The sequence below is a fragment of the Mirounga leonina genome, unplaced genomic scaffold, assembly GCF_011800145.1.
Source record: "Mirounga leonina isolate KUSES-001 unplaced genomic scaffold, KU_Mleo_1.0 Mir_125, whole genome shotgun sequence".
In the NCBI taxonomy this organism is placed as follows: domain Eukaryota; kingdom Metazoa; phylum Chordata; class Mammalia; order Carnivora; family Phocidae; genus Mirounga; species Mirounga leonina.
In genome coordinates this window covers 27,884,397-27,955,484 of record NW_023270305.1, presented here as the reverse complement: position 1 = coordinate 27,955,484, position 71,088 = coordinate 27,884,397, and the positions used below count along the sequence as shown (strand labels likewise).

Sequence of the window (71,088 nt, the reverse complement as noted above, 5' to 3'; positions counted from 1 at the left end):
CAAGGTGCAAAAGTTTCTTCTCACTCCTCGTGAAGCTGATCGGAAAATCTCTGGGCAGTGTGCTTTGTGCTTGTTCCAGTTAGGGATGAGGGTAATAAACTGTTTTTTAGAATTTCCTTGGGCCACTCCCAAGGAGAGCGAGAGGACCAGACTACTGAGGGAAAGGAAGTAAGAGGACAAGTGGTGAGTGCCATGTTTTAGGTGTGGATGTCTGGATTGAAAGGAGAGGGGGCAGTTAGGAAGGAGGGCGCTCCCTTAGGAATCAATCCTGAAAGCCCAGTTTCCATTTTAAAATGCTGCTTTGTCCGTTTGCTCAGAGAATTTAATGATATTCCACAGCTGGGCACCAAACAGGTGCCTCAAAAACCTCCCAGCTATGGAAGTCTACAGGCAGAGGCTGGACGACCTCTTGCTAGTGGCCACATAGAACGAAGATTCAAGCCTCAGGCAGAGGTTTAGCAAGCTGACATTTACTCCCCTTCCAACTTGGGGACGCCTTGACTAAATGGTGTCTCAGTGGTATTTTCAGGAGATCCTTTATGATCCCAGGGTAACTGTACCAGAAAAAGGCCACCTTTAGTGAATCCACTTTAAACAAAATTGAAGTAAATATTTCATAGTAAATTAGGAGCAAAAAGTTTGATTGAGGCTTTATCCTGAAAAAGTACACATTAAAAATCATGAAGAAATGATAGGAAGTTTGTCGTGTGTTTAACAAAATTTGCAATCAAGTGCTGATTGAGGGAACGGGCATTTTATTCCCCACAAAACTGCCTGTTTGCATGCTGCTGAGCCAGAAACACGATGCCAATGGAGGAGCATTTTTGGCCCCCATCAAAAAAGAGAAACCGAAGGCTTGCTTCAATTTCCCAAAGGTTCCTCAGTGTTTTGGAATTTTAATCATTCTCTTTAAAGGAATCTTGATTTGTTCTTTCTCTTTTCTCCTTTTCATGCGCAAACTGGTCTAACAATAAAATGGATAAAATCCGTATTCCTCCAAGGCTTTGCAGGTGACTCTCTGACAAGATTTTCTCATTCCTCCCACCCTGAGTCCTTTTTTTTCCTTTTTTTTTTTTTAACTTGCAGTTTCATCTGGCATTTGACTTGCATCCTGCTCTCCTTGGATGTTAATGGATGGCCAGCCTCCAGAAATGCTCTCTCCTGGTCTTGCTTTTCCCTTCGCCCAGACCCTCCTCCCCGCCCCGGAACCTCCTCTAGTTTCCTTGCTCGTGTGTCTCATTGCTCAGCTCTTCTGCACCCTGCTGTTTAGAAGGTGTTTGCGGGGCAAGGGCTGACTGTTGGGCAGGCCTTCCTGCTAAGGGCACTGACCCTCTGGGAACCCCAGCATTTAAGAAGTCTGCAGGGCAATAGCCAAATGGTCCTTGGATCGCACGGAACAGGCATCGACTGAGCACCTGCTCTGCGGGGACCGTGGATGGTGTGGGATGCTGTCTGCCCCCCAAAGCTTTCTGTAGCCGGCATGTCTCACCTCTTTGCCTCTGGGTCTTGAACAGAATGGGTCCTTCTCTGGGGTATATCTTGGTTCTAGCCCAAGGGCAGATGGGACATTCCCTAGATACTGCTTGCTTGGTGTCCCTGACGGGCCAAAGGTAGGGTACCACCAACACCCAAACATGACTGCCCAGAGGACCCATTGGGCACCTGTGTGACCATTCGCCTTCCATTTCTGGAGCTCTTGCCTTGGGCCCAGCACTGTGTAAGCAGCCTCCATGGATGCGTGTAGCCCCCTGTCATCCCCACAGTGGCCACAGGAGATAGTGAATCCTGTCGTTTTACAGGGGAGGAGACAGGCTCACTCAGCTGACGGGAACTGGAGCTGGGTCTCTGGCCGGCTCCTCCTGCTTCCTGCCCTAGGCTGCCCAGACCCATCCTCCCACCAGTCTGTCCCCCGCCCCCGGCCTCTCAGGAAGCGACAGTGAGACAAGCCCTCGGAGTGCCCCTGATACCAGCGGGCAGGGGTCATCTGCGGGGGTGAGGCCAGCATTTGGGACAGCCCAGCCTCCTGGCAGGGTCTGCAGGGGACCACATGGCGTCGTACTGAAAGGGGTGGCGGCTCCGGGCTGCAAAGTCGTGACAACAGTGCCCGCCCAGGCAGGTACCAAGTTCCGCTCTGCAGCATCCAGGGAGCCAAAGGCCCACCCGGTCCAGTGGATCTTTCGCAAGAAGGCGAAAAACTGGATGCTTTTAAGGTCATGGAACAAAGAGCAGAATCCCTCCATGGATCTAAGAGAGGATTAAGAAGCTGATGTCTGTGATGTGACCACAAGCCAAAGCTTGCAGAACAGAACAAATCACGGTCACCACAAATACGTGGCGAGGGCCGGCATCACGGGAGGGCAAACGGCGACAGACAGCTACGGAGCAAATCCAACCAGGACACTGTGGGGACTCTTACCTGTGACTGCAGGGGCTCTGGGGGCATTCTCCTGGTGGCCTTCCCCGTGCAGGGCAGGGTGGCCTGATGGGGGCCTCATCCGCAGATGGTCCTCCTCCGCGAACCAATCCCTGACCCCCCCATTCTGCTCCCAGGGGGCCCCCACTGGATCTGCCCTTCTCCTAGAAAGGACAGTTGATGGGAGTTGAGCTGCATCAGCAGTTAGAAGCCAACTCTACAAAGCCCTTCGTATCAGAACCCTGGCAGCAACCCGCATGGGGGATCTCAGGCCTCCCCTCGCTGACCTTACAGAGACAGCAAAGGGTTCGCGCTGCCAGCCGAGGGCCCGAGCGAGCAGGCCTTCGGGGCCCACACAAGGGCCTGTTGTCCCGGGAATCACTCGGGGCCGGTTCGGGGGTCACAATGGGGCCTTTCAAGGGACAAAGAGCCTCTGGCCCAGCGGAGTGTCCCTGCACACATGGGCATCTGCCCAGGGCATTTAAAATAACAGGATTTGGAAAAACAGATTTAAAGTGATGTTGCCCACTCTTTGCATGATTCAAGGCCTTTGTTCTGTCTCCGTCACACTTGGCCATGGCAGCCGTGGTGCGGTGCTGGGGGCAGATGCCAGGGCTCCCTCTCAGGTACCACAGGGACAGTCACTGTGCCAGGCTCAGGGATTTGATACACACAGTGTGTTCAGCGTCCAGGGCTTCTCTCAGCCAATGCACAGGCAACGAAAGCTCACTAGGACAGACACCCAGGGACAGGAAGGGGGGGGAAGACTCGCCAATGACACCATGTGCCCAGTACTACGTGACGTGCTGACCTCTTCACATAATCCTCAGGACAATCCTATGTGACGGATGTCATTTAGATGGGGAATATGAGGCACAGAGAGGTGAAGCGACTTAACCAAGTTCACACAGCAAGTCAATGTGATTCCAGTTCCAGGGTGTCTAGCTTCAAAGCCCCAAAGATACCTGTCATGTGCCACATCTCACCATGATAGGGTCTCTGTCCCTCTGGGAGCAAGGAGCACAGACAGGCCAAGCACGTTCTTCACACCCACAACACTGACAGATGAGATAAGAAGGTTCCAACCTGCACACAAGGAGTGTGGGCAAAACCCAGCCAGAAGCCCAGCCCGCCTGGGAGGTAGGTGTGAGATGAGGGGGATTTTGTTGGGCAAAGAGGGCAGGGAGGGCCTTCCTGGGCAGAGCCAGGGTGGGGATCCAACCCAGGGAGGGTGGGGAAGAAGAGGTCTCAGGAGGTTATGAGGACCTGGGGTGCCCCTGAAGGTGAGGCCGCAGCCTGGCTTTTACCCAAGGAGCACTGGGGGGCAGAATCCCCGTTGGACAGTGGCAGATGTCTAAGAAGAGATGGCGGTGGGTCTGGACGGCAGCAGTGGAGGTATGGGGGGGGCAGGCATGCAGGCTGGGCTGGGGAGGTGGGATAGGCCTGACCAGACTGTGGTGGACTGAGAGCCGGTAGAAGGGAGTGGCCGAGGGCATGCATCCCTGAGCTCGCCCAGGTGTGTGGCCTCTCTCTCAACCTCAGCTCCCTTGCCTGAGGAAGTGCCAGCAGCGATCACCATTATGGGAATGAAGGGAAAGGTCTAGAATGATCCTGAAGTTTCTAACCTGGGCACATGATGGTTACTGGCTTTGTCTTTATTCGTTAACAATGTTCCTGACATCAGAAACTTGGATATTTTGCTTTTCCCCACAGAACTGAACGTTTAATTGGCCATGACATAGTTTAAAATAACCCTATTTAAAATAGCCTGAGTGGCTCAGTCGGCTAAGTGTACAAATCTTGATTTCAGCTCAGGTCATGATTTCAGGGTTGTGAGATCGATCCCACACAGGGCTCCAGGCTGGGGGTGGAGCCTGCTTGGGATTCTCTCTCTCCCTCTGCCCTACCCCATGCTCCCACACTCTCTCTCTCTCTCTAGCTCTTAAAAAAAAAAAAAAAATAGCCCCATTTAGCAAACCAAACTTCAGTCCCTTGAAAGGGGCCATTTCCTCCAGAGCCCTTCTGACCGCTACATGAAGTGCACCATGAAGGCCCGAGAGAGTCAGGGTCATCCAACCAGACCCTGGCTCCCCTCCGTTTCCTGGGCATGAGTAGCCAGGCCTGAGCAGCCTGAAGCCCCCATTCCCCTGGGGTCAGGCGGGACAGCGGTGCTGGGAGGGATCACAGAAGTTGCCGATGAACAGGAGATCCAAAAGTCCAAGAGACCCGGCCAGCACCCAGCAAGTTAGTGCCAGAGTTGGTATTCAGCCTTGGGCCCCCGGGTACCCTCCTCTGCCAGCCACCCCCTTGTCTTCCTGCCCCTGCTGCCCTCCTCTTTCCCCCAGTTTTATTAAGATGTAATTGTCATGCAACATTGTACAAGTTTAAGGTGTACAACATAATGACTTAATATGTGTATATATTGTGAAATGCTTACCACAATGAGTTTAATTAATATCCATTATCTCATCCCTATTACAAAAAAATTGTTACAAATTTTTTTTCCTTGGGCTGAGATCTTTTAAGACTTACTCTTAAGCCACTTTTAAATATACAGAACAGTGTCGTTAGCTGTAGTCATCATGTTTTTTTTTTTTTAAGATTTTATTTATTTATTTGACAGAGAGAGACACAGCGAGAGAGGGAACACAAGCAGGGGGAGTGGGAGAGGGAGAAGCAGGCTCCCCGCAGAGCAGGGAGCCCAATGCGTGACTCGATCCCAGGACCCCGGGATCATGACCTGAGCCGAAGGCAGACGCTTAACGACTGAGCCACCCAGCACCCCTGTAGTCATCATGTTATACATCACATCCCCGAATTTACTCACCTGTAACTGCAAGTTTGTGCCTTTTGACCTCATCACTCAATTCTCCTGCCCCCTACCCCCCACTTCATGCAACCACTAATCTCACCTGTTTCCACGCGCTTGTTGTGGTTTTTTTTTTAGATTCCACACACAAGTGAGATCACACAGTATTCGTCTTTCTCTGACTTATTTCACTTAGCATAAGGAAGTCACTATCCCAAACAGATATGGACACCCTCCTGTTTACAGCGGTATTATTTACAGCAGCCAAGACGTGGAAACAACCTGGACGAATGGGTTAAAGGAATAAAGGAATATTATTCAGCCATAAAAAAAGAAGGAAATCCTGCCATTTGTGACAACATGGATGGACCTCGAGGGCATTACACCCTGCTTAAGACACCCCACTGCTTTCTGCCTCATGCACTGTGGTGAACAGAGCAGAGCTGAATTAGCAAACTGTGCTGGTGGGTGGGGAGAAGAGCCATCCCTGGATAAATACCCAGGCTTGGTGGTCCACTGGGAGACCCCGTGGCCTTCAGCTTCGGGGGTTAGAACTGATGACCATCTTGAGCATTACACAGGACACGCATCCAGCAATGGCTTGAGTGAGGGGCGCGGCTGTCCCCAAACGTCATGCACAAAGCACCCAGCACACTCTGACATGACACACCATGAATGTCAGTGACGGTGATGATGGTGGTAATGGTGTCATCCACCAGCCTGAACCTTGCCTGGCTGACATGCCACATTCTCCAGGGCACTGTCCCCCTACCCAGCCGGTTCCTGCTCCTGGGTATCTTGTCTCTCCACACCCCAGCCTCTGCTCCTTAAGCCTGCAAGCACCCCGCATCCCCACCGCTTCCCGGGCAGATGGCCTGGCGGGTTTCTCTGCAGAAACCTGTGCACACCTGCCCCCCCGACAGGATAGAATGAGGCCAGAAGGACCGACGGCCTCTATGCAGCTCCCAGGATGGAAAGTGGCAGAGGAAGGAGGATGTGAACTGGCCCCCGGGCCTCTGCATTCCTCCCATCCAGGCCAGGAAATGAGGGCCGGCAGGGGAGGTGCAGGTGGACAGACAGCATATTTCCATGGACCTCTCACATCTAAAAGCAGGGCTGGGGCCCCCAGTCTTGGCCTAGGCCCTGCTTGGTGTAAACAATACCCGGAGTGCACGCTGAGACCGCATGCCCAGGGAGCAGGTCGCCACAGCCTGCCGCCCTGCCCTTCACCCCACTCACCCGCGGCAGGCAGTGCCCGGCCCCTGCTGCTAGCGGGCAAACGATGTTGGCCTCTCAGGGGGGCCCCACTGGCTGTCCTCCGTGCTCTGGCACAGCCCCCCGCTGTAATGGAAGGGGCAGGGGTTTCTCACCTCCCTCGGCAGGAAGGTGGCGGGGAGAGGAGTGATGGAGGGACAGAGAAAGCTGCCCTGTGGTCATCGGGGGCCGCCTGTCCCTCATCCTGCTCAGCTCTGTTCCCTCCTGTGTTACATATGTGGGTCCCCAATGGCTGGAGGGCATTCTCAGTAGGACTGAAGCTAAGAGTTCCCCACAAGTTCTTTGCTATCCCCTCACGACAATCTTGCTAGGTAGATGCTATGATCATTTCCCCTGTGCAGATGAGGAAGCAGGCTCTCTGACACTGAATAATGACCACCTGAGTAATGCCCAGGCTGAGCCCAGCCTTGAACCGGGGCAGGCCCACCTGGAGATGGAAGCAGAGATGGAGCCAGCCCTGCAGAAGTGTCACATGGACTGATGCATCCCTGACATCCCCGTGCCTCCGTCCAGCGCTCGCCCACTGCCCCCCGCCCCCAGCCCCTTGGCCTGGCTGGACACAGGTTCTCAGCTGCCCCGTTCATCTTTGGAGCTCAAAGGGGTTCCTGTTCCAGAAGATGCTTGCATTTAAGCAAGAGACCCTTGCAAATCTGAGAGGAAGACTTGAATGGTGCTGTTTCAGACACACAATCCACTCTTGCACAGCCCCAAACCTCTCCACCAATGAGCATGTTCTTCCTGCTGGAGTGGGACAACGACCCACCCCCAGTCCTGAGGAGCAGTAAGCAGGCCCCAGCATGCCTAAGCAAGCTCCGTCCTCTTTAGGCCCAGATAAGTGATTTCCCCAACAGCTGTGAGAAAGAGCTGATGAAGCCCAGAAGCCGGCAGGGTCCGCGAGCCATCAGGTGGCCGGGAGAGGACAAAGATAAGTAAAAGGACCCCTTCTTGGATGTGACCACGTGGCAGATGTGGGTTTGGTGTTCTGATTTCTATGCGGCCTTTGTTCCCTCCAGGTCCCTACTTCAGCACTAGGGCCAAAGTCACCTGTCAGATCACTCTCCTGCCACCTGCCCAGAGGGTGGGCATCAGGGACCCTTCCCTCCTCCCTAGGCAAGGAGAAATGTTCTGTATCTTCTGTCCTCCCCCCACCCCCAGGGTGCTGAGAACACTCTGTGGCTCTCCAAACTGGTGTGTCTGGCCACCACGCTCCCTGCCTCCAACCTCCGCAGGAACTCCACCAGCAACGGCCCATCCATAGCCCAAAACAATGTGAAACTCACATCTTTCCTCAAGCTCCAATTGGTCACGTGTTTCTAGCACCACAAGAGACCTCATCTCCTACTTCCAAAAATTTAAAAGGAAGAAAAAGAAGAAGCCCATCAGAGGAACTTCCCCATTGCCTTGTCCTTCCTGGGCTCCTTCTTCCTGCCCCATCCCTCCTAGTCTACAAACCTACCCCCATCCTCCTGGCCACATACTGCCCCTTCACCTGCCCAAGGCCAGTCTCTCCGGCACTCCCAGACCCCACGCCTCCTCCCAGCACTCCCCCTCCTAACCTTCCGTGGCTGCTCTCCTCCCTGATGAGGTTTCCACCAGGGCACACGCTCACATGTCTGCCTCTTCCCAGACGGCACCAACACCAACAGGAGGCAAAACCAGATCAACAAAAAGCAAAACTAAAATACAAGAAAGTAAAAACAACCCAAGTGAAACCAAACCAAACAAAACCTGTCCATCAACCTCCTCTTCACTTCACAGCCAGACTGGTGAAGGAGGTGCCCCCTTGTGCATTTGGAGAGTACAGGTGAAATTATTTCACCAACTTTATTGAGGGATAATTAGGCTATAATAAAATGTACCCATTTTCACATATATTTTGATAAGTTTGACCAACACGCACACCCATGTAACAATTACCTTGATCAAATTATAGAATATTTTCATCACATAGAAAAGTTCCCTTGTGTCCCTTTCAGTCAACATCCTATGGCTCCCACCCCTCGGCCCCAGGCAACCACTCATCTGCTCTCTGTCTCTATGGATGGATTTGCCATTTCTATAGTTTCATATAAATAGAATCTTACAGAATATACTCGTTTATACCTAGCTTCTTTTGCTCATCATGATGTCTATGAAATTCATCCATGTTATCCAGTTTTAAGACATTCATTATTTTTTATGGTTGTTTTTTCTAGTATTCCATTGTATGAATGTGTCATAATTTGTTTATCCATTCATCCGTCAATAGACATTCGGGTTGGTCCAGCTTGAGATATTATGAATAAAGCTTTGTCTTTGTGTGAACACGTTTTCTTTATTCTTGGTAAAAACCTAGTTGTTGGGGGCGCCTGGGTGGCTCAGTTGGTTGAGCAACTGCCTTCGGCTCAGGTCATGATCCTGGAGTCCCGGGATCGAGTCCCGCATTGGGCTCCCTGCTCGGCAGGGGGTCTGCTTCTCCCTCTGACCCTCCCCCCTCTCATGCTCTCTCTCTCATTCTCTCTCTCAAATGAATAAATAAAATCTTAAAAAAAAAAAAAAAACCCTAGTTGTTGGATAGCTGGGTCATGTGGTCAGTGCCTATTTAGGTTTATAGGAAAACCATTTTGCTTTTCAAAATGGCTGTACTATTTTGCATTCCCACAGAAATGCATGAGTCCCAGTTCCTCTTCCTACCAATATTTGATATTATCAGTCTTTTTAAATTTTAGTCCTTCTGGTGGGTAAGATTTTAATATGCATTTTCCTAGTAATTACTGACGTCAGACAACATTTCACGTGCTTATTGGCCCTTTGTATATCTGCTTTTGTGAAGTGTGTGTTGAAATCTTTTTCACATTTTCTACTGGGCTCTGTGTGTGTGTGTGTATCAGATATATATTTGATTCTCACTTGCAGTAGTTATGTCCTATAAAGTCACCACAAACACTGACCTAGCAAATACCCTCCTAGGCTAAATACAGGATTAGGTTCTTATGAGCCTCTGGTCACAACATTTTCATCATCTGACAGATATATAAACTTGTTTTATGTGTGTTTCTGTTTTTTTTTGTTTGTTTGTTTGTTTTTAATTTTTTTTTTTAATTTTATTTATTTTTGAGAGAGAGAGAATGACAGAGAGAGAATGAGAGGGGTGAGGGTCAGAGGGAGAAGCAGACTCCCTGCTGAGCAGGGAGCCTGATGTGGGACTTGATCCCGGGACTCCAGGATCATGACCTGAGCCGAAGGCAGTCGCTTAACCAACTGAGCCACCCAGGCGCCCCTGTGTGTTTCTGTTTAAAGACACCGTATTTTAGATGCAGGATCTAGTTACAATGTAGCTGTAAAGTGCTGCCTTGTCTTTGCCCCCTGCTCAAAATACAGCTGTTACCTTTCTAGCCCTGTCCGCCATGGTGCTTAGCAGCCAGGGATGCATGGTCTCAGACATGTTTACCAAGTAAAACACTGACTTGAGGGGCACCTGGGTGGCTCAGTCATTAAGCGTCTGCCTTCGGCTCAGGTCATGATCCCAGGGTCCTGGGATCAAGCCCCGCATAGGGCTCCCTGCTCCGCGGGGAGCCTGCTTCTCCCTCTCCCACTCCCCCTGCTTGTGTTCCCTCTCTCGCTGTGTCTCTCTCTGTCAAATAAATAAATAAAAACTTTAAAGACACCATATTTTACCTATTTTTTCGATTCTTTAACATTGAACTCATAGCCAACAGCATTTTATTTTATTCCTGAAAATTATCTAACACAGGGAGCCTGAGTGTCACAGTCAGTTAAGCAACCGACTCGGGTTTCAGCTCAGGTTGTGATCTCAGGATCAAACTCTAGGCTGGGCTGCACCCTGAGTGGAATCTGCTTGAGGCTCTCTTACCCTCTCCCCTTGCCTCTCCTCACCACCCCTCCCGCCACACTCTCTCACATGCGCTCTCGCTCTCTTTAAAATAAATAAATCTTAAAAGAAAAAGAAAGAAAGAAAGAAAGAAAGAAAGAAAGAAAGAAAGAAAGAAAGAAAAAGAAAAGAAAGAAGGAAGAGAGAAAGGGGGGCACCTGGGTGGCTCAGTCATTAAGCGTCTGCCTTCAGCTCGGGTCATGATCCCAGGGTCCTGGGATTGAGCCCCGCATTGGGCTCCCTGCTCGGCGGGCAGCCTGCTTCTCCCTCTGCCACTCCCCCTGCTTGTGTTCCCTCTCTCGCTATCTCTCTCTCTGTCAAATAAATAAATAAAATCTTTGAAAGAAAGAAGGGAGGGAGGGAGGGAGGGAGGAAAGAAAGAAAGAAAAGGAAGGAAGGAAGGAAGGAAGGAAGGAAGGAAGGAAGGAAGGAAGGAAGGAAGGAAGGAAGGAAGGAAGTTACCTAACATATGTATTTTCTCCATAAGGCACATCACAGCTTTTTTGTACCAGCCAGCACTATGGTTGGGCACCATTTTAAAAAGCAAAATCACTAACAAAAACCCACAAAACTGCAAGACACGTGGCATGACACAGACCACAGAAAGGACATTTGGTTACAGCATGAGGGCTGAAACACAAAGCAGAGCATCAGCTTGTCAACCCCAGCCAGAATGTGCACATCCAGAAACTCAAATTTTTTTGCCGCAAGTGACTGCAGAAGTGCCGCAGGTATTGAATTTGGGGTCACAAATAAGTGTTAGTGAGTAGATGAATTTGTGGTATGGAATCCACACTTAACGAGAGGCAACTATAAATATTCAGAGGAATACATGGCCCAAGTTGGATACAAGATCTTTGTCAGATGTATGTAGTGTGAATATTTGTTCCAGTCTCTCTTTTGAAAAGCAGATTTTAGTTTTATGAAGACTAGTTTATCACTGTTTCTTTTTATGATTTGTGCTTTTTGTGTTTCTCAGACACATCAGTCTTTGCCTAACCCAAGGTCTTGAAGATTTTTTCCTACATTAACTTCTAGAAATTTTATTGAACTAACTTTTATATTTAGGTTTATGATCCATTTTGAGTTAATGTTTGTGTTTAGCCTAAAGTAAGGTCAAGATGTATTTTTTCCCCATATGAATATCCAAGGGTTCCATCATTGCATGTTGAAAAGACTATCCTTTTGGGGCGCCTGGGTGGCTCAGTTGGTTGGGCAACTGCCTTCAGCTCAGGTCATGATCCTGGAGTCCCAGGATTGAGTGCCGCATCGGGCTCCCTGCTTGGCGGGGAGTCTGCTTCTCCCTCTGACCCTCCTCCCTCTCATGCTCTCTGTCTCTCATTCTCTCTCTCTCTCAAATAAATAAATAAAATCTTTAAAAAAAAAAAAAGAAAGAAAGAAAAGACTATCCTTTTCCTCATTGGATTACCTTGGAGGCTTTGTCAAAAATTAGTTGATCCTCTATGTGTAGGTCTATTTCTGGATTCTCTTTGGTGTGCCATTGATCCATGTGTCTATCCTTTTGCCAATACCACAGTTTTCGTCATTGTACCTCTATAATAAGTCTTGAAATCAGGTATTGTAAGCCCCCCTTTTCCTTCTTTTTCAAAATTGTTTGACTCTTCTTTATCCTTCATATTTTCATATAAATTCTTTGTCAATTTCAGCAAAAAACCCTGAAGGGTTTATGATTGGGATTTCATTGAATCTACAGCTCAACTTGGGAAGGACTGATACTTTAACAGTATTGAGTCTTCTAATCTTTTTTTTTTAAGAATTTATTTATTTGACAGAGAGAGACACAGTGAGAGAGGAAACACAAGCAGGGGGAGTGGGAGAGGGAGAAGCAGGCTTCCCATGGAGCAGGGAGCCCGATGCAGGGCTCGATCCCAGGACCCTGGGATCATGACCTGAGCTGAAGGCAGACGCTTAACGACTGAGCCACCCAAGCGCCCTGAGTCTTGTAATCTTTAAATGCAGTCTATCTTTCTGTTTATTTAATCTCTTTAATTTCTTTTGGCAATGTTTTGTTTTCTAGATACATATCTTGCACATATTATTATTCATTTTCTTCCTTTTTAATGCTATTGCAAATAAGTTTTAATTTTAAAATATGTGGTGCTATATATAAAAACATATTTGATTTTTATGTATTGATCTTGTATGATCCTGCTAAACACTTATTAGTTCTAGAAGTTTTTCATAGATTCCTTAGGATTTTATACCCATACAATCATATCATCTGCAAATAAAGACAGTTTTACTTTTTCCTTTTCAATCTGGATGCCTTTTATTTCTTTTTCTTGTCTTATTATACTAGCTATGACCTCTAGTACAATGTTGAATAGATGTGGTAAGACTGGACATCTTTGTTTTGTTTCCAATCTTAGAGAGAGAACATTCTGTGTTTCACCATTAAATATGATATTTGTGGCAGCTTTTCACAGATGGTCTTTATCAGGTTGAAGACATTTCTTTCTATTCCTAATTCTCTGAGAGATTTTATCATGAAAGTTGTTGAATTTTGCCAAATTCTGTCAAATGCTTTTTCTGTATCTGCTAAGATAATCATATGGATTTTCCTCATTCTGTTAATGTGGTGGATTACATCACTTGATTTTTGAATGTTAAACCAACTTTGCATTCCTAGGATGAACTCCGCTTGGTCATGGTGTATTTTTAATGTTTTTATATAACAATACATGTTACTGGATTCAACTTTGTAATGTTTTACCAAATATTTTTGTGTCTTTGTTCATAAGGGTTATTGGTCTTTAGTTTTCTTGCTTTGTAATGTATTTGTCTGGTTTTCACATTAGGCAATGCTGGCCATAGAATGAGTTGGGAAGTTGTCCCTCCTTTCCCATTTTCTGAGTTTGTGTAGGATTGGCATTGTTTTATTCTTTAAATATTTGGTTGAATTAATCTGCAGTTTGCTTTGAGTGACAGCTCATATTTAAGTTCTGAGTACAAGGGTGGGCTTTCCTGGAGTGTCGCTGCAGGGTGATCTGGATGGACTGTTTATTAAAGGAATCTCTAATACCACTATCTGTTAGTCTTTCCTCTTGCCTGGTTAGATTCCCCCAGAGCAGGCTCTTTCACTCTCCAGCCCAAAGGGGATAGACTGGTGCCCTGCCCTGTGGGAGCCCAAAGGGGGAACATTCTTATTTTAGACTCCTTCAGCCCAACCTCTAGAGTTCCATGGCATCAACAGTTCCCAAGCCTTTTGAGGATTCCGTGTTATAGATTGGGTTGGTTCTAGGCTTTCCCTACTGCCTCCTCAGGGTTCAGGGGGTTTTTTAGTCTGAAAAGCTAGTTACAGTCTTTCTGGTTTCCAGCTTCTAAACTTTTTTTTCTCTCATTAGTCCTGTCCTTGTAGGTTTATGCCTTTCAAAAACAACCTTTACTATCACTTGAGTATAGTTTCAAGAGAGCACTAAAGTAGATATGCATGTTTCATCTGCCATATTTACCCCCCAAAGAACTTGTTTTTCTTTTCTTTTTTTTTTTTAAGATTTATTTATTTATTTATTTGAGAGCAAGTGTGCATGAGGGGGGAGGGGCAGAGGGAGAGAGAGAGAGAGAGGCCCCATGCAGGGCTCCATCTCACAATCCTGAGATCACCACCTGAGCTGAAACCAAGAGTCGGGTGCTTAATCGACTGAGCCACCCAGGCGCTCATTTTTATTTTCAATCCACTGTAATCTGGCTTCTGATCCCACTGCTCCACAGAAAGCTGCTCCTTCCTACCTCACTAATTAACTCCTCCTTATGAAGTACAATGGGCCCCAATGAACATTGCTCTTCCCCAACTTCTCACCAGCATTTGATATCAGTTGGCCCCCCTGCCTGACACTGCTTCCTTCCTAGGCTTCAGTGACCTCACTGTCCTGATCTCCTACCTATTTCTCTGGCTTGGTGACCTTCAACACTCCAACTGGAGCCATCTTCTCTTCTCCCCCCGCCCCCTGTCCATAATCTTCCTTGGAGAAATCACTCAGATCCACGCCAATGATTCCCAAGTCCATTTATCCCTGCCTCTCACCCAAGTTCCAGATCCATGTACACAACTGCCTACCAAGTCTTTTCATCCATGAACATCACATGTCTCCATTTGATCAAGATGTTTACGTCCTTCAGTAGAGATTTGTTGTCTTCTTAAAAATCTTGCATCTTTTCTGTTGTGTGTGTTTCTGTGTTCTTTATAGTTGTGTTGCTATCATGGCTGGAACCTCTTTGATGTTACTTTGATGTTACATTCTCTAACTGGCCATTCCGGGACACTGGCCTCCTGATGATTTCCTATGGGGTCACCTGTATCTGGCCACCATGAGCCTCACTTGTATTCACTCTAAGAGTCTATCCATTGATCCTCTTGGATAATATAGGTGGACAATCATGCCCCCTGTAAGTGAAGACTGCTTTGCTCCTTCCTGTCCCTTCTCTTGTCTTGCTATGCTGGGTCAACTTCCAAGACAGAACTGAATGGTAGAGGAGCAGGCATGCATGTCCTGTCCCGTCTTTGAATGGAAGGAATGTTTCTAAGTTTTCACCGCTAAGTTCCAGGTTTACTCTGGTCAGGACCCCTTATCACATTAAAGGCGTTCCCTTCTACTCGCAGTTTGCCAAGAAATTTTATCAAGAGTCGGTATGACTTGGATCAATTTTCTTTGGCCTCTCTTAGAGACATCACAAGGCTTTTCCCTTTTAAGCTGTTATTCTACTAAATTACACTGGTGGACTATTGTTGAACTAACCTTGGAGCCATTGTTCTGGCAGCCTTCTTGCCACCTTAACCCCATCGTGTGATGATTTCTCCTTCTCAGGGGAGTGGACAGAGAGAATAAACCAGAGCCCATGTTCCTAAGCAAGTTTCACCAGTATCTGTTAGTCCCCTTACTAGAAGATAGCCTCAGGTAGCAACATCGTGTAGCTCTGCACACTTTCCTTGTCTGATCAGTCTTTGGCGATTGGGCTTGCTTATTGTTTAGTGAAGAATTGCACACTTCAGGTCCTGAAGGAGGATGGAGCCAAGCTAGGCTATGATCCAGACCTGTGATTTCTGCTTCAAGGGATAGAAGCAACCATTTAGAACACCCCCCCACACACATCCACCTGCTCATGCCTTCAGTGCCTGGTTATGAATGGCAGCCAAACCCCTCTGTGTCTGCCTGTCGGACAAGTGAGCCACCAGCTCCAGAGTCCAGGACATTCAGGCTCAGGAGAAATTGTACCCTTGGTAGAAAGATGGCTGGGGGTGAGCAACACTTTTGCTAGTCTCTATCTCTTGGTGTCTTGGAAGTTCATCTTTCTGAGATCAAAGGAATCAAAGTAAAGATTCGCCCAGAAAGGGGATTAATTGCCAATTTCAGCAGGGCCCAACACAGTAATGGCGTTAATGTTCTTTATATGCACCATAATTTATTGGGGATTTTGGTTTGGGGATGAATATGTGGGATTGATGCAGTTTTCTTTTCATGCACTGCATGGACTTGGGAAGCTTTAAAAAATATATATAGCACAGGGTCCAAGCCCTGGAGATTCCGATCCAGTTGCCCCAGGACGGAAACAGGAATCTGTATTTTTTAAATGATTTATTTATTTATTTGAGAAACAGGAAGAAAGAACGGGGGTGGGGGGAGGAGCAGAGGGAGAGGGAGAGAGAATCCCAAGGGGACTTCACGCTGAGCCTGGAGCCTGATTTGGGGCTTGATCTCACAACCCCAAGATCACAACCTGAGCCAAAACCAAGAGCCACACGATTAGTCAACTGCACCACCCAGTCTCCTCAGGAACCTGCATTTTTGAGAAGTTGTTTAGAGGCTTCTTAAGGACAGCCAGGTTTGGGAACCACTGACCAGGAAGATACCGGAAGGTCCTGGCCTCAGCTTCATCATCATTGAGATCTAGGGATTCCTTAGGGTCTTAGAGATCACATGGATCCCACAGACCTTGTAGCCTGATGTAGCCAAAGTGAAGCAGGAGTGTGTGTGTCTGCGTGCACACTACTGAGTCCAGCTCTCTCTGGGAAATGGGGGACCTCAGATTTCATAGACTTGTGGTCCCTGCCCTGATAATCCTGAGGATTGCATCTGAGTGTCCATCTGTGTACAAACACCTATATACTCTTTAGTGCTCTTTTTCAAACATGTGTGGATGTGTTTGTGATAGCTACAATACAACATCATTTAAAAATACTGCTGAACTCAGAGAAGCCTTTTATAGGTTTTATTTTTCCCTATCAACAGTTACTAGAAGCGCACCTACTATTATAAGTGTCTCAGGTAGGGGGCCAATCTGTGATTTTTACTTTTTGCGTTTTCAATTTTAAGTAGGGATCTTCATCCATAAAAAGGCTGGGAAGTCCTAGGGAGAGGCCCTCTGGAGCCAGCAGTGTCCTTTGAGTTAACAGCAGCTGGGAGGTTGCTGCCCTGTCCACTGGGCAGGCAGTCACCACCCCCCAGTCCCCCCACCCCGCCTACTCGGGTGACCAGCTGGCCCGGGTGCTCTCCAGGACTTGAGTCATCCCAGTCTGTGACAGTGAGGGCTCCGTTAGAAAGGAGACTCAGGACCCAGGGATGGAGTGGGTCATTTGACTATAGAACAGTAGTAGGGGGTGAGGAGGAGGGCACTATGGCTGCCATCCAAGTGGACGCCTTCCCCCTCCCCTCCCCCACTTCGGGCTGACTATTAGATCCTTAGAGGATTTCTCAGCCCTCCCAGCTTTGAGTGGAACAGTCTATGTGCTAACGGCCTCAAAAGCTTCTGTAAGGGCCACAAAGACACCATGTATAAGCTCTCATTACCTAACCAACCTCATGGCCCTTCCCAAGCGAAAAGCTATAAATCTGGTGACCTGGTGGAGTGTCTGACTCACAGGCTTAAATCATATGGTCAAAGAAACTCCCCCATGGCTCCCTACTGAGAGGACATAAGACTTTGTTCCTGTGAACCTCAAGGGCACAAAAGCCCTGGCAATGCCACCATCTTGAGAACACACAGGACATCTGAGGTGCGTGTGTGTGTGTGTGTGTGTGCCCGTGGTAAAAGATTGCCTTTTCCTGAACTATCTTGAAAACCCTGTCCTCACAGTATTTTCCCCAAACCCCGTTCACCCCAGCTGGGAAATTCTATTCAGTCCTGAGTAAACGCAGTTTCTGAGAAAAAAGCACTCCTGCCTTCTCAAGGAAACTTTAGGGGTCCTTTTGTTCTTCCTCTTGCCAACCAAGACAGGTATACCCGCTTTTTGAAAGTTTGCATTAGGCCGCTTCGAAAGCATTAGGCTTTTACGAAAAAAACCCTGCATCACTACCTGTTTTCGCCAACTGTAAGAAATCCGAATTGGATTTTGCTCTTATGAAAAAAAGGCAAAAGGCAAAAATAGCTGTGCAGTGTTTATTTTTCAGTGAGCTGTCACAGAGGTGTGCCCAGAGCGAGAGCAGCGCCACCCAGCTCCTTCCCTGGGAACTACACTCAGCCTCTCAGCCTCCGGCCGCCAGAGCTTTGAGTCTGTACTTTATCCAGATTTCTTTTGTGCACACATTAGCAAGATATCTCCTAAGGTTTCAGAAAAGCCTAAGAGAGGTTATTTTTTGGGTCTGGGAATGCTCAAAGTTTTTCCCATATAAATTAATGGTAATTATTTCTTCAAATTATGCCATTTTGGCTTATGAATGGTTTCACAGAAATGCTCTACTTTCTGATAGCGGAGAAACCTGTAACCTTATTTTGCTAAAACTTTCATGACAGAACGGTTAAGCGGCTGCCTGCGGCCCAGGTCATGATTCCAGGGTCCTGGGATCGAGTCCCACATCGGGATCCTTGCTCAGCGGGGAGCCTGCTTCTCCCTCTCTCTCCCTCTGCTTGTGCTCTCTCTGTCAAATAAATAAAATCTTTAAAAAAAAAAAAAAAAGAAGTGTTGCCCTCTGTTCTCAGTGCCTTTACCTCCCGCCTGCCCCCAGCAAGGCCCTTCCCTGTTCTACTGCTTTGAAGCAGGCGTCTTGCTCTGGCACAACATCATGACAAGGAACTCCTGGGGCGCCTGGGTAGCTCAGTCAGTTAGGTGTCTGCCTTTGGCTCAGGTCATGATCTCGGGGTCCTGCGATGGAGCCCCCCATTAGGCTCCCTGCTCAGTGGGGAATCTGTGTCTCCCTGTTCCTCTGCCCCTCCCCCACCTGGTGCACACTCACACTCTCAAATAAATAAATAAAATCTTTTAAAAATTAAAAAAAAAAGGGGGAATTCCTCCAGGTTTTGTTTCAACACAGGGAAAGAGGGGTTATCAGCTTTGGGGTGGGGGCTGCCAGTCTGAGGGCTTCCAGGGAGCAGAGGGCAAAGGCTACTGGAGGCCTGGTCACAGGTTACAGGCATGGGGTAAACAGGGATAAAGCCCCCTGGGCAGCAGGTAAGGAGAGCTGGCAGTTGGAGGGGAAGCCTTGCTCCCCAGGAGAAGACTGGAACCCAAAAGAGTATTGCCACCACAATCTCTGTGGAGCCTTTAGAAAGGGCAGGGCAGCATCCAGGCAGGAAGAGACTGCAAGTGGATTGCCACTCACCAAGGGGACATCAGGAAGGGGTACAACTGTGGAGTCTCCTGTGAAGACTGATGTGATCCCAGCATTAGCAAAAGGCCTGAGTGAGGTCAGACTCCCCTTTAAAAAGATCGAGGTATGGGGGCACCTGGGTGGCTCAGTTGGTTAAGCATCCGACTGGATCTCAGCTCAGGTCTTGATCTCAGGGTCATGAGTTCCAAGCCCCTCACCGGGCTCCATGCTGGGTGTCGAGCCTATATTAAAAAAAAAAAGAGTCATCAAGAGATCCCTGAGAGCCACAGAGACCATGACTCATGGGCTTCGGTTTGCCTTGGAAGAATGCCCTTGGCCATGCTGATGGCAATCCCCCCTACCCTTGATGCATCCCCTGGCATCTGCCCCAAGAGACTTCTCCCAGGTCTGGCCTTAGGAGACAGAGAAAACATATGCGGGGCCTCTGTCCTGGGCCCCCAAAGACATACTTTGAAGAGAGTTTAATATCAGTTTTGGTGAGCTGAATCCCCAATGGAACTAGGGTCCACACTTCTGCAGCAGCGGCTGCATTTGTCAGATGAAAGTCTTACCCCGATTTTTTACTTATATCTGCAGTGTCCTTAAAGAGAGAATCCCCTGGTTGATGTTTACTAGACATGAATTGAGCTGATCGCCAGGACATGATGAGACAAAAATAATACAGCCCTGCTGTGCAGTGTGGGCCCTCCATGGACAACTAGGAGGTCAGCGGCAGCTTCCTTCCCAAGGAGGCACCACTGCCAACGATGAACCTTAAGCTCAGGGCTTATAGCTATTTGCTCAGGAATGTACCATGAGTGAGTGTCCTATGGATATGTCCATCTCCTGAGCGGGGTGCCGGGGTGGCGGGGGGGTAGCTGTGACCTCACATCATGCCGCAGTATCCAGATCTGTCTCCAGTGAGCCTGAAGTCGTGGTCTCAGCCCCAGTTAATGATCACTTGGTCCATCCCTTGTTTTATAGATGTGGAAACTGAGGCCCGAGGAAGCTAAAGCAGCCCCAGCTTGCTGTCTTTTTATTATTAGAAATTGGTGCCCCCTACCTGTGGGTGCCTCCGGCTTCAGTCTCTCTTGAAATCCTGGTATCTAACCGGGTTCGGGCAAGGGGGTGGTGCTCCCAAAGGAAACAGCGAGCGCTTACTGACTCACTACCCCCTTCAGAAAGCGTGGTGTCCGGCGGGAGCGTCTAGATCCGCACAGAGCCTTCCCTAAGCCACCAGCGGCTCAGCCTTGCAGGGTCAGGGGGGACAGGACAGGGGCTTTCCTGGGGAAAAAGAACAAAGTCTCCTTCCTGCACGTAGAGTCCAGGAGCCCAGCCCAAGGGGAAGTAGCAGGCCCGCTGTCCAGTAAGGGCTGGGGACACTCTCGAGGCTGGAGCGGGTACCGACGGTGACCCAAACACAAGGGCGCTCTCGCCCTGGGCAACTCCCAGGCGGAAACGGCCAGATTTTCCCACGGCCCAGGGAGCTGAGAACTGACGTCCTCCGGGCGCCGCCCGCCTGCAGCGGCCTCTCAGCTGGGAGCTGGGGACTCCGCGCTGCTCCAGGGCTGCAGCGTCCCAACGTCGGGCCGGGAGGGAAAGCGAGGCCGGCCGGGAGCCGGGGCCCTGCCGCCGACCCACCCCGCGCGCCTGCGCGGCTGCACGCACCCCCCCCCCCGCCCGCCCCCGCTCCCGAAAACCCCCGCAGCCCCGCGTCTCAGCAGGGGTCGCCCCGCCGGGCCCCCAGAGTTTCCAGCTAAGGCTTGGAACTAACCCCACTCCCAGGCCTCTGAGGGCGCTCACCTGCAGTCCCTCAGTTTGGAGGCTCGCCTCCCACACCCACACAACTTCTGTGCATCCCTTAAGGCACAAATTCCTTTACTTCTCAGAGCTCCCGGAGATTTCTTTCCAAACTTCTACGAAATCCTGTGACCTCCTCGAGACCCTCTGTGCTGGGTTTCCCCCCTCCGCCCCCAAGATTCCTCGATAAAGGAACTTCTCCAGCTACTTAGGGGCTGGACACTGGAGCCTGTCTGCCTGGGGGCCAACCCTGGCTCTGCCTCTTACCGGCTGTCACCTTGAGCAGGTTTTATAATCTGGGAATCTCAGGGCTCAAGGGCTTTTTAGTTTAAACAAATAAGTGGATTACAACTCTTTTAGTATGTGTTAAGTCCTCAATAAATGTCAGCCATTACCATGCTCATTTTGGAATAAAAATTTAAGGGGCGCCTGCGTGGCTCAGTTGGTTAAGCCTCAGACTCTTGATTTCAGCTCAGGTCATGATCTCAGGGTCCTGAGATCTAGCCCCACATGGAGCTCCACGCTCAGGAGGGAGTGTGCTTCCTCCTTCTCCCTCTCCCTCTCAAATAAATAAATAAATAAATCCTTAAAAAATTTTAAGTCACAGGACATAAATGCATGCCAAACAATATTCTCTGTAAGAATGAGGCTCTCAACATCAAAGTAATGGACAAATGTCTGAGGGTCTGGGATCGCTGACTTCATGCTGAGAAAAAGGCAGGGGTGCACTTGCCTGGTACAGGTTACAGCACAAGGACAGTCATTGTTCCCAAGTATGCTCAGAGTGAGGCACCTTCTGCCCTGTGTCCGGGTCTCATTTGCCAGCAAGTGTTGCCTTTTTCTGAAAAGGAAGCAGCGGGGCTGGACTGGTGAGAGGAGCCAGTCCCACCTTACCCAGATCCAAGAGTCCCCAAAATAGAGGACACTGGAGCCCCTCCCAGGACTGCCACTTGTCTGTTGTAGCCCACCCGCCACAGCTCTCCTCCATGGACTTTGCTCACGTGCTCCCCTCCCTCTAATACGGGCCCCGGCTGCCCTGGCAGGCAGTGTCGATTTTATAAGCAACATTCATGTCATTCCTCATTTTTAGAAAGCTGAGACTGGGGGCTGGAGGTGCATAAAGTGATTAAGCAACGTGACTGATGTCACACAGCAAGTTGGTGGCCTCTGAGCTATGGTCCCCAGACCCCGCGTGCTTCTTGCAGCTGCCCCCCAACCCTGACTTACGCTTTGGGTTTGTAAACCTTAGTTTGAATGCAGTGATCTGCAGCTGAAAGAAATTTGAATATCCTCATGAGAGGAAGAGGAGCAAATGTGATTCTTTCAAGACAGTATTTGTAGCACAAATCTGAAAGCTTAACCTGAATCTTGTTGCTAGAAGGTGTTTATATCCACCCCCCGGGGGATCCCACCTCTAGCATTGCAAATTGGAATGATTTATCTAGGTAGTAAGCAAGCATTCCTAACTACAAAATATTTCTTTGAAAGAGCAGAGGTGCGTTTCTACTAGAATCATCAATTTCGACATTGTAGTAGGTCCTGCCTCATTGGATAAACAGAACAGGGACTATGTGGAGGAGCTCCCCCTGCCCCCTGGTGGTTGTAAGTATAACTCTTTAACAGTTTCAGTGAGGTTTAAATGACATAAACTGCACAGGTCTAAACGTACCAAAACTTCGGTAAGTTTTGACATATGCGCATGAAAGCACTATGAAATCATCACCACAACCAAAATAATAAACCTATCTATTACCCCCAAAATTTTCCTTATGCCCCTTTGTCACCCCTCCTTCCCACCCCTCCCCACCCTCTCCTAGTATTGTTGGTTTACACTTAAACAGTAGAAATTACCCAATCTGAACAACAGAATAAGCACACTACAAAAAAATAAGCAGAGCCTCAGATACATATGGGACTACAACAAAAGATCTAACGCTTATGTCATCAACGTCCCAGTAGGAAGTTGAAAAAAATAGCCAAAGAAATAAGAAAATAATAATACAACCCACAGAACGGGAGAAAACTTTTGCAAGTCATATATCTGATAGGGGGCTTGTATCTAAACTCTCTAAAGAACTATTCCACTCAATAAAAACACAAATAACCTGATTTTTTAAATGCACAAAGGATCTGAATAGACATTGCTCCAAAGAATATAAACAAATAGCCAACAAGCCATGAAAAGATGTTCAACATTCTTAGTCATCAGGGAAATGCAAATCAAAACCACAATGAGATACCACTTCATTCCTACTAGGATAACTATCACCAAAAGACAAAATGAATTTGGCAAAGATGTAGAGAAACTCTTATGCATCACCGGTGGGAATGTAAAGTGGTGCAGCCATGGTGGGAAACAGGTTAGCAGTTCCTCAAAGAGTTAAGCAGAGAATCACGGTATGACCCAGCAATTCCACTCCTAGATATATACCCCCAAAGAAAACACTAGTCCACACAAAAACTTGTACAAAAATGTTCATAGCAGGGGCACCTGGCTGGCCTCAGTCAGAAGAGCATGAGACTCTTGATCTCAGGGTTGTAGGTTCAAGCCCCATGTTGGGAGTAGACGTTACTTAAAAATAAAATCTTTAAAAAAATGTTCATAGCAGCATTATTCATAAGAGCTAAAAAGTAGAAACTCAAATATCTTTCAACTGATGAATGGATAAATAAAAATGTGGTATAGCTACACAATGAAGTATTTTTTGGCAATAAAACAAAATGAGGTATTGATATGGGTACATGAATGAATCTTGAAACATAATGCTCATTCAAAAATGCCAGTTACAAAAGACCATATATTGTGCGATTGCACCTACGTGAAATGTCCAGAATAGGCAATTCCATTGAGAGTAAATCAATGGTTACCACAGGCTGGAGAGATAGAGTCCTGGGAAAGTACTGCTTATGCATATGGAGTATCTTGTTCTTAAAAAGTTCTTAAATTGATTATGGTGATGGTTGCACAACTCTGTGAATAAACTAAAAACTACTAAACTGTTAAGAGAAAACTTAAAAAGAAGAAATTTTAGGAGAAAAACTTCCAAGTTTGGCAAAAGACAGATCAACCTACAGATTCAAGGAGAGCAAATCCCCTCCAAAAAATAATCTGAAAGAAATCTATACCAAGACATATCATAATCAGACTTCAGAAAACTAAAGCCAAAGAAAAGTTCTTGAAAGCAGAGAAAGGAAAAACAATACCTTGTCTGTAAGGGGAAACCATTCAAAGGAAAGCAAATTGTCATCAGAAACCAAGGAGGCCAGAAGAAGTGACATATTTGTAGAGTGGTGAGAGAAAGACTGTCAGCCTGAGCCTGACACCTGGCTCCGGGACCTACTCTGAAAGCATAAGAACTATAGTTGTATTAGTTGCATTATTAACTTAGCTCCACATTGTTTTGTTCCCTACCTAATTAACCTTTTCCACTCCTACTCCCTGTTTACCCACTGATGAGAATGGGATGGTAACATTGGTCTTGACATATCTGATCATGCCAGGTCCCAAATAGTGCCTCATTGTCCAGAAGAATGCTCACCTCCAGATTGTTTCAACCCCCCACCCCCCCACTGAAGGTTTTAAGAAACCCCTTACCCTTCTCTCATGCATGTAAGCTCAACAGGGCAAGGCAGATTTGGGCTGCCCTTCTGATAATAAAGCTTTCTTTGCTTCAAAACCAGCGTCTCAGACATTGGCTTACTGTGCACTGGGGACATGGACAAGTTTGAGTGTGGTAACAATCCTGCAATTCTCTATCTGGTGAAACTATTCTTTAGGAATGAAAAATAAAGAGATTCTCACTGAAGGAAAACTAAGAGAATTTGTTAGCTAGAGGAAGTTCTTGAAGCAGGAAGGAAATATGTGAGATAATAGATGTATTTACTTTCTTGTTTGCTTATTTATTATAGAAAACAAATATATATATGGTAGAAAATAGAAAATAAAATACATATTGCTCTCTGCACCCAGTTGCTGGCATAGAGATCCTAAAACCACTGTCATTTCTTAAGTGATAAGCGCACTGGCAGCATCTTTTGTTCTAATAGTTGGTTTTTGACCCTAGTTCCTGACACTTCCTCAATCCCTTGGAATTTCTTAGGTGATGGCACGATCTTTTGTTCTAATGAGGTGACTCTTGGTGGGCTCCTGGATGGGGTCTGGTCACCAGAAAGACCAAGCCATGATAGAAGCTTAGAATTTTCAGCTCCACCTCCGATTCTCCAGAGAGGGGAGAAGGGCTGGAAATGGAGTTAATGATCCATCATGCCTATGTGGTAAATGTGGTAAAGCCACCATAAAACTCCCAATAGTACAGGGCTCTGGGGGTTTCTGGGTTGGTGAACACATGGAGGTGCTGAGACTGGTGCATCCTTTCCCACGTACCTTGCCCGAGGCACCTCTTCCATCTGGATGTTCATCTGGATCTTTTATCATATCCTTTTATGATAAACTGGTAAACAGGAAGTAAACTGAGCTGCTTTAGCAAATTCATCAAACCCAGTGAGGGTGCTGTGGGAACTCAGAAGCACAGGGGACAATACACTTAATGACTGGCATCTAAAGTAGGGTGAGGGCGGTCTTGTGGGACTGAGCCCTCAACCGGTGGGATAGGACCCCACCTTCAGGTCAACAGTGTCAGAATTGTGTTAAGTTGCAGGACATGCCAACTGCCTGGGGGAGGAAAACCCCGACAAGTCTGGTGTCAGAAGTGTTGTGAGTTCAGCAGTAAAGGGGATATGCAGGAGAACTGGGTGTTTCCCTACTCAGAATGCTAACAGAAAGACTCTGGGAGGTCAGGAAAGAACAACTGAAAGAATAAAAATATGGGTAGGGCACATCTGGCTGGCTCAGTGAGTGGAGTGTGGGACTCTTGATCTCAGGGTCATGAGTTCGAGCCCCACATCGGGGGTGGACTTTACTGAATGAATGAATGAATGAATGAATAAATAAATAAATAAATAAAGGGACCTGGGTGGCTCAGTCAGTTAAGAGTCTGACTCTTGATCTCAGCTCAGGTCTTGATCTCAGGGTTGTGAGTTCAGGGCCTGCGTGGGGCTCCATGCTGGGCATGGAGACTACTTAGAAAAAAGAAAAAGAAAATGAAAAAATAAATAAATAAAATTCAAAAATATGGGTAAATACAATAGGCTTTTGTTTTCTTCTTGAGTTTTCCATATTATGTTTGATGACTGAAGCAAAGAAGTATATCTAACTTGGTCCTAAATGTAGGTAGAGGAAATTTTGAAACAGTTATAGAAACTGGGGAAGGTAAAGGATTTAAAGGGAGGTAAGGTTTCTACACTTTAAAAGGGTAAAATATCAACACCAGTAGACAGGTGATGAGTGATGTATGCATAATGTAATACCTAGAGCAGCCACTAAAACAGCATACAAAGAGGTTTAAAAGAGAATTTCTAGAGTCAAAAAGAACAGGCTTAGGGCGCCTGGGTGGCTCAGTCGTTAAGCGTCTGCCTTCAGCTCAGGACATGATCCCAGGGTCCTGGCATCTAGCCCCGCATCTGGCTCCTTGCTCAACAGGGAGCCTGCTTCTCCCTTTGCCTGCCACTCCTTCTGCTTGTGTTCCCTCTCTCGCTGGGTCCCTCTCTGTCAAATAAATAAATAAAATCTTAAAAAAAAAAAGAACAGGGTTTGCCCATTTTCCTCTACTTTCTGAGTGACTGTAGTCAAGTACTTAACTGCTCTGTAAAATGAAGTTAATAACATTCATTTTGGACAAATCAAAGTTAATATATATTAGCTATAAATATTATAGCAATTATTTTGCATATTATTTTTTATTGTATCAGGCTATAAGCCCTGTCTTCCTAATTCATTTACTTTTGCTAGTTTAAATGAATATTTAAAGTAGCCTTGAAGGGGTACCTGGGTGGCTCAGTAGGTTAAGCATCTGCCTTTGGCTCGGGTCATGATCCCAGGGTCCTGGGATTGAGCCCCGCATTGGGCTCCGTGTTCAGCAGGAAGTCTGCTTCTCCCTCTCCTTCTGCCTGCACTCTGCCTGCTTGTGCTCTATCAAATAAACAAAATCTTAAAAAATAAATAAATAAAATAAAGTCGCCTTGAATCTATGTATGTACTGTTCCTATCACAGTTCCTAGTATATACCACATGCTCAAAAAGTTAAAGCTATAGTTATTTATTATTTGTCAATAAAGAAGGTTGGCCTGTCCTTTAAAAAGAAAGTGACATTCCAACATGTGAGGGGTTGAGCCTCCTCTAGGTGCTGGACAGGACCAGCTGCTGCAGCTGTATGAGGCCAGAGGGAAGCTCAGGTAGCGGCTCTCTTTAAATTCGACCATACTGAGCGCTTCATTCCCTGTGCGGCCTTCACTTCGTCCCAGTCCAGTTTGACGTCTGGAACCTCATCTTCTGGCTCAGGATCCTTTCTCAGGACTCCCTGCGGGGAGGCCACCACGATGGGCAGAGGGCCACATTCCTCCCGGAATTCTACAACGTGGAGGCTCTTCTTATCAGCCAGCTGTTGATGGGTTTCCTGGGCAATACCAAATTGAGAACACCAGGTTAGGTCTATGAGAAACATCTGTAACTGAAAGAACAGGAACGTCCACATACCACTTGGGGGACTTCCATTTCAGAGGATTCTGGGTAATGTATCTTGCAGCTAAACCATGGTACCTGGAGTGAATGGTATCATCTCCCCACTAGAATGGAGGAAGGGCCCCTGCCTCTGGTCTCTTGCCTTCCAAACCCCCCCAATTATGTGCCATGCCATGCCCAAAACTGAACTTGAATCTTATCAAGCCCCTAGTTCTAGCTACTGTTTTACAGGACATGCAGGGAGAGAAGACATGAAGAACCCACGGGTATTTAGCAGCACACTGGGAAGCTACAGGACAAACAACCCAGTTTCCAAGGAAAAAAAAGAGGGAAACCTACAGATTAGAAGTGCCCTAAAAGACACGGCAAGAACTTATAATGTACTGACCTTTTCTGCACTCTAACTCAAACGAATTATGCAAAAAACTTTTGTAAAATTCAAACAAATGGATATGTTACTACAAACACTACCTAGGTAATTGATGATACTGCGGCACTGTTAACTTTTAGGTATAATAGTAGTGGGGGATAATTCTTAATCCTTATCTTTTAGAAATACATACTGAAATACTTATGAATGCTACAAGGTGATGTCTGAGACCTGGTTCAAAACAACTGGGCTGCAAGGGGGAGGTGCTGAGAGACAAAGGCTGGCCACAGGCTGCTAACTGCTGGCACTGGTGGGAGGGCCGTGCGGATGCATTACAGACAGCAGCCACAGAAGTCTGGAAAAAGGCAAATACACGGAGTAGATGGCTTAGTGATAGTACATTAAAATAGCTGGTATGTCCAACCTCATGCTTCCAGACTCTGGCCATCTTGTACTATTCTAATTCTGTGTAAGTTTGAAATTAGAAAAATGAGCTATTTCATAAAAACAAAATAAAATAATTTAAATTAGTGGGTCTTACAATCAATGGCATATTGCTTAAATTGGTGACATTCTTTTTCTTTTCTAGTGGCACATGAAATAATGTAACATTTTATTTATTTATGTATTATTTTTATTATTTTTGAGAGCACATGTGCGGGGGGGGGGGGATATCCCAAGCAGACTCCACCCTCAGCACAGAGCAATGTGGGGCTCAATCTCATGACCCTGAAATCTTGACCTGAGCCGAAATCAAGAGTCAGTCGCTTAACTGACTGAGCCACCCAGGCGCCCCAAATAATGCAACATTTTATAGTTGATGGCATTTTAGAAGAGACGATAATACATGGTAATCATATCAGAAAATTCAAAGTACTAACATAAAACAAAAATATTACAGGGGCACCTGGGTGGCTCAGTCTGTTAAGGGTCTGCCTTCGGCTCAGGTCATGATCCCAGGGTCCTGGGATCCAGCCCCGCATCGGGCTCCCTGCTCAGCGGGGAGCCTTTTTTCTCCCTGTCTCTGCCCCTCCCCCCACTCGTGCACACACTCTCTCTCTCTCAAATAAATAAATAACATCTGTAAAAAACAAACAAAAAATATTACATAAAAGAACAAGTCTACTTGATCATAAATATAACCTATCTAAAACCAATACCTTAGTTACATCAAACAAACCTCTAATGAGAAGTCTGAATTTAGAAGTGCTTTTGAAGCATATTTTAGATAGTACCAACACACACACACACACACACAACTGTTCAAAAAGGATCTTTCAACCAGAGCTTTTCTTCCAATTAATTTTCCTATTTTACACAGAGATACGTACAATTATTCCACGGACCACTTTACTCAAAATCAGCTATCACACTTTCTAAATATCAGGAAGACTGTCAAAGTTGAATCTCTTGAACCTGGCTGTCTTTTCTGCTCATCCAGCTGCTAAGGTCTACCCAGCCCTTCAAAGGACAGGCCATCCTTTGGAGCAGGTGAGAGGGCAGCCCAGGAGGAGGGGCTTCTCCGCTGCAGAGCAGAGCGATTGTGCGCCTTGCCCAGGCTGAGCGGGGCAGGCTGGGTGGCAGCCCAGGGCTCTCATCTCTGCAGAGAAATAACTTGGCATTTTAATGTTCATAGTTCAGGGTGCCTGGGTGGCTCAATCGTTAAGCGTCTGCCTTCGGCTCAGGTCATGATCTCAGGATCCTGGGATCGAGTCCCATATGGGGCTCCCTGCTCAGCGGGAAGCCTGCTTCTCCCTCTCCCACTCCCCCTGCTTGTGCTCCTGCTCTATCTCTCTCTCTGTCAAATAAATAAATAAAATCTTTAATGTTCATAGTTCCTTCTAGCTTGGGTGTCCGTCTGAATGACCTATGTGGGTAACATGAAAACCGGCTGTGCTTCTCCTGAAGACAGTGCTCTCGAGTGGAAAGGCTTCACTCTAGTCCCAACTGAACAGACTAAATTAGGTAACAGCTTTTCTCTTTCTACTTTACATTTCTACAACATAAGAGTTGTAGAACAAGCATAAATTCTTTTCATAATAAAACATAGATTATAATTACTGGCTTTTATAAATATTTCATTTCACTTTAAAACAGCCATGAAGTATTTTTTAAAGGGTAATTTTCATGAACTCCCCAGTTGGAGTAACTAAACTGATGCAGCCACAGGCAGCAAAGAACGCCCAAGTGCTCAGGCGGCGCCGGGACAGCAACTCCAAGAGGCTCCCAGGACATCACGGTCTAAATGCCCACAACTGAAATATGAACACGAACTTCTATTTCAGAGCCCAGGGAAGGGTTACCTGGTGGGAGAGCCCATGGAAGAGGCCCCGTGTGAGGTTGAGCATGTTGACGGACCCAGAGATCTTGGCATACATGTCTTTGATGCCAATGAGCCGGCAGATGGTGATGATGGCCCGATGGCAGCGGAGGCCGTAGCCTAGAAAAGGAAAAACGCCATCAGTCACCCTGCTGCCTTTCACACAGCTTTGGCCTCTGAGTTTGGGAGGCCCTGGTTCACATTCTGGATTCACCACTTCCCTGGAAAACTTCCATAATGACACTGATTTAAGTGAGATGTTATAAAGACTAAAAAAATAATGGGCAAAAGCAAACCATGTGGGCAAAAAAACAGGGATGTTATAAAGATTAAGAGAAATGCGTGGAAGTTCTTGACCCCCCCAGGCCTGAGCTGGCTAATAGAGGGACACATCTGTTTTCACCCCCTCAATTGCTCAGTTGCACCGAGACCTTCCTCCTCTTCCTGGAAAAACTCCTTTCTTGGCTTTGGTAACACACCCTCTCCTCCGTTCCCTCCAAAACACAGCATCTTAATTGCTGCTTTCAGGCACTTAGTGGAACTTGCTTATCTGATGTTTCCCCCCAGTAGAATGTGGGCTCTGTGAGGGCTAAGAAATTATTTCTATTGTATCCTCAGAGCCTAGATCAGTACCCAGCAAATGCAGGTAGCAGTGAGAGAAAGACACCCCAAATTTAGACTCACATTTTGATTAGCCAGATATGGAACTCAGCACACACCTCCCTGCTTTAAGGTAGAGGATCTACTCTATGTTACTGGCTTTCTAACTTCCAGTTTGTAATGGTAATTCAATATATGTATATAAAAACTCTATTTGGATCCAAGCACCTAACACAGAACCATCCCTTCTACTTGAAAGAGTCAGTTAAATGTGGATCCCAGAGCTATGCCAGATCATGTGAAAACTAGCGACCTCAGAGGGTAGCTAAGACAGGCAACAACAGGGCGGTTTGTCCTTCTGTGCGGAGTTATATACACAGAACAAGTGTCCATGTGTGAACAAATGCATGCATGCACAGATGTGTATAAATGCACACACATCTAGAGACTGGTGCCCATGAAAGAGGGTGCAAGGCAGATCATGGAAGGGCCTGGAAGGCAGACTCTAACCTGCTACTGCTCACTGGATGATCCCAGGCAAGAGCCTCTCCCTTCTCCTCCACACCTACTCAGCAGAGGTGATGCTGAGCTCCCAAGGGAAGGCAGGTAGACTGCACAGTCCCTGGACCACACACGACACTCCCCAAACAGTAGCCAGCTTTGTACATATACAAACATCCATGTAAGAGTGGTCACAGTCCTGTGGTAATTATTTGAATGTACTTTGATTGTGAACACTTCCAGGCAGGCACTGTGTCAAAACCCCGGTTTAATCAAAGTTAAATTTGTGTGTGTGTGTGCGTGTGTGTGTGTGGTGTGATATGGGACGTGCTTGGCAGTGCTGCGGGAGGCATTAGACATCATGCTGCAGCCAAGGAAGAAGCGTCCCATGGTCAAATCAGTTTGCGAACGCCGCCTTCTCCATCCCCCCGGGAGATTCACATTGCAGAGCATGAAAGACTGCAACAATCCCAAAGATGTACAAGCATCTTTTCTTACTTTCCCTAACTGTTTTCCCACATGGCACTCTTTCTGGAGTTCACACCTTAATTAATACCTCCTCACAGAAATAGCAATGCGCAGGAACATAATTTAGGAACTGCTATCTATAACACAGCCTACTGTTTTAGCTTCAAGATCAGAATATTTAGCCCCAATGCACAGGGAGTGGGTTCAACTATATAGAAACCTGAAAAATACAGCTTCAGGAGACAGGGAAGATAAAAAAAGCAAACTTCAGCAATTAATTCAGCCATCTTCCAGAAGTCTTTCAGATACAAATGTATCTACACCAACACTGTCCAACAGAAATAGGACATAAGCCATAAATGCAAGCCATCTATGGAATTTTAAATTTTCTCATCAATGCATTTTTTAAAAAGAGGTAAAATTCATTTTAGTAATGTCTTTTCTTAACCTAATATCCCCAAAACACTATCATTTCAACATGCAATCAATAATAACTTTGAGATATTTTATCTTCTTTTTTTCCCACACTGAGCCTTTGAAATCTGGCGTATACTTGACACTTGGCAGCAGCCACCTTTCAAGTGCTTGAGAGCCACTCGGGGTCCCAGCTACCCCGGGAACAGCACAAGTCAAGAAACCCTGACGTCTGAGTGTGCGACTCAGTACTTCTCTAATAAAAATAAGGTTTTTATTAAGCATATAAATGATTATGATTTTAATGGAGAAGGCAAGTTCTCTTGGTGCACAATTAGTACTGAATTTGATGTTTTTTCTTCATTTATTTCCACATACTAGAAGCTTTGACATGAAAAATTTAGATATTTTATCTTTTTCTGATCCAAACTTTTTAAGACATACCTAGAGTATCATTTTTACTGTAGAACCACAGGCTAAACACAAATCAAAGTGCTCAAAGAATTGTATACCCAGGGTCCACTGGGCATGACTGCCCCAGCTCCGTGACCCTGAGCTCTGCCTGCCTGCTCTCTCACGGGACAGGAAGGTCCACCTCGGCATCCCCAGAGCTTAGCATAGCAACCAGCTCACAGTGTTCAATCGATACTTGACAATGCGAATGAACGACTGGAACCGAAGAAGCTGTAAGAGTCTGCCATCTAATACCATCAATAATTCTCCAGGAGGAACTGATGGTCCCACTCATCCAAACCCAACAACTCACTCAGTTGCGCTTTCCCATTCAGAGTGTGCTCTTTCCACCCAGAATTGCCCTGGAACATGCCTGTGTTCATGGGAGCCTGAGGAGACTGACTACTTTTTATTTCCCTGAGAGCCGCGGCCTGCTTAAATCTAACGTAGGCCTTTCCTTTCTGGTGTTTTCAAAAGGGAGTTCAATACATGTGATCAAAAAGAGAGGACAGGATGGATCTGTGATAATTTCTCTGCTTTATCTTTAACAAATTATAAGAGTATTTTTGGTTACCTCTGGGTTGTTTCTTCATCTTGATATGTGTCCTTTTAAATCTTAAAGAAATATCGTGGAATACTGGAGGGTAAAAACATAAACATAAGAAGGATTAGGTGTGTAGCTTTAATGCCCTTGTAAATACCCCAGTGCAACTAATACTACCCTAAGCAGCTAACACACACCGGCCAAGGATGAGTGACAAAACTCTGATTTCACTCATTACTAACCTTCTCAGGGGAGAAAATTTGTTTCTGTATTTTACACAATTATTTGTTCCAGAACATGATAACCAGCAGAGAAACACAAAGATAGCCACAGAGCTAAACTGTCACACTTAATGAAACAAGTGTAATCCTGCAAATTTTACAAGAGAAGATGAACACTCACTCGTATGGTCTTCGTATCGTTCTATATAATGCAAATAGTGAACTGCTCTGTTCTTCGCCTGAAAGAAAGAAGGCAAATAGTTTTCTTAAATCTATTGATGGAATTTACATTTTCTTGGAGATTTAAAAAAAATACCTTCCATAAAATATTTTATTACAGAAAATTTCACACTTATACAAAAACTTAATTATATACTTCTAAAAGCTAAGGATTTTAATTTTAAAAATTTGTAATCACTATCACACGTAAAAAACATTAACAATAATTCCTTAGTATCTTTGAACATCCTGTCAGAGTTCCAACCTTCGCAGCTGTCTCCCACTTTTGGTAAGCAATCACAAGTCTGCTAAAACCAACGGAAAAGAAAACAGGTGCTGCTAAGGCTGCTTTGGGGGAGATAAGTAACTTCTGACAGGAAGCCTCAGGGGAAGGTTCTTACTTTCATTGTTATTTTTTTGTAGTTCTAATGGTGACTAGCACACTGATCTTTTGCTATCAACAAAAGAAAAATGTACATACTTTTCTGAAAGCATCCATCCGATCACTGGCCTTCCCAACAGCAAAACCTTAAAAAAAAAAAAGTAAAACTATAAAAAAGGGCATAAATTTGGCACACAATGTCTTTCACCACATTTCAAGTATCAGTTCCTACAATATTGCACAGCATTTCATTTGTCTTCTGCCCAAAGAAAACCTGTTATCCAAAACAAATGATAAAACATGAGGCTATAGGGGGGCACCTGGCTGGCTCAGTTGGAAGAGCATGCAACTCTTGATCTCAGGGTTGTGAGTTCGAGCCCCACACTGGGTTGTAGAGATTACTTAAATAAATAAAACTTAAGACAAAACAAAGCAAAAACAAAAACATGAGCCTATAGAGACTCACTTATGTTTTGGGGCATTTGGGAAAGATTACATTTGAAATTATCTATGAAATCCAAGGTTAGGTATATAACACTAACTTTTATAAACCTCTAGATAAAACTAAATATACTTTAAAAAAACTTAACCATGCTCTAAATTAGTAAGATAAATGGTTTTGAACATTTTTTAAAATAGATTAAAATAACCAGAAAGGTTGGGTAAAAATATATATTGCTATAGAGTAAAACCACGACTTCACTGGAACTTTCAAATGCAATTCAGATTTCAATTAACCAGGAAATAAAATCAACAATTCTAAGTTTGTGAATGCTTAACCCTATGAAATGAGATTTATCACAATTTAACAGAAATGTTGCCACTATTTGCTATTATGTTAATTATTTACTTTGAAGAATGTATTTTATTTTTAAATTACACATAGGAAAGTAATATAAAGTAATACTGCTCCATGAGATAGAAATGCAAGACATCTGAGAACCCGGGACAAAAGGGGCTGTAGATTTTAATCCCTAGTTTGGGGGGTTTTTTTAAAGATTTTTTTTTTTTTTAATTTATTTGACAGAGAGAGAGAGACAGTGAGAGAGGGAACACAAGCAGGGGGAATGGGAGAGGGAGAAGCAGGCTTCCCACAGAGCAGGAAGCCCAAAGCGGGGCTCGATCCCAGGATCACGACCTGAGATGAAGGCACTTAATGACTGAGCCACCCAGGCGCCCCCTAATCCCTAGTTTAAACAAAACAAATTAAGCCATATAAGTCTTAGAGAAAAATACAAGTGAACTTGTATTGAAGACTTTGTAAACAAGACCCAAAACTAGAAGAGATAAAAGACTGATAAAGTTGCTATATAGGGACACCTAGGTGGCTTCGTTGGTTAAGCGTCCAACTCTTGATTTCAACTCAGTCATGATCTCAGGGTAGTGAGATCAAGCCCCGAGTCAGGCTCCACACTGGGCATGAAGCCTGCTTATGATTCTCTCTCTCCCTCTCCCTATGCCCCTCCCCTGCTCATTCTCTCTCTCTCTCTCTCAAAAAAAAAAAAAAAGCTGCTACAGAAAGGTTTAAAACTTCTGTGGATTTAAAACTTTTGTGTAGAAAAAAATTAAAAACTAAGTCAAATGTATGATAAAGGGCTAATGTCCTTAACTTACAAAGAGCTTATACCAATCAGTAAAGAAAAGAACAATCACCCAATAGGAAAATGGGTAAAACATGTAAACTAACAGATCTCAAAAAGGAAATAATGGCCAATAAACATGTAAAATGGTGCCCAAAATCTCATAATTAAAGAAATACAAATCAAAACTAAGAGATACGCTTAACAATCAGTGAAGTTTGATAATACCCAGGGCTGGCCAGGGTGTGTTGGTACGGTAGAACGTAAACTGACGCAACCTTTTGGGAGGGCAATCTGGCAATACTTATCAACATTTAAAATGCATATAACTTTAAGGCAGCAATTTCACTGCAAGAAGCTTCCCCTATTGATATACTTGGAAAAGTACACATACAAGGAGCTCACTGGTTTTTATAAGTGGTAAAAAATGGAAATAACACATTCACCAAAAGGGAAAAGGTTACAATAATTATGTTTCTCCACACAATGGAACGCTATGCAGTCAGTACAAAGAATGAGAGAGAATCTGTTTATGCTACTAAAGGAAGATCTCTGCGCATAATACTAAGCAAGGAAAGCAAGGTACAAAATTATGGATATACTCTGATCCCTCTGTGTAAATTTTTTTAAAAGGTAAATGGTGATATATGAATACAGAACTTCTGGAAGATATAAAAGTTAAGTGTTAAGAGTGGTTTCTTTTGGCAACATGGTATCACATAGGTGACTTGTTTTGACAGTGTCAGTATGCGTTTAAATAGGAAGTTTTCCAGTTTTCTTTCCCTAATACATCCATGTATACACTTCAAAACCAGACGTTCACTGGGGAAATTTTACATAAAAGTATAAAGAAGAAAATTTAAATGACGCACAAACCTTTAAACACTAACTTTTTTCAGTGTATATCCTTCTAGTCTTTTTTTTTTTTTTAAAGATTTTTTATTTATTTATTTGAGAGAGAGAGAATGAGAGAGAGAAAGCACATGAGAGGGGGGAGGATCAGAGGGAGAAGCAGACTCCCCGCCGAGCAGGGAGCCCGATGCGGGACTCGATCCCAGGACTCCAGGATCATGACCTGAGCCGAAGGCAGTGGCTTAACCAACTGAGCCACCCAGGCGCCCTCCTTCTAGTCTTTTGTTTTCATAGAAACATACTTACATTAAAAAAACAAAAATTGAGATATCATACAGTCTTCTGTGAATTTTTTTTAGTTGCTTGTTTTTAGCATTATTTTGTAAGTAATTTTCCATTATTCTTTAATGGCTACAGAATATTACAATGTGTGGCTATACTCTTTTTTGTAACTATGTCCCTATTGTTGAACATTTAGTGGCTTTTCCCCCCTAATTTTTCACTATTATACATAATACAACAGTGTCTTAAGCCCTTTCAAATATCCATTGTTCTCCATGGAAAAGGCAGGTAGAGGAAGATCTGTTCTTTTTCCTCTAAGGGATTTTATGGGTTTGCCACAAAGTTTGTGGACCCAAACCACTAAAAAGGTTGAATCTGTACAAAGAGTCTGGGCCGCAGCAAGAACCCACAGACTCCAGAGCCAAGCCCAGGCCACACCTGTCCTTTGCCTCCACCACCAGCACCATGCCTATCACACCCCATTCACCTGCAGCTCCTCTGGCGTTCCCCACCGCGACCAGGACACGGACTGATTTCTTTCTTCCCTCTTTTGCTGTCATATTGAAAACATTTCTTACCTAAAAGACAAAATGTTTCATATATATTACACCTTAAGAAAATTCTGGGGGCACCTGGCTGGCTCAGTCAGTAGAACATGCAACTCTTGATCTCGGGGTTGTTGAGTTCAAGCCCCACGTTGGGTGTGGAGATTACTTAAAAATGAAATTAAAAAAAAAAGAATATTCTGAAGTGAGGAACCGGAGTGACCTCGTTACACACACCCGCCCATGCCAAGTAGCTACATCATCGTCCAAGTCATGAGCACCAACAGCAAACTTTCTCCAAAGGAAACCTCTCTCCACACTATTTCTTCAGTGGTGAAATGGACATAAGACTTTCCCTTCCTATTTCATAAGATTGTTAGAAGGTTGGACTGAGATATCTTTTGAAGGGATTCAAAACTCTACAATTCAATATACACTATTTTAATGAACTTCACAAAGGAAGAGAGTTGCTGATTAAATTTTGAAAGAATTTATAACTGACTGATAACATATCCCAATTATCAGAAATGTTAAGATATGAAAAAATGTGCATCTTAGAAATGAATGAAAATGCAGTACATAGAAAGAATTAGGATAAGACTGGATCTCTATGCTAAGGATTAGGCTCACCTGATAATACAAAATTTGGAAATACCTGCTTATTATAAACTACAGGAAATTCTATGTTTTATTTTGTTTGCTTATTTTGTTGTGGGTTTTTTTTTGCGTATTTAAAAGGCCAGGAATTATCAACCTGTTACCTTTAACTGCTTACATGGCAAGTCCTTTCCCATAAAATAAGGTTAAAGGAAAAGGAAGCTCCAATCCACACCCATGGATAATCTTATAGGAAATCATCCACGGATACAGAATTTTTCAAAGGGATTACTTCCAAAAGGTATAAACTGGGACCCAAGGACATAAAATGCTTGTAAACATATTTTAAATTACTGATAATGATGAAAGAATATACATATCCGATCACAAATCAACAAGTGGTTTTTCCATATGGTATTTAACCCTGACCACGTATGTGGTACTAGCTCAAAGGGAAGCTCATTCTCTTAGGAAGTGCCCTGGAAAGAGTGATTGAAATTTACCTGATACAGGCTTCAGTTTCAAGGACCCACAAACAGCCCTGCAGATTATTTCCTCATCAAGAGCTGGGCACTCACAGCAACTCCAAGCTTTCTTCCCCTGCCCCATGGGGTTCCTCCCCTCTGCTCTCTGAACTGAGTGCCAAATACAGCTTGTTTAGGATTCAAGGATAAATTGCTAATCCTACTTTAGCTTTAAGAGGGAGGATTTTAATAGTAATTTCCAAATTCCATTCTCAACAATACCACTGAGGTTGCCTTGTCATGAAACCACAACTGGTAACCCCCACAAAGGGCAGCAGTCAGGAGAGCCAGTATCAAGTAACTGAAATTAAAATGTCATTATTTCCTTATCCAAATCAGCTCTCTGTCTCAGAAAAAGTCATGCATCAAGGGCTTTTCCTTGGGGGCACTGGGTGTCGCAATCAGTGAAGCATCCAACTCTTGATTTCAGCTCAGGTCATGATCTCAGGGTCATGACACTGAGCCCTGCATTGGACTCTACGCTGGGTATGAAGCCTGCTTGAGATCCTCTCTATACCTCTCCCTCTGCCCACCCCCGCCTCCATCTTCCCCTTTCCCCCACCCTGTACTCTCAAAAAAAAAAGAGCTTTCCTCATGGTTCCTCTTGTGCTATTCCCACTCCACCCACCCCAACTTCTCCAAAGGCTCAACTGGGTATTTAATTCTGCATGCCTACCTCAAGTATCCTGGTATCAAAATCATCATATGTTTCTGTAGAGAGAAAAGAAGCAGGCACCCAGATTAATGTGTCTATATAGTTAGTGCATGAAAGCATTTTTCAACACAGGCACCACCAGCAATTTTTAAGTGAGAAAGAATCTCAGATCTTTTGTTGCCACTCCCTGGTCATCCATCACCAGTGACTGCTCCCGCACTAAATTCATAAACTCCGCCACCCTCTCCCTGACTGCATCATCCCACCTTTCCAGCTCTCTCACCCAACAACTCACATGGTGATGGTTCCTGGAGCTCCCCAGCACCTCCAGACTCTTGACCACTATCTTCCCTTCCCTCTAACCCTCTCTGGTCTTCACAGCCTCTACCACTCAGCCAAGACACCACAAGCCATCACTTCCACCAGATCTTCCAAATGTCCTCAATTCCCTCACCCTCTTCTCTCTCCACCCTGCTATCCAGGCCAGAATCAATGTGCCTGCCTGGCCACACCTGGCCTGCTGGGTGCTGCTGGAGAGAAGTCAAAGCACAGTACACATGTGGGCCACTGCAGATTCATGGTCTCCAACTCAATCTAAGTCCTCCCTGCTGCCCACTGGCCTTTTATGTCCTTCTAGGTCTTTTTCTACTCACCACAGCAGCCATTTCAAACACTCTCTGAGTTCTTTTATTTTTATTTATTTTTCCTATAGAAAATTCCAATCATATAAAAAATAAGAGAGAACAGCAAAATGAAATCTTACATACCCATTAGCCAGCTTCAATAATTATCAACTCATAGCCAATCTTCTGTTCTCTAAACTCTTAACTCCTATTCCACTGGATAATTTTGAAGCCAGTCCCAGATACCCTGCCTCTTCATCAAAAGATTGTGGTGGCCATGCTCATCCATGCCCCCATCCTACTTTCAACAGATGACCCCACGTCCTCCTCACAGACTAACTGAAGCCACCAGACAGACAGCACTCACACACCATGCCCCCAGCATGCACACATTTCCACTACCGACCGCACAGGCTCCCCTGAATCCGTGGGCACAAGTTAACCCATTTATCCATTCTGGATCTGGGCCCTCATTAGGGATTTAGTTTATGGGTTTTTTCTCTCCAATCCATACCTTCATCCTCCCAACTGAAGCATTTTGCTCCATTCTAAGCACATTCACCTGAATCTCTCCATCTCAACTCCTCCTCTGCTCTTTAAGCCAAACTTGAGAAAGTAGCCAAACTCTTGTCTATTTCTTCATCTCCTACTAATTGACAAGAGTGAATTTTTCAGATGGATTTTTATTTCTTTACATATTTGGAATGGGGTTGGGGGGGAGGACTGTTTTCTAATTTGGCCTGATAAATTTTATCAATTTTTATTTCATGTATGCTTTTATAAAGCTGAACAACTATCTGGTTTACCTTCTGTTATCAAAACTGCACTCCCAAACCATACTGCTCCATAGGTACCCCAGGGGAAACTGTTTTCGGGCAACTGCATCCTACAAGTGTTTTGTATAGATCCAAAATGCATACTACCACATTCAAGGTTCTGAGAAGCCACACAGTAAGGATGCCAAAAGCCAGTACTTTGCTTCCTATGTGTCAAATACTTCTTGGTTATGGGCCTCTAAAGTTCCATAAACTACAACTGAATAATAATGTGAAGTTATTCCAATAATGCTCAAATCCTTTCTTAGAAAAAGGCAATCTAAACAGACAAGTAAATAAAATCCTATTAAGGAATTCTAGAACTGTAAGTGCTCTCTCTGTCACAAAGGGAAGCAACACCAGGACTCTGCTACCTCCATTGGGACCAGGGTCAGGGGGGCCAAGACTGACACCTCCCCATGTGTTTCCGCTCCATCCTCGCTCCCGTTTAACCTTCGTCTTCCTCTTCCGGTCCCACTCTTCCCTCTGCTGGACCAGGTCAGCCTCTACCTTCTCCTGCTCTTCCTTGCTTCTTTGGGCAATGGTCTGCACAGCTCCCTCTCTCATAAGAGGGACATTCAGACCAGGCCAGAGGAAGCCATGACGCCCTGAAGGTTTAAAAAAATACATTAATAAGAATTTTTTTAAAAATCATTCATTTCTTCGGAGGGGTAGACGAACCATGGGAGACGATGGACTCTGAAGGGCAGGCAGGGTTCTAGAGGGGAGGGGGGTGGGAGGACAGGTTGGCCTGGTGGTGGGTATTGAGGAGGGCACGTTCTGCATGGAGCACTGGGTGTTATGCACAGGCAATGAGTCATGGAACACTTCATTTAAAACTAATGTTGTAATGTATGGGGATTAACATAAGAATAAAAAAAAAAAAAGGAAAAAAAATATATAATAAAAATCATTCATTTCTTAAATGTTAAAATGGCAGGCAACGGGTGTATAGACAATGACACTGCTGGACAGAGCTTAAACTAATGATCATCTGGCAGGCCACTTGGCACTGTCTATTAAAATTTTAAGTGTACCGTCCCCGTAACTGGTAATTCCACTTCATGATTACCTAGAGAAACATTCCTACACAAGTACAAGGCATAAGTGTGCTTGGACAAGGAGGGCCACTGAAATGTTACTTGTAAAGGCAAAGAGTGGAAATAATCTACATGTAAAGCAATATTGGACTGGTTAAATGAACTATGGCATCTTCAGCCCATGAAATATTCTGCACTAAGCTGAAAGAGTAAGGTGGCGATATGGATTCTGATATGGAACAATTTCCAAGACCTATTATTGAGTGAAAAAAGTAAACTATAGGACAGTACATACCATGAGATAATTTAATTTTTTTAAGAAAATATATGGTTTTTTGAGGGTATTTATGTATATAAAAATATTAAAAAACGTCAGAAGGAAACATCAAAATGAGATCAATGCCTTGCTTGGGGGCAGCAACTGGGATTGGAAGAGACAGAAAGGGCATCAAGGGGACTTTAGATTTCTCTATAATCTTTGAATTTTTCGGTATATGTAATACGATTGTCGTAACTTTTAAAAACGTTAAAAAATAAGATACAAGGTGAGTCACTAGAGAAAAACATTCAAATAGACAAGTGCAGTGAACAGTGTTTTCTTTATGCCTGAGGCCTATTACAATAAAGGATAATTTGTCAGCCACCACAGCACAAAATATCGACTCAAGTACACTGTACTATTTTGACTCTTCAAAAAACACAAGTATAAACGATCATGTGTTCCAAGGGTTGGCAAATTAAGGCCCAGGGGCCAAGCCCTGCCCACCACTTGTTTTTGTCAAGCTTTACTGGAACACAGCTATCCCGGTTTGATCACGTATTATCTAGGACTGTTTTTGAGCTCCCATGGCAGAGCTGAATAGTTGGACAGAGCAGAGTTTTAGTGACTCACTAAAGCTAAAAATATTTACTAACTGGCCCTTTACAGATAAAGTTTGCCATCTCTCTCAATGAATCATAAGCTCCTTGAGGGCAGTGACTGTTGCAGAAGATGCAGACACAATGGCACTTAAGGCTTGTTGAATGAAAAACTGAATGAATTCCTTTCTATGGGATTTTCTTCCCCCAGAATCATGCGGCATTAAGTGGGCCATCTGGTTGAACTCTAAAGCTACAGACCCTAATGCCCTTCTTGAGAAATGTATGAGGCTTCTAGACTATAAAAATCTCTATACAACTAGGAGGAAAACCTTAAAAGGCACATTAGCTTTTTTATAAATAAGCTTACCTTCACCAATGATCTGACCCCTGTTCAAATCCTTTTTTCTCTTTTTCTTAGTTCTTTTGCCTCTTCCTTTTCTTGCTCCTGCTCCAGTCTCTGCTAAAGCGCCTTTCCAAAGCTCATCGGCTGTCACTGTAATGAAACAGGTTTTTTGGTTTTTTAATTACCAAGCAATGATCTATGGTCCCCTACTTAATAAAAAAGGCCAGAAGAGGCCAACTTCACTTGTATCACTGTAAAATTGTAGGTCATTTTCTTCTTTTTTGATTTTCTGTATTTACCAAATAATCTAAAATGAACTGGCTTTATAATCCTCTTTTTAAAAAAAAAAAAAAACAGAAACTCTGTTTTTTTTAAGTAATCTCTACACCCAATGTGGGGCTTGAACTCACAACCTCAAAATCAAGAATTGCATGCTGACCAAATGAGCCAACCAGGCACCCCAATTCTAATTTCTTTTAATTTGCCTAACTGTGAGTTCTGAAATCAATCTCCATTTATTACAAGCTAATTTCAGTTCAGATTGGACTATTTCAAATACCACTGCAAGTAGGAGTAGTGTTAGCAAAACAATGTCTAGTTAAAATTAACTCTTCCTGATTTGTACTATCTCCCCAGCTAAAAGTGCAACTGAAAACAGACTTTGAGTATATTCTTGTTGTGAATCTAAATCAGCAGGGATTCGGGCCACAATTCAACACTCTTTAGGTCTCAGGTGCCCCAAACAAGGGGATTAAAGTAAACTAGTGCGCCCCAAAGTACAGTACAAATACAAAGTACAGTCGGTAGTATGTGAGATAATTCTAGGAGGTACACTGAGGAATATTTTTATTTTAATAGCACATCATATACTAATTTCTAATGTGTTAATTCATTAAAGAAAGAAGAAAAATTAAGATACAAAAGCACCTTTTATTTTCCTGTTTCACGAAATGGGAAGTTTGTGGCCAGGCTACGTACATTTAGTGAAGAAACTATAGGATCTATACTGTTGCCCCATCAAATTACTGGGAGAAGAACTACAGCACAGTGTCTGTGGCGCACAGGTCAAGCTGCTGAAATGATGGTTGTCTCTGGTCCCTGGAGACGCGAGAGGGCCTGTAGGTGATGGAATAAAACTCTGAGTTAGATGCCCATGCCTGTGAAAAAGTATTGCCAGCACCAAATAATTAATCATTCCTGATGCAAGTAAGTCACTAAAATCCTGAGGACAGCTTTTCTTTAAAAAATAAATCAAAACTTAGACCACTGAGCTAACTGCCCATCCTCGTTACAGAAGTGATAGTTCATGCACATAATGGATGCAGCTGTCTAAAGAAAGAAGTAGATCTGTCCTTCCCGGGGTCCCCACGGTGCTATGTTGCCCTGACAACCCCATGATCAGCACTGTTACTCTGGGCAAATGGTGACCTCTGCTGTATTCAGCAGGCAATGTGCCCGTGTGGAAAGACCTGTAAATGGTCTGGTTAGAAGAGCACAGTGCCTAACACTAGAGCAGCCTACCCTTCATGTTGAAAAAACAAGGAGGGGACATGAATATACTTTATAGACTAATTTCAGAAGCAATATGTAAGAAAATGGTCACAGCGGTTGCCTCTGAGGAAGAAGACTGATGTGTTTGTGGTTAGTAGGAGAGATTTCCTTTTTTTTTTTTTGCGTTTTTTTGGGAATTTTTCTTTTTTTTTTTTTTAAGATTTTATTTATTTATTTGAGAGAGAGAGAATGAGAGAGAGCACATGAGAGAGGGGAGGGTCAGAGGGAGAAGCAGACTCCCCACTGAGCAGGGAGCCCGATGCGGGACTCGATCCAGGGACTCCAGGATCATGACCCGAGCCGAAGGCAGTCGCCTAACCAACTGAGCCACCCAGGCGCCCTGGAATTTTTCTAACCATATGCATGTGTCACATAAGAAAACGTTTTCAAATAGCCATGTCTTAGAGGCAGCCATCTGACCAATCCCATGGATGGTAGTGTCCTGTGAGAGAGACGGCAGGGTGACAGGAATCAAGGACTCAAGGAAATGGGAATGTTGATCACAAAAACAGTGCACACACTCCAGCTTTGTATTTCAATGGAGAATTTAGTCACTATGAGAAAAGTGAGGAGGGGGAGAGAGGAAAGCTCGGGTAAGCTCTGGACCCCTCAAGCAAGGCATGAAGGCATCTCAACAAGTGGGGTTAACAAGATAAAAGGCAGTTGAGACTAAAAGTAAAGTTCAGCACAGAGAGTTCCAGAAGGTCAAGGACACAATGAGATTTCAATTCTGCCTTAACCATAGGAAAAGGCATTTCACTGACCACAAACACAACATGGGCTCCGGAAAGGCTGGCTTCCTTCCCTGCTGGAGAGTAACTGAAGACAGGGCCCTGTACTGTGTCAGTGTGGGAGCAAAGGCCTCTGCAAAGACACAGCTTTACTGGGATGCATCACAGTACCCAGACAGCTCTGGACCCAGTCCTGCCATTTACTGGCTATGCGATCTTGAGCGAGTCACTAAGCCTCTCAGAGGCTCACTCCATCATCTACAAAATGGAAATGAAACCCCCTCATAAAAACTGGTGAGAATTAACCAATATAACATGTTACAAGCCTGACACACAGGTATTACTCCAAAAATCATAGCTATTATTTTTTTTAAAGCCTTGAAGTATAACAACTGTAATCAAAAAAAACTTGAAAACTATTCTAGCCCTTATGCGCTTCCACTATAAAGAATGTGTGTTAATGCAATATATGTTAAGAAAAAAAAAAGAAGAAGAAGGTAGCGGGAGGGGAAGAATGAAGCGAGGGAAATCGGAGGGGTAGATAAACCATGAGAGACGATGGACTCTGAAAAACAAACTGAGGGTTCTAGAGGGGAGGGGGGTGGGAGGATGGGTTAGCCTGGTGGTGGGTATTGAGGAGGGCACATTCTGCATGGAGCACTGGGTGTTATGCACAAACAATGAATCATGGAACACTTCATCTAAAAGTAATGATGTAATGTATGGGGATTAACATAAGAATAAAAAAAAAAGAAAAAAAAGAATGTGTGTTGTTCATTTACGTTTATGCCTACATAAAGTACTCTAGCATTAGCTCTTATAAGAAAAGGCAGTTGGATTAACGAATCTCACCTTTGCTGAGAACAGTCTTCAATGCCAAAATGGAAGCTGTTGGAAAGGTGTTTTGGTAAAGCTGTCTGGACCATATGTGACCTGTAAATTAAAAAAAAAAATTCTTTTAAGATACATTTCTACATTAAAAGGAACATTCTTAACACCCAAAGAATATTAATATCTATAGGATAAAAGAACCAAGAGAAGTAAATGAGTCATTTCCGGGTCCATGATCACTTGAATATCACATTGTATCTTCTCCTTCATGCTCACATCTAACCAGTTACCAAGCCCTATAAAGTCTCCTCAAAAATCTATCAGCCGCATCCTCTCCCATGGTCTTACTGCCCCTTCTTTGCTCAGGCTCCATCCCTCAGCCACAAGATAACAATAGTCCCTTGGCAGGTCTTGCTGCTCCCTTCTAATTCTCTATCTGTTGTCAGGCAGGCCTTTCTAAAATAACGCCTGGTCACTTCCCAGGCCCGATTTATCATTCTTTGGCTCCCTACTGCCTGCAGAACAAAGTCAAAACTCCTCAACATGGCCTACAGGACTGCAACATGGCCCCAACCTTCCACATCAGCCTCACCTGCCACCACTACCCCCTCCACCCTCTTTCACTACACCAGACTTCTAGTCATTCTTGAACACACTCTGCTCTTCAATCCCTTTAAGTCTCTGACATGTTCTCCTGAAACATCACCTCTGGGTGAAGGCTCCCTAATTCCCACAGTGCTCCCCAAGCCCTCTGCTCTCCTCTCTCCTCCGAAGCCCCGGTGGCACCCAGCCGCAACCATACTGTGAGCCACTTCACTCGGAACAGTGCTTCCAAACAGGCTCTGACAGCATTTACTGGTAACTGCTTTTTGAAAAGGGTACCAAGGTAAATTAGTGGGGTAAGAATAATCTTTTCAAGAAATGGTACTGGTACAACCTAATATCCACATGCAAAAGAATGAAGTTAGAGCCCTACTTCATACCATATATAGAAATCAATTCAAAATGGATCAAAGACCTAAAGTTACGAGGAAAAACTATAAAACGCTTAGAAAAAACCCTAAGGGTAAATCATCATGACCTTGAATTTGGCTTTGGTTTCTTAGATATGCTAAAAGCATACGCAACCAAAATTAGATAAATCGGACTTCACCAAAATTTAAAACATTTGTGCTTCAAGGGACATTATATTCAGAGAGTGAAAAGATAACATACAGACTGGGAGAAAATTTTTGCAAATCATATATCTGACAAAGAAACTGCATCTAGAATATAAAGAACTCTAACAATTCACTAATAAAAAAACAACCGTAGAAATGGGTAAAGAGGGGCGCCTGGGTGGCTCAGTTGGTTAAGCGACTGCCTTCGGCTCAGGTCATGATCCTGGAGTCCCTGGATCGGGTCCTGGATCGGGTCCCGCATCGGGCTCCCTGCTCGGCGGGGAGTCTGCTTCTCCCTCTGACCCTCCCCCTCTCCTGCTCTCTCTCTCTCTCAAATAAATAAATAAATAAAATCTTAAAAAAAAAAAAAGAAAGAAATGGGTAAAGATTTGAACAGACATTTCTCCAAAGAATATTTATAAATGGCCAAATAAACACAAAAAAAGATGTTCATAAGCCATCAGGGAAATGCAAATCAAAACCACAAACTGATATCACTTCATACCCACTAGGATGACTATAATCAAAAAGACAGATAATAACAAATGCTGACAAGAATGTAGAGAAATAAGAACCCTCATGCACTGCTGGTGGGAATGTAAAATGATGCAGCTATGTGAGAAAACAATTTAGCCATTCCTCAAAAAGTTAAACATGGAATTACCATTTGATCCAGCAATTCTACTCCCAGGTCTGCACACAAGAGAAACAAAAATATTTCACACAAATATTTATAGCAACATCAGGCATAATGGCCAGAAGGTGGAAACAAGCCAAATATTCATCAACTGATAAATGGATAAACAAAATGTAGTATGTACACGCAACAGAAATTCAGCCATAAAAAGGAATGAAGTACTGATACATGCTACAACATGAATGAATCTTGACAACCTTATGCTAAGTGAAAGAAGCCAATCACAAAAGACCACACAGCATATGAAATATCCAGAACATGCAAACTATAGAGAGAGAAAGATAAGTGGTTGCCCAGAGCTGGGGGCAATGAGGAACTGGGGAGATGACAGCCAAAGGGCATACTTTTGGGGTGAGGAAAAGGTTCTAAAAGTTGATTATATGGTGATGGTTGTATAGTTTTGTGAATATACTAAAAACCACTAAATTGTACACTTTAAGAGGATAATTGTATGGTGTGTAAATTACATCTCAATAAAGCTGCTACCAAAAGAAAAGTTTATAATATACCAGAAAAGGGGGTGGGTAAACAAAACAAAACAAACAAACAAAAACCAGGCTCTGGAGCCAAGTGGTATGGGTACAAAAACCTGACCCTCTTCCAGTGTAACCTTGAACACATTTCCCAACCTCCGTGTCTTGATTCCCTCATCTGTATAATGGGAATAATAAAGGCATCTATCTCACAAAGGCACTGTGCAGATGAAGTAAGGAAGAGCATAAAGAGCTTAAGATAGTCCCTGGAACACAGTTAAGAGCTCATGAAGTAAAGCTCCAAGTGCCACAGGTGCTATTTGAATGGAGCCTTGAAAAAGGAGGAGGTAGTCACAACACGGACAGAGGTAAAGAATGTTCAGGACAGATTTTTCTGCCAAATGATTTCAGGTTAAGTTTCCCAACAAAATGAGTTACAAGAAAATCTTCTGTTTTTAGAGGTCTTTGGGTTTCGGAATTACGAATGCTGGGTTGTGGATTTACAATAAAATAGAGCGAAGAAAAAAGGCCAAGTCGATCATGAAGCACAGAAATAGACCTTATGCTAAAGGATATATAGCAGATTGCCCCTCCTCAGGCTGCAAACCAACAAAGGTGGGAGAGAACAATTTAACAGCAAAACCACGGGCATTCAAAACATCCTCCTTTTCAATAATGACACTGATCAGCCCGGAATCTAAAATGACTGATACTAACCTTATCCGACTCAAGCTGGAGGACTGCCTCCACCTGCCTCGAACCCACATCGACATCTCCACATGAACCCACCACCAAATGAATCACCATCACGCCCGCCGGGAGGACGATGCATGCTTCCCAGTTCCCCGCGCCTCTTAGCCAAGCACGCACGAGCAGTTTGGTGAACTGGAAGGAGCCTTGGACGGCGTCCAGTCCACCCTCACTTTACAGACGGAGCCCTGCGATCCAGAGAAGGCGCGGGAGCCCGCAAGGTCACACAGCGGCTCAGGAAAGGACGGGAGCCGAGCATGATGGACCCAGGAGCCGCGTCCTGTCGCTTCTTTCCGCCCGTGTATCTGCAGTCCGCGGGCGAGCCCCCGCTCCCGCCCCGGCTCAGAGCCCCTCTCCCAACATCCCGGCTCTCACCCGCCCGCAGGCCACACAGCGCAGGGAGACAGCCAGCGGCGCGTACCGCCGCCGCCATGGTGGAGCCCTGAGAGCGCCTCCGTCAGGACCGCCTTCTCCACCGCCTGCAGCGACTGCAACTCCCGAACGACTGGCCACAGCCTGCGGCCGAATTCCCGAGGCCAGAGGGCCGCGCCGCAGCGCAGACCCGGGTGGGGATTGTCTGTCCCGGCAGCAGGATACAGTGAATCCGGCGCAGCCGCGGACAGCCCCCTCTGGGGTCCTTGCGTTAGGACCCGGGGGCGGGGCTTGGGCTGGCTGCGGGTGGGGGCGGAGCTGGCTCATAGTGTACTCTGCCGGGAGGGGAGGACAGTGACCAGGCTGAAAAGGCCGGGGCGCTTCGGTTCGGTAAGGTCCGCCTAGGGCTGACAGGAGATGGGGCTGCGGACCGTTGGCAACAAGAAGTGCGAGGTACAGACGAGCACGGAAAGGGTCTAAGTAAAGGTGCAGGGGGTGATGTCTCGAGGAGGTTTAGAATAGGTAAGACAGTATAATAAAGTCGTTCATACCCAACTCCAGAAAAGCTCTGCAGTTTTTAGATTTATTAAGCACGTCAGGTACCTTGGCACGCATTTACCTATTCTTCTGATTCTAACGTTTGGTCACACACTCATCTCCCAATCCTACGCTGTGGTGTTTTCACCAACCCCGCTCATGGCTTCATAGCACCTGGGCCTGCCCGGATTGCCCAAGTATGTGGCCGGAGAAAAGATACGGACTTCTTTTTTTTTATTTTATTTTATTATGTTATGTTAGTCACCATACAGTACATCATTAGTTTTTGATGTAGTGTTCCATGATTCATTGAAGATACAGGCTTCTTGTAAGAAGCTAATACTCCTGCTCAGCCAGACCTTCGATTTTCAAATTCAGTATAACAATTTTCAAACATACAGGAAAACAAAAACAGTGACAAATTAGGATTCCAAAAATTAAGACTGAGTGGGTCGCTTCATCTACCCTTTTTCCTTTTTCTTTGCTGAATTAGACAACCTGTTTCACCCCTATTTTATGATGCATCCCATTTCTATTTTTTTAAAAGATTTTATTTATTTATTTATTTGACAGCACAAGCAGGGGGAGTGGCAGGAAGAGGGAGAGGGAGAAACAGGCTCCCCCGCTGAGCTGGCCAATCGGGACTTGATCCCAGGATTCTGTGATCATGACCAGAGCAGAAGGGAGCCACTTAATTAAGAGACACCCAGGCGCACCTGATGCATCCCATTTTTAGTAGACTCTTAACATATCAAGTTGGCTAAATTAAAAGAGATTGATCGATCACACAGCGCTGGCAGGGATTTGGGTAAGAGGCACTCAAACAGTGGATTAAAGAGGGAAAATTACTACTCAGTTAAAAAATTCATAGATGGTAGGATTTCTGCAAAGATGGTCCCAACAATTCCTTCTCTGCCTCTAACTTATATGTTATTCCTCCTATCAAGAAGTGAAGTTTAGGGGCGCCTGGGTGGCTCAGTCGTTAAGCGTCTGCTTTCGGCTCAGGTCATGATCCCATCGAGCCCCACATCAGGATCCCTGCTCAGCGGGAAGCCTGCTTCTCCCTTTCCCACTCCCCCTCCTGGTGTTCCCTCTCTCACTGTCTCTGTCAAATAAATAAAATCTTAAAAAAAAAAAAAAAATACAGCAGTGAAACTCCAGAGAGTCAATTTTTCAGTATATATTTCACAACTAAAGAAGACATCTTCAGAAAGTAGATGTGATACAACTGGAAGCCTACTGCAATAGAGGACTTCAGACAGGATTCTCCAAGATACTCTAGAAGCAGCTGATCTTCAGAAGTATATAGCTAACCAAAGACCTCTGGAATAAATCGATGACCTCATAATGAATAGCTTCTGCCCAAGATGTCAGACCAAGACTTCTGTCAAAGTCCTGTTTTGTTTTTCTTCTGCTTGCTTATATTATTTTCCTCATTCCTATAGGTCTCTGGTTGTTACCCACCCATAATGGTTCTTTTTTCTCTTTTTTTTCTTCTTTAATATAATTGTTAGGTCAGACATATTCATTCTAATGCCATTCTTAAATTATCCCGAACAGTAAGCACTACTCTCAGTCATACCACCTGCTAAATATGCCATCCATTGCCAGGCCACCATTACCAATTCTGGTCTCATCAAATGAGATTATAGGGAATTACAGCCAATGGTTTTTCCACTTGTACCTACAGGGACAAAAGACCTTAAATCAACCTGTGACTGCTAGTGTCCCTGTCTCCCATAAAAGGCTAGCTATTACAATCTAATGATCAGACCACAGGTAACTGTAAATTTGAATTTGACAACCTTTGTAGTGTAATGGGTGTTACTTATCACTTAGATAATAGGAATCCAAATAGGTAACAAAGCTAATGTAAGGCTTTGGTCCCAATCTCATGTCATGAACAGCCTCTTTCCCCTTGATTTCTATGTGCCCCTACTATATTCTGCTTCCTTTGCAGCCAGGACAACTGTCTTGTTTTTCTCAGACTAAAACCTAATGCAGTTTAGGAATAGTATGCTAAGATCTGAGTGTGTACAGAAATCCTTTGTACAAAAATCCTAACTGTAAGTCACGGATGCTGGAAATTCTAACTCAGATAGGAGCTCCAGAATGAGGAGCTTGAATATTCAGGCACTCGGGCGAATTGCTAACTCATTGTTTATGTGAACAATCAGAGCAGTATTTCCAACGGAGGGAATTAAAAAGACTTTAAAAGACCTATCACTGGGGCGCCTGGGTGGCTCAGTCGTTAAGCGTCTGCCTTCGGCTTGGGTCATGATCCCAGAAAGCCCCGCATCAGGCTCCCTGCTCAGCGGGAGGCCTGCTTCTCCCTCTCCCACTCCCCCTGCTTGTGTTCCCTCTCTCGCTGTCTCTCTATCAAATAAATAAATAAAATCTTTAATAAATAAATAAATAAAGACCTATCACTGACTCTGGCAGAAGTTATTAATGATATCACCTCTTCCCTACATGGAAGATCTGTAAATCTGCCTTATTTCATTTGCACAAGTAGTTACGGGCACTTGCGCTACTCTAAACTTCTAATTGACTAACCATGGTGGTATCTGTGCCATGGCTATAATTTCTTGCTGTTCTTAGATATGTGAAATAGACATGGTAGCACTGGCTATATATTGCCTTAAAGAAAACACTACTTGGCTCAGTGTTTCTGCACAACTGCTCTATTATTAAATGATTGCTGTGATGATACAACAACAAAAATAGGATACAGTTTATATGGGGACAACTGAACAATCCCCAAGTTGTGAAGATCTGGAGGTCTAGTATCTCTGAATTGGCCAATGACCGAAGAGGGGGAACTGAAGAACTAAATATACCAAGTGACAGTGGACACACCATATATGACAATAGAACTCTGACACACACCTCTGCAGCAACCAGCCTGAAAGGCAAACCACAGCCTCTACAGCAATCAGCTCTGAACAGCCAGAACTTGGTCAATGACTGCTAGTTCCCCTATTTTGTTTGCCCCCACTTTCAACTTAGGATCAACCAGAGAGAGCCAAATAAGCTCCCCAAACCAATCACATAAGACGTCCTGCTCCTAGCTAACCTACCTCCAGCTCTCCCATACCAACAATCTCCAATCAGGGCATACCTGAAGCTTCGTTCTTTTTCTTACTTTCTGCATGCCTCTGGATCTCGGCCAAAGGCAGGTGATAGTAGCTGATCCTTTGCTATAGCAAGCTCTGAATAGCCTTTGTGTTCTCATTTAAGTGGGCTTCACTTATTTTCACAAGTACAGAGCCCTTCATCTTACAGAGATGGCTGAGACCCAGAGAATTAAGGATGTGACTTCACACCCAAATGGCTTTGCAGTACTGGGTCTTGAGAAACAGATTCCTGGTCATCTGTCAATATCCATCATCCTCTTTTCCCTTAATAACAGAATCCCCCAAATTTTACTGGGCTCTTTGCTGCCCAAGACAAAGACCAATCTCTGGCTTCCCTTGCCATCAGCTCTGGTCCTGTATCTAAGTTCTTGCCAGTGATCTGTAAGCAGAAGTGGTATATAGCAGTTATTTGTTGAGGAATATCTGAAGTACAGTCTAAATGTTTATGCTTTATTTGGATAATAATTGAAGAATTGAGGATGTGGAGAAAAGGAACCCTCTTGCACTATTGGTGGGAATGCAAACTGGTGCAGCTGATGTGGAGAACAAAGGCAAAAGAATGTAGATAATATTAAGTCTCCTTACAACTTACAGCCCATTGACAAATTCTTGGATTAAAAAAAGAAGAGAAAAAAAATAATCAAAGAAGCATTTTCACATTGACTTGAGTTGTTGCTTCTGTCATAAAGAACTTGGCTCAGGCGCCTGGGTGGCTCAGTTGTTAAGTGTCTGCCTTCGGCTCAGGTCATGATCCCAGGGTCCTGGGATCGAGTCCCACATCGGGCTCCCTGCTCGGCGGGAAGCCTGCTTCTCCCTCTCCCACTCCCCCTGCTTGTGTTCCTGCTTTCACTATCTCTCTCTGTCAAATAAATAAATAAAATCTTTAAAAAAAAAAAAAAAGAATTTGGCTCATCTTTGTCCTTGATTCCTGGGAGGTAACCCCTAAATCCTTGGAATTTCCTGAGTGATAAGTGTCTTTGTTATTCATAGTGGGTCTCTGGGACCACACCTGATAGTTCATGCTAATGAGATGACTCTTGGGATGCCTGGGTATCTCAGTCAGTTAGGCATCTATCTGCCTTCGGCTCAGGTCATGATCCCGGGGTCCTGGGATCAAGTCCTACACTGACTGGGCTCCTTGCTCAGCAGGGAGCCTGCTTCTCCCTTTGCCTGTTGCTCCCCCTGCTTGTGCTCTGACAAATAAATAAATCCTTAAAAAAAAAAAAAAAAAGATGACTCTTGGTTGCCCCTGATTTATGCTAATTAGATTCAAGATGGGGGCTGACCAAGTCAGAAGGCTGACCAAGTCAGAAAGACCAATCTTGTGATTAGAGAGTTGGGACTTTGAGCCATGTGGTATCAGCCTGACTTCCAGGAAGGGAAGGGGCACTGGAGATTGAGTTCAACTGTGTGGTCAACCAACTATGACAACATAATGAAACCCCAGTGAAAACTGGACTATGAAGCTCAGGTAAACTTCCCTAGTTGGCGGTACTCTGCATAGTTACACATTGCTATACCAGCAGGTGCTGTGTTCCTGGGGAAGATGAAAGCCTCACATTTGAGATGCTCTTAGACCTCAATCTATGTGCCTCTTCCTTAGGTTGATTTTGATTTGTATCTTTTTGCTATAATAAAGTTATCATAATAAATATAGCCCTTTCCTGAGTTCTGAGATTTGCTCTAGAGAATTATCAAACCTGAAGGAGTAGTGGAAACTCCCAAATTTGTAGCCAGCTGGTCAGGAGAGTAGCATAGGGACCCCCAAATTTGTGGCTGGTGTCTGAAATGAGAGCAGTCTTGTGGGGTACTGTACTTTAACCTGTGGAGTTTGGCCTAATTCTGGGTAGTTGATATGAGAATTCATTGTAGTGCTACAAAATAAAATAGCAATGAGTTTTTATATACACACATACCAACCCACCCCCCAAAGATGGAACAATGTCAATCTATATTTGAATTTGAAAAATAATTACATGAAGCAACATTGTATTTTTAAAGAAAATATTTAATAGGTAGTTTTCTAGAAGGAAAGTTTTTCATCTAGTACAAAAGTGTGAAGTCAGGGGCACCTGGCTGGCTCAATCAGAAGAGCATCTGACTCTTGATCTTGGGGTTGTGAGTTCAAGCCCCATGTTGGGCATAGAGATTACTTAAATAAATAATATTTTTTAAAATGGGATATATCTATACAGTAAAATTTTTTTTTTTTTAAAGTGTGAAGTCAGAAGCAGTGAGAAAACATGGGCAATACAAGTTTTTCCCAAATTAACACATGGTTAGTAAGTACCTACTGTCTGCTCATTTCTGAGAGGAAGTATGAGAAATTATCTGAAGCAGCTGATAATCTGGTTCAGGAGACAAGAAAGTGGCAAGCTGATAAACAAATGATTTAACTAGATCAAGACAGTAATAAGAACTATCCCAAGACATCTTTCATTTTTAAAAACCTTAAGCAAACACAAATGCTTTTATAATTGCAAATCAGTTATGACTTAACATCAGTGTTCAAGAGAATTCTTCCCTGATGAGAGGGTATTTGAACAGGGTTCTAATTATTAGGCTTCAGAGAAGTGGAGAGGGCATTCCAGGCTGGTGGAACAGGCAGGGGAGTCTGAAGGTATGTCTGAGGTATGGCAAGCAAATTAGTTTGTCTGTAATAGAGGTTCTTGTCAGGAGCAGCAGGAGGTTAAGGCAGAGTGGAGTGGGCATTAAATGCCAAATTGAGGAGTGAGGATTTATCTTGTAGGCAGTACAAAGGCTTTCAGACAGGGCAGTGGGTACAGACTGATAAAAAATGGTTACCATGGCAAAGATACACAAAAAAGATAGATGTTAAGCAAAGATCAGCTACAAAGTTGCAGGTGTCCAGGTATATAAAGTGACTTAGGTTGGGGTTAGAAAGGGTACTGGGATAAAAGGTAAGACAGAACAAACCAAGCTATTACTAATATAAGAAATTTGCTATTTCTCTCCTGTGAACTTTGGCTCTCTGGAAGGAAATCCCCATGATTTCTAGGTTCCTGGACTGGAATTCTGATCTCAGCTGTCAGATGCCTCCTGTTCATCCTTTCTGCCTGCACCTGCCTTAGCCAACCGGCTGGACCCCTAGATTCTGCCTGTCTGCATGGACCCACTTTGAACTGATTCCCTGAAGTCTAGGCTCAGCTTCCTCATCTGGACCTAAAATGCGTGAAGGACTGTCTTTAGTACAAGCTAATCTTTTTAGTCAAGGCTCTCCTGCTCTCTGCTGGCTCCTACTCCTGGCTTCTCCACATAAATTTCAGATGCATCATGATAGGAAATTGAGATCCAGTAAGCTTAGGGTTAACTCTTACAGAAAATAAAGACATGCAGATGGCTTGAAGTTACCAGACAAGATAGGAAAAGTAGTTTAGCAATAGTTGGTATATCTGTATATTTGGTATTTTTTTTTTTTTAATTTTTACTGAGGTGTAATTTACATACCATAAATTTCACCCATTTTGTGTGCACAATGCAGTAATTTTTAGTAAATTTACTAAGTTGTTCAACCATCACCATAATCCAGTTTTAGGACATTTGCATCACCCCAGTAAAATTCCTTGTAACATTTGCATTTACTCCCAGTTGCCTTTCCCGGCAGCAGGCAACCACTAATCTACTTTGCCTCTGAGGATTTGCCATTTCTGAACATCTACTATAAATGGAATGGTGCCTGGCACCTGGCTTTCACTTAGAATAATGTTTTTGAAGTTTTGATTTTTTTTCATACAATACCCACATTTTAATGATTTTAATGTTTAAAAAGATTTTATTTCAAAAATCCCAAATCTCGTAGCATAAAGATCTAATAAAAATTGCTTTTTGCTCAAACTTTAAAAATACTACTCCAGTGCATGGGGGGTTTTGTACAGGAAGAACTTCAGTCTCTCAATCTCAAAACCACAGCTGTGAACCAGAAGAAAGAGGCCCAGCCTAGTACATGGCATTTTCAGATCAGTTTCCTTAGCCCTAAGATAGGGTCTGGCTAAATCAGTGGTGGCTCTCCACCTAGCTCAGCTTCCATTCTCTTCACCTACACAATAACACCTCTGCTCCCATTAGTAACGGGACAGGGAGGCGAAGCATAGTGCAGATATAGAGAGCCCCCACCAGGAAGAAAACCACCAGATTTGATTTCTCAGATTCCCTTCAGCTCTTGTTTTATGAATCCCAAGTCTGAAAGGAACTTTCCCCACATTCGTTAAGTTTCCAGGGTTTCTCTTTGGAGTGAAGCCTCAATGTATGCTGAGGCCTGAACTATACTAGTGGGTTTTCCCAGTTTCACCAAATTCAAAAAGTCACTCTAGGACACATTATCTGATGTGCAAAATGAGTGGAACATCGGCCAAAGGCTTTTCCACATGCATTACATTCCCAGGGCTTCTAACTAGCAGGGTGAGTTTACTGATATTTATAAAGGAAAGAGGTTTGGCTGAAGGCTCTCCCACATTCACTATTTCCATAGTGTTTTTCTCAAGAATAAATTCTCTGATGTTTATTAAGAGATGAGCTCTAATAGAAGGCCTTCCCACATTTATTGCTTTCAGAGGACTTCTCTTTTATATGTGTTCTTGGTGCTTAGTAAGGGAAGAAGTATTACAGATGGCTTTTACCACACTTGAGTTATCTGGTATTTACTTACTGAACAGTATGTGACTGAAGGCTGTGTCATACTCATTGCATTGATAAGCCTTCTTGCCAGTAGAAACTGTCTTATGTTGAATAATTTGTGTCCTCTGACAAAAGCCTTTCCAAATCAATCACATTTACTTGGTTTCTCACTAATATGGAACCTCTGGTGTTTGATAAGAGGCGAGGTGTGACTGAAAGCCCACCTTCTCTCTTGACATCGATAGAGCTTCTCTTTAGCATGTACTGTCTGATGTTGAACAAGATAGGTCTTCCAACCAAAAGTCTTCCTACATACATTACACATATAGGATCTCTCTCCAGTGTGTGTCATGTGAATATTGTGTGTATTCCAGCTGAAAGCCTTCCTACATTCACTGAATTCATACGGCTTTTTTTCCAGCGTGACTTTTCTGATGTTTAATAAGGGATGCAGTATGAGCAAAGGCTCTCCCACATTCATTACATTTGTAGGGTTTCTCTCCAGTATGAAATCTATAATGTTGAGTGAGAGATGAACTTTGGCTGAAGGCTCTCCCACATTTATTACATTTGTAAGGTTTCTCTCCAGTATGAAATCTATAATGTACGATGAGAGAGGAACTCTGACTGAAGGTTCTCCCGCATTCCCTGCATTCATAGGGCTTTTCTCCAGTATGAGTTCTCTGATGTTTAATAAGAGACGAAGTATGTCCAAAGGCTCTTCCACATTCATTACATTTGTAAGGTTTTTCTCCAGTATGAAATCTATAATGTAAAACAAGAGATGAACTCTGGCTGAAGGCTCTCCCACATTCACTGCATTCATAGGGCTTTTCTCCAGTATGAGTTCTCTGATGTTTAATAAGGGATGAAATATGACCAAAGGCTCTTCTACATTCACTGCATTCATAGGGCTTTTCTCCAGTGTGACATCTCTGGTGGCGCCTAAGTTCTGACTGGAAATGGAAAGACTTCCCACATTCATTACATTTACAAGGTTTCTTTCCTGAATGGGTTCTCTGGGAGTTATTTCTCCCTGAAGTCTGTCTGAATTCTGTATCACATTTATAGGATCCTTCTCCTATAGGAACACTGTGTTGGTTAACTAGGACTGATCTTAAGCCTAAATTTCTCCCAAATTCACTCCGTTCATGATCTATCTTAAGGGTGGTAGATCTGTGAGTGATTGACATTTCTTTCAGATGTCTCTCCTGGTTTTTTGGATGTATCTCTAATTGGTCATCACAACCATAGGTTACTTTCAGTTTGCAGAAGCAGAGTTCATCTCTGACATGTTTTTCCACTGATGCTATCTGGAGTAATTCTTCTTTGGAAATTCCCTGATTTAGTATTGATTCCTTGGCTTTAGGCCTTTTCTCCCAGTCTGAGGGGGGAAAAAAAAAGACATTCTAGTATTAACTGTTTCATGTGCCCAGAGGAAGTAAAGTCCTATAATGGATGTAAGATAATCAAGTCTTAAAATAATATCTGGGATGTGTAGTTTCTTTCAAGTATAGTGTATATCTGAAGAAGGTTTTGGAGTTATCAAGAAGTGATAAACAAATGAATGGAGATTAGGAAAACCTGAAAAAGTAGTGATTGGATTCCAGTACACAAGGTAAGTCCAAAGATCATAAAGATGAGAAGAGGGTAGGAAGATGTCCTCCACAGTCCCCTCGGCCCCTCAGTAATATATTACTGTATATAATTGTGATAGGCAAAATAATCCCCCCCCCAAAGACATCCATGCCCTAATCCCAAGAACTTGTAAATATGTTACCTTATATGGCAAAAGGGACTTTGCAGATGGAATTAAGGGCTCAGACCTTTAGATGGGTATATTATCCTGGATTATTCAGATGGGCCCAATCTAATCACGTAAGTCCTTAAAATCAGAGAACATTTCCTGGCTGGGTCAGAGAGATGTGTGAGAAGGACTCAGCCCACCATTTCTGGCTTTGAAGGTGGAGGAAGGGCACCATGAGCCAAGGAATGTAGCAGTCTCTAGAAGCTGGAAACATTCCTCAGTTGACAGCCAGCAAGAAAACAAGGATCTAGTTTCACAACTGCAAGAATTGGTTCTGCCAACAATTCAAATGCCAGAAAACAGAATCTGCCCTAGCAACTCCAGAAAGGAACACACCTCTCCTGACATCTTTTGTGAGACCCATGCCAGACTTCTGACCTATGAACTACTAATAAACTTGTGTTGTTTAAAGTCATTAAGTTTGTATTTGTTTGTTTCAGCAATAATAGAAAACTAATACAATAATAGTAACACTTTTGAAGAGGTAAATGATTAGTGATGCCAGTGCTCCCAGAAGCCAGATTCTGAGTCAGTTAGGTCTTATGTGACCCCTGGAGATCTGGATGTTTAACAAGCTCCCTGAGAGATTCTGAAACACAGCCATGTTTGTAGAGCACTGTCAACAGACAGGTATTTATCTTAAGACTAGATCCAGAGGTCACACCCTTGTTCCCATTCTAGAAGGAAAAAAGATCAAGAAAATATTAATATAGCAGAGATCAGCAACTTCCCTCTCTGTTCTCTATTCTAGGCTCCTTTAATGAGGCCCAGCCTGTGCTCTCAGGATTTGAGCACTGATTTCCTGAGATTTACCTCTGACCCAGGCTATGATTCTACCTCACAGATGGACATTGGCACAGACTGTCACCTTCCCCTATTGTGCCTGGGCTCCACATGGCAGGCAGGAGAGCCTGAGTCCAGAATTCTGCTCCAAGAGGTGAAGCCTGTCAGGTACTCTCAAGTTACCTAGGAATACATCATCTCAAAGAGATGACATCAACAGACAGCAAGGAGAAATTTTTGCTCCTGGAACCACCTCTGCTGAAGCTCAGCTTAATCAAGCTTGAAGTGTCTTCACCTTGATCTTGACTTCTGTCTGTCCTAGCCTGTAACTCTTTAATTTCTAGGCTACTCTACTGTTTGGTCTCACTAACTCTCTTAGCCTTGCTGATATAGGATAGCCTGGCCATTTACAACTGTCAATCTTTAGATTCCATCCAACAATGACCATATGACATCTAGTGATGCTGAGTGGCACCAAGAACCCAGAAGGGGTGAGCAGAGATGGGTACCAAAGGAAGTGTAAATGCTAGAGAAGAAAATGAGCATCGCTTCTTCTGACACCAGATATAATTACAAAAGCCTAAGAGTATTCAAAATGTTGCAGTGGAGGGCTCCTGACAAGTGGTCTTACCTTCTCAAAGGAAAGCCCCATGACCAAGGGTTCAGGGCAGTTTCTCACCCATGGCTGGTCCTTATTATGTGGATGCTGCTTAGGTCTCACTCACTCACCTGTTGAGATTTCTCCCTCTAACACATAGGGCTCTTTCCCTTCCTCCATCTGGGAGATCACATATGGTTTAGACACCGGAAGCCCTGATGGTAGAGAAAAAAGGATCATGACTGTGTATGTTAGAGGCCAAGGCTTCGGGCCTAGGTCTTTCTGGGGGAGACCAGAGTGTAGATGTGGAGAGCCTCCAAAGAATAGGCACTGTAAAATATCAGGATCAGAATCATGAAACTTATTATTACAATTTCATATGGAGCAGGACTTTTCCTAGGAATGAGAACCCCAAAGACAATGTAGATGTCTGATTCCATAACCCCAGGCCAAAACTCAGCAAACAGGTCTAGAAACCCCAAGCTTTTAAACACAATGAAATAAAGATGGCAGGCCTGACAGGCAGGCTTTGGGCTTTGGAGGAGCTGAGCTCACCCAGAGAGGCCAGGTTCTTGAAGTTCTCCAGCATCACTGCCCTGTATAGGTCCTTTTGAGCAAGGTCCAACTGCCCCCATTCCCACTGGGTGAATTCCACAGCTACATCCTCAAATGTCATCAGATCCTGAAACACAGAAGACACTCTTATACCCTCAGGGAGCACACTCTTATACCCTCAGGGAGCACACTAACAGCCCCGGGGGGAAGAGTGGGTGGATCTCTGAGTAGAACCTTAGGATGTAGAAGGGATTCCAAGAGTTTCTAGCTATCCCAATGCCCAGTTTTGGGTTTGTCATCCCAAAAATATTTTAAGCTACTCCAGGGATTGTATTACCCTTACTACTTGGAATCCTACCCAATGCCCACTTTTGTCAGTATCACGCTGCTTAGAAATACAATCAGGATCTCAAGAGAATCAGGCCTACAGAGACATTCTGCTTAGGTAAGGGAGATAAATGCAATCCATTTCCTCAATCTTCAACATTTAATTAGAATCAACTAGAAGTAACGGCTAATACGTTTTGCATTTTTTTTAAAAAAGATTTTATTTATTTATTTGAGAGAGAGAGAATGAGAGACACAGAGCACGAGAGGGAAGAGGGTCAGAGGGAGAAGTAGACCCCCCGCCGAGCAGGGAGCCCGATGTGGGACTCGATCCCGGGACTCCAGGATCATGACCCGAGCCGAAGGCAGTCGCTCAACCAACTGAGCCACCCAGGCGCCCCGTTTTCCATTTTTTTAAAGATTTATTTACTTATTTAAGAGAGAGCATGAGTGAGTGTGGGAGGGGTAGAGTGAGAGGGAGAGAGAAACTCCAGCAGACTCCTCACTGAGCCTGGACCCTGACGTTGGGCTCAATCCCAAGACCCCAAGATCATGACCTGAGCCCAAACCAAGAGTTGGACACTTAACCAACTGTGCCATCCAGAGGCCCTTGTTTTGCATTCTCAAATGCACTAGTATCAATAGTCTCCAACTATTTTTGAAACTTGTGGCCTATGATTTTAAAGACAATTTTTACTAAGTCCAAACCAAATAATTTGGGATTTATAATAATTTATCACCACCACCACCACACAGTTCAGTGAAAGTATATCAAGTGGCCTTATAATGAATCAGTAAGTCTTTTGTGAGTTTGATTACCACGAATCCTCTCGCCCAAAGCCTAATCACTTTTCAGTTCCTACTCATTCAATTCCTGAATGTGCAAAACTGACAGTGAGACTCTGAATCCCAGGTCCCCACAAGGTACAACCATTCTGTGGGTCCCACCAGGACTATCCTGTCATCCTCTATAACAGCAATTAGAACACCTCCCATTTGACTTACACTGTACAATAATACACATACCATGAATTAAAATGCAGATAAATGAAGACAGTATAAACTCCTGCTACTTTTCCCAAAATATGTTTAGAAATCAAATCCTATTTAGGCATTGATTTCATAGAATAAGTCAAAGTAGAATTTTACATTAACATGAAAGTCAGTCCAAAATAATCAAATATGGAAAACTCACTACTATAGTAACCTCTTGTGATAGATTATATTATTTGTTCAGAATATTCACTGGCTCTCCCTACAGGATTGAGTTCCCTGCCCCACTGACCCAGGTGTAGTCAAATAATCTGCTTTTGCAAATGGAATATAAAACAGGTAATGCAGGCAAGATATAGACCTTTGTTGGTATAAATCTTAAGGTTTGCTGTTGTTATTACAGCATAACTAGCCTAAAATGACTCATTAAAAAGCTGTACTTAATGTAGAGTTCTGCCATAACAAAAAGCCTAAAATTTGTGACTTTGGCTTCAGGGCCGGGTAGTAAAGAAACTTATTGGTGAAATGGCAACCCATGTAATTTGGTGGTGAACTGTGTGCTAAAACTGTTGTCTGTAATAACTGAAAAGATGAACAATGTAAGCATGAACTTGCGATGTTACGAGAAGAGGCTGGAATATCAGTAGTGTGAGTTGGTTGTTACTGGCAGAATTTGACAAAATATTACAAGAAAAAAAATGAGCTCAAGAGTTTGCCAGTTTGCAAAATAAAAATGGAAGGCAAAAGAAAATGTCCAGAATTTCCAGGACTTGCAGAGTTAAGAGATTTAACCACTTCTCATTTCCAACTGGTCAAGACAATATAGATAAGGCTTTTGCATGACAGAGGATGATTAAAACTCAACCTTAGGGAAAGACCAAATCATGAGTGTGGTAGTCAAACCTTTTGTTTAAACCTCTGAATAATTCCAGATGGCTCCCAGTAAATCTTTCAGGGTCACTGAATTGCTTAGTGACTAAAACAATGGCTGTCCCAAGAAAACCCCCAGAGCTCCACAATTAAGCCTAAAAAGAGGGGCATATTTAAAAAAGAACTGTGGGTAAAATTGCTGACACATGGAAGTGACAGAAAACAGATACATTAAAAGCTGATGACATTTTGGAAGTTACACTGAATGTCCATGACTTGAAAAAATCCTTGGGCGGGGCGCCTGGGTGGCTCAGTCATTAAGCGTCTCCCTTCGGCTCATGTCATGATCCCAGGGTCCTGGGATCGAGTCCCACATCGGGCTCCCTGCTCGGCAGGAAGCCTGCTTCTCACTCTCCCACTCCCCCTGCTTGTGTTCCTGCTCTCGCTATCTCTCTCTCTGTCAAATAAATAAATAAAATCTTTAAAAAAAAAAAAAAAGAAAAAATCCTTGGGCATATCAACCTACTCAGGTAGGATGAAAAAGCTGGTTAGCCCTCAAGTGAGTTTATTCTCCAATATCATTTCCTATGTGACCAAGGAGGATACTGCAAAAGGAACTTGGGGGGCAGAGCCAAGAGCCAAGGAAAACGGGACTGAGGAGCTCCACGCACAGAGCAGAACAAGGACATAACCAAAAGACTTCCCAGTCCCAAGATCAGTGGTTCTCACCAAGTCTGCCAAGTGGAATTTCATAGCTATTACAGACCTGAGACTGCTGGGCTCCTCCCATGCTTCCCTGTTCTGAATAGGGGTGCTTACTGTGGTTATCCTGTCTCCATTGTTCCACTGTACGTTGGATATATGGATTCAGACAATTTGTCCTTTTAGTTCATAGATCTCCAGATCCAGAGGAGAAACATCCAGACCTGATGTTGAGGCCATCACCCCATCCAGGACTCTGATCTTGATGTTCTTACTAGATAACTAAATGGAGTTCTGGGGCTATCTTATGGGGAGAGAATTTGTGTGGAGGGAGGGAGGGAAGTGAATATTTGTAAGAAAACAGACAGTGGTAGACTCATTTGTTCAAAATATTCATTGCCCCTCCCCTGGCACCCCTCACTATGGGAGGCTTGTATTTCCCACCTCACTGACTTTAGGCTTGGCCACATGACTTGCTTTGGCCAGTGGATTGTGGGCAGAAGCAACACATGTCCTTTCTGGGCAGAAGCCAGAAGAACCATCTCCTGGTTCTGACATTACACTTTTCCCTGCCACATAATATATCCCAGACAGGATTCAGCCAGAATCCCAGAGCAAAGACGGTCTGGAGCAGTCACAGCCAGTCCACTACTGATATGTAACAGAGAAGAAATACACCTTACTATAAGCCGTTGAGATCTACAGGCCATTGTTACCACAGCATAACTAGATTAAGCTCTCTGATGTACCTCTGAATGTGTACATCAAGGCCAAAGAGGTTTAAACTCTATTTATTACTCTACTAGCTATTTGTGAGACTTCCCTATTGGTGGGGGTTTCCCCCATTGGCTAGAAAATTAAACACAATGTCTATCATTAAGCTAGAATACATGAAACTATCATCTAGGTAGTACCAAGATAGTACCATCTTGGCATCCATGCTAGGAAACAATGCAGGCTTGCATCTACAGCCCTCCACTTGGTTCTCCAGCCTACTACAGCCAAACCTGAATCCACTTCTGGAGTCAGTCATTATTACCCCCTCTACCCCCATCACAACTGAAGCTGACAAGGACTAAGCAGTTACCATTTGCCAGAAGACTCCAGCAACAATATGAAGTAGTTGCATTACTGAGTGGTTAAGATCTTAGAGCCAGACAACCTGGATCTGAAACTAAAATGCCTTCCTTATGAGCTAGATAACCATGAACAAGTTACTTTCTCTCTCTGTGCCTTGGCTTTCTCAGTTGCCTCTCTGTGCCTCAGTTGCCATTCCTCAAAATGAGAATGTTTGAAAGATGAAAAGAGTTAGTTTAAGTAAATTGTGTAGAATAGTTCCTGATACATATTTAGTTCTCAGTACATTGGCTATTACTACTTTCATCATTATCATTAACATGATTACCATCCTCATTTTACAGTTGGCAAAACCAATGCATAGAGAAGTTAGGTGAGTCTTCCAGCCAGGAAGTAGTGAGTTAAGTCTATCTCCTCACTAATTCCAGGAAGGTAACATCCGAACAGGGACATAGCTTCAAATGGCCTCCCCACCTGTCCATACCCTCAGAACCTCTTTGCCCCTCTTCTCCATGAGCCTTCCCCAACCTCTCCAGCACAGGCTGATTTTCCTTTTACTAAACCTTGAAGGAAAGGCCTATCTGTGCCATTCCCATCTGTCATTAAATCATGCACATCCTCACTGTGACTGGGGCTGCATCCTCCGTACCAGAGTCCTCCCCTTTCTGTGATAGTGACACTCTTTCAAGGCCAGGGCTCTCTTACATTACTTGGTACTCACTGCAGTGCTCATGACAGAAATAAACCAAAGGATCTGAGTGAGTGTATACTGAGCAGAGAGGAGAGGGGCCCTGGAAAGGGGCAGGGAGGCCAGCATCCACCTTGATGGGCTCAACCTCCTGCAGAGCAGGGATTGGGGTCAGTTCCCTTTGGCGTTGAACAGAGGCTCCAGAGAAAAGGAGGCAAAGACATCCGTAGTTCAGTCATTTGAGGAAAAATGAAGAGAACCCCAACTCACCTGGGGCCTGGCTTTCAGGAATAAACTGGTTGTTCCCTTTTCTCCTGGGTATCTCTCTGGAGGAAGAGCAGAGTCCTGAGAGGGGAGAACTAAGAAGGTAAAAGGAGCCATAAGGAAGGCTAACCCCATGGCCTTTGCAGCTCCCAGACTCCCCATGCTGGAGATTCTGAAGAGTCAGTGTGTCACCTCCACAGTTCTGGGGACAGAGCTGGGTCAAAGGGAGCTGAGGGGCAGCCTCTAGCTAACCCACACGAGAGAGAAATACACAACCCCCCCCCCCCACTTCCTGTCCAAAGGCCACAGCAGGTTGCAGGTAACTGAAGTACCACTATAGCCTGGCCACTCCACTGGACAGTTATTTACTGGGTATCCAATATATAGGTCCTACTAGGCCTTTTAAAAATATAAACATGGAGAAGGCTTTCAAGGAACTTTAAATCTAGCCTGCGGTATGACAGGTTAAGCATACCAAACAAGGCCCAGGGCAAGGCCGCAGAGGGACATTGACTTTAAGGGAAAGAAGTCACACCTTTCCCCTTATCCTTGGGAAGCCAGCTCAAAGGTCAGTTCTTCCTGAGAAGTTCCCAAGCATCATTAGGTCTCTGCAAGCATACTTTGCAAGTCCCTCTATGATAGGGTTTTGTATCTGTTTTTAAAGGCTGAAAACAAACAAAAAACTAACCCCAACCATACCAGAGAAGTGGTCATAGCTAACAACAACAAAAGCATGGAAGTGGCAAGCAGCATGGTATAGTATAGGTCAGCACTTCTCACACTTCAATGTGTGTATAGATTCCTGAGGATCTTGTTAAACAGACTCTGATTCAGTGGATGTAGGATAGGGCCTGAGAGTCTGCATTTCTAAAGAGTTTCGAGATGATTCCTGTGCTGATGGTCTACAGAACACAAGGCATAAAGGAATACAGAAGGGGTGATAGTCCCAGAGATTTGGCCCAGTTCTGCCACTGGCCAGTCTTATGACCTTGAGCATTTGCACTGAAGAATGGAAAGTCAAAATGCCCATTAGTGAAGGACAGGAGACTCTAAATTTACAAAGGAATGGCTTAAAACCTCCTGGGTCACCTGGATTGCCTCCTCCCAAACACTAGTGAAAGGGTGGCTACAGGAGGTGCCCCCCATGTACACTGCTAATCTTGTATACAGTTGAGCTAGACGAGCTAGAGGAATCTTATTAGTTAATGAAGCAATAAAGGAAATGGTGGCAAGGCTCGAAATGGCCCCACTGCCCCCTGATCTCTGGCCAAGGACCACTCCCCCACAGGTTTGTTTACTGTTTACTCTCTCCCTTCCACACCGGAAGAGATCCTTTCCCGCCCGCCCCGCTCTCCTCTGGCCTTTTCGGAAGTCTTCCGTGGCCATCCCCTCCACTTCTACCATGGCGTCTGGATACTGGGACTCCATGCTCCTGGGCCTGGCAAATTAGGAAATGCCACAGGGAAGACGGTTGCAGGCTCTGCCCCATCAGTGGATTCCCCGGCTTCTTCCTAGGGTCGTCCTCCTCCTCGGCCCACTACTAACTCCCCAGAAGGGCTGCCGGTCCTCTGCACCCTCGAGAGCCAAACCTGATGCTGTGGAGTCCATAGCTGGGGCTAAGGGGCGACGTCCTTTCACTAGGTCCAAATCACTGTCCTGCGGCCGCAGCCCTGTGGTCCTCCCTACAGTTCAGGGAGCAGGGAGGACGCTGGTAAGCTGGGTAACATCAGGCCTTCCCACTCCGCGCGGTGACGCCCAGCCGACCCGCAGGGCCCAGAGCAGGGCTATCAAACCCGGACTCCCGCCCGGGCGCGAAGCGCTGCCGCCCGGGGCGGAGCGGTTCCACCGCTTTCAGGCGCGCTCTCAGACGCCTCACGAGCCGGGCCCGGGCTCACTAGCTTCGCTCCGCCGCCCTTCCGGGACCAGGCTCCGGAACCCAGTTCTCACGCAGACCCACACGCACAGTGACGACTACACCACCAGGAGGTACGGCCGTAGCCACGCCTGCGACCTTGGCGGCCAGTGCTCCTCCAAGGCCCTAAGACAGCAGGGATTCGGGGGAGAGCCTCACAGGGACACGGACCGGCCCTGCAACTCTTTCCCCTAGCTCCAGGCCCCCGTGGCCCCTCGCAGGCGGGCAGGCGGAGGAGCACTCCCAACTCTGTCACGGACTGGGGCGCGGAGCCAGGGACGGGCCTGCGCGCCGGAAGTCGCCGAACCCACAAAGAGTAAAGGCCACCCCTGCCCCAGCCCCTGAGCTAAGACCCGTCCCGAGCCTGCGCAGACGGGCCGCCGCGCGGGGGTCAAAGCAGCGAGCGTCCGGGGCGGGTCCGCGGGGCGGGGCGGGGCGAGCGGCGCCTGCGCCCTGGGGGCCGGAGCGAGCGATCTTGGGCGTGCGGGCCGGGAGTGCCCCGGGAGCCGCACGGTGCGCCACCGACCCGGGTATAGGGTCTCCCGTGCTCTCACCACCAGCTGGGAACTGGGAGCAACTTCCGTCTTAGGCTCGATAGCCGGGTTTGGGGCTGTCCAACCAGAAACCATTGGAAATTTGTTAAAAAGAGAAGCCTGGGCCTTACCCTGAATCTGCCGAATAAGGATTTCCAGGAGACTCTCTGGGCGTATCTCCTACGGAATGCCCAGGAGATACAGATGGCTCATTGCTATTCTACAGGCCGTCCCGTCTTCCTCCCACTGCTCCAAGTTCTGAGTGCGGCGAAGGGTCAACGAAGAAACGACTATGGACTCCTTCCTGCTCCAGAAACGAGTATCATTTAGGACCTAAAAGAAATGTAGAAAAGGTTTGAATATTAAAACGATGGCTCTCAGGAGGCAGTCCTCAGCCAGAGAGGGGACTTGTGAGGACTGAGAATGGTTTATAGACCCTATCTAGGGGTTCAGGGACAACCCATTGAGTCAGGACAAAAAAACACCATTTTCCCCTCTAGCTTTTTCAATCTGTGTCACTTTTTGCCAGCACTCATGGTGGCACATGGCCAGGATGGCAGAGCAAGTGCCCAACAAGCAAGCCCTCTTCCTCTGGGGTTGGGGAGGGGGCTAGCAGGTGGGACGGAGGTGCTGCCAGGGAACCATGGCTGGCCCAGGAGTTTCTCTTCCCTTCTGTGCTCTGGAACCAAGAAGGTGAAGGGATGGACACATAAGAAAAAAATGTCATCTCATTGGTGACTTAGCACAACTAGATAGAAATGGAACTGCTCAGATTATCTTGAGGGGTGCCATCTGTCCCTGATGTGCCTTTTGGCATTGGCCTCCTACAGTGTCTGAAACTTCAGTCCTCTTAAATTCAGGACAGAGTGTGATACAGAGGCCTATGTCACAATGCATATTTGTTACCCAGGAGAGTTCATGGGTTGCTTAACAAGGATGTCCCCTCTTCCAGAGTGCTCTCATGTGGTACTTGATGTCAATTACTGTTAGGGTAGCTCTGGTTCAGAGCAACCTGGTAAGTTTGTGCATTACCCCAACATTCCCTTTTGCTGCTCCTTTGTAGTCAAACATTTCTCCCATTCCAACCTAGTGTGACCACGGATCTATCCCTAGAGTTTAGCCTTTTCCGGAATGTCATATACAGGATTATACAGTATGTAACCTTTTGGGAGTGGCTTTTATCACTCAGCATAAAGCCCTTGAGATCCATCTGTGTTGTCATGGGGATCAATAGTTCATTCCTTTGTACTCTTGACTCCAGCTGTCCTGTAAGGAAGATTGTCCTAAGGAGCTATTCAGCACATCCATTTACATCCTATAGCTGCAGAGAAATGTACTCTTTAAACATGTGCCTGGCTAAAATTCTACTACCATGGAAGATGGACAGAAAAAACGGGAAACAGATTGTAGGAACAATATTGATAAACTAGTTTACCCAGAGGAAGAGCAGGTAGCAAGAGCATCTCAAAGTCAAATTAGCCTGAGGGAGATGGCTCACCCTATTTTAAGCTAATTCTAAAAAACAAAAATGTGAAGGTGCTTTTGTAAGGCAGAACTGAAGCACAGATTGTTTTCTATAGGTCCCCTGTGTGCTCAGGCATCCATCATCACACAACCTCCAACTTTCCTGGGTTGGAAGCCCCATAGTAAAAACAGAAACTGTTCACAATTAGGGCTCAGGAATATGCAGTCATTGAGGGTGGATTAAAGATGCCCCAATGGTGGCCATTTTGAAAGAAGGTATTCCAAAAACAAAAACAGAAGTAGAAAGCCATTCCAATCTGGAATCAGATCTGGGTATTAAAAGCAGCAGTGTTTTTCAGGTATAGTGTGAAATTGTGCCTGAATATTTCTCTCCCACCCCATCACCCAGCTTCTGATCATACGCAATTTCCACTCTCAGTATAAGGCTAAATAAATTAAAAACAACACCACCACACAGGAGGGAAGAGCAAGAAAAATATGACTTCAAGTCCTAATCCTGGAAGGTCCAAACCCTTACTACAGTACAAAACCGTCCCCAATCCGGCCCCAAATTATGGTTGTCAGCCCTTAAATACCCCCTGACCATTCATCTTGCTACAAATTTTTTGCACTTTTATCCCCTAGTCTGTATCTTTGCAGGTGCTATTCTCTCTGCATAGATTGCACTTTGTTGTTGTTGTTTTTTAAGATTTTATTTATTTATTTGGGGGCGGCAGAGGGAGAGAGAATCCCAGGCAGAGTCCACCCTGAGCATGGAGCCCAACTTGGGCTTCGATCTCAGGACCCTGAGATCATGACCTGAGCCCAAATCAAGAGTCCGAATCTTAACCAACTGAGCCACCCAGGCGCCCCTTCTTTCTTCTTAATATTCTTTTTCAAGTGGACCACTTACAGGACTGTAACTGTCATAGGCCTTTTCTAACTTTCTCAGCCATAGTTAACTGCTTCCCGGTTGTACTCAGCTAGTGTCTCGGACGTGACATATAGAACATACTGCATTGTGTTGTAATACTTTTACATTCTGGTTTTTCCTTTGGACCGTGGTTCGTTTGGGGCAGTAACTGTGTCTTATTTATATCTAACAATGCCTTGCCTATGGTAGGCATTATAGGTTTTTTGAGTG

General features: G+C 44.7%; 2 protein-coding genes and 1 non-coding gene across 4 annotated transcripts; 1 reads left to right on the top strand and 2 right to left on the bottom strand.

Annotated features, from left to right (window-relative positions):
• Positions 1-9,790: 9,790 nt before the first annotated feature.
• On the top strand, positions 9,791-9,921 carry LOC118008328. Its single transcript, XR_004678647.1, has one exon. It is a non-coding gene; the product is annotated as a small nucleolar RNA SNORA63 (small nucleolar RNA).
• A 16,929-nt stretch (positions 9,922-26,850) lies between these two features.
• On the bottom strand, positions 26,851-49,296 carry MRPS5 (mitochondrial ribosomal protein S5). Of its 2 annotated transcripts, none has more exons than XM_035001021.1 (12): positions 49,066-49,296; positions 45,632-45,712; positions 43,476-43,613; positions 42,522-42,647; positions 40,628-40,861; positions 38,837-38,871; positions 36,982-37,072; positions 33,880-33,926; positions 33,361-33,418; positions 32,989-33,051; positions 29,962-30,098; positions 26,851-27,223 (listed from the first exon to the last, which is right to left on the bottom strand). In XM_035001021.1, the coding sequence occupies exons 1-12, from the start codon at positions 49,121-49,123 to the stop codon at positions 26,999-27,001; spliced, it is 1,293 nt and encodes a 430-aa protein (XP_034856912.1). In that variant the 5' UTR covers positions 49,124-49,296; the 3' UTR covers positions 26,851-26,998. The 2 variants fall into 2 exon arrangements, with proteins under 2 accessions (XP_034856912.1, XP_034856913.1); XM_035001022.1 differs by having other exon boundaries at positions 49,112-49,286.
• A 1,939-nt stretch (positions 49,297-51,235) lies between these two features.
• Positions 51,236-68,285, bottom strand: LOC118007525 (zinc finger protein 28 homolog). Its single transcript, XM_035000540.1, has 6 exons — positions 67,437-68,285; positions 66,042-66,130; positions 61,115-61,241; positions 60,691-60,774; positions 58,000-58,136; positions 51,236-51,283 (listed from the first exon to the last, which is right to left on the bottom strand). The coding sequence occupies exons 1-6, from the start codon at positions 67,522-67,524 to the stop codon at positions 51,236-51,238; spliced, it is 573 nt and encodes a 190-aa protein (XP_034856431.1). The 5' UTR covers positions 67,525-68,285.
• Positions 68,286-71,088: the final 2,803 nt, after the last annotated feature.

What these genes read in the sequence shown, in the direction of transcription:
- LOC118007525 (XM_035000540.1), bottom strand. Translation starts at nt 67,524, where the DNA reads ATGGGGCAGAGCCTGCAACCGTCTTCCCTGTGGCATTTCCTAATTTGC. An exon ending in CCCAGTATCCAGACGCCATG is followed by an intron (nt 66,131 to 67,436) that starts GTAGAAGTGGAG and finishes TTACCTTCTTAG; the next exon opens with TTCTCCCCTCTCAGGACTCT. An exon ending in TCCTGAAAGCCAGGCCCCAG is followed by an intron (nt 61,242 to 66,041) that starts GTGAGTTGGGGT and finishes TCTGTGTTTCAG; the next exon opens with GATCTGATGACATTTGAGGA.
- MRPS5 (XM_035001021.1), bottom strand. Translation starts at nt 49,123, where the DNA reads ATGGCGGCGGCGGTACGCGCCGCTGGCTGTCTCCCTGCGCTGTGTGGC. An exon ending in GGGTCAGATCATTGGTGAAG is followed by an intron (nt 40,862 to 42,521) that starts GTAAGCTTATTT and finishes TTAAACCTTCAG; the next exon opens with GGCGTCATGGCTTCCTCTGG. An exon ending in GAACGCCAGAGGAGCTGCAG is followed by an intron (nt 33,927 to 36,981) that starts GTGAATGGGGTG and finishes TTTTTTTTTAAG; the next exon opens with GTTTTGCTGTTGGGAAGGCC.